General features: G+C 34.4%; 4 protein-coding genes across 4 annotated transcripts; all 4 read left to right on the top strand.

The window, feature by feature from the left end:
• Positions 1-11,949: 11,949 nt before the first annotated feature.
• LOC108346033 (plastidial pyruvate kinase 2) lies at positions 11,950-18,133 on the top strand. Its single transcript, XM_017584959.2, has 12 exons — positions 11,950-12,393; positions 12,480-12,767; positions 13,942-14,107; positions 14,819-14,953; positions 15,098-15,208; positions 15,299-15,387; positions 15,509-15,571; positions 15,701-15,876; positions 16,346-16,448; positions 16,539-16,687; positions 17,046-17,154; positions 17,748-18,133. The coding sequence occupies exons 1-12, from the start codon at positions 12,157-12,159 to the stop codon at positions 17,853-17,855; spliced, it is 1,734 nt and encodes a 577-aa protein (XP_017440448.1). The 5' UTR covers positions 11,950-12,156; the 3' UTR covers positions 17,856-18,133.
• Positions 18,134-45,358: 27,225 nt separating this feature from the next.
• LOC128193770 (uncharacterized) lies at positions 45,359-47,537 on the top strand. The gene is made up of 2 exons (XM_052867872.1): positions 45,359-45,462; positions 46,530-47,537. The coding sequence occupies exon 2, from the start codon at positions 46,680-46,682 to the stop codon at positions 47,535-47,537; it is 858 nt and encodes a 285-aa protein (XP_052723832.1). The 5' UTR covers positions 45,359-45,462; positions 46,530-46,679.
• A 9,417-nt stretch (positions 47,538-56,954) lies between these two features.
• On the top strand, positions 56,955-58,648 carry LOC128193390 (uncharacterized). Its single transcript, XM_052867311.1, has 3 exons — positions 56,955-57,129; positions 57,729-57,800; positions 58,403-58,648. The coding sequence occupies exons 1-3, from the start codon at positions 56,963-56,965 to the stop codon at positions 58,536-58,538; spliced, it is 375 nt and encodes a 124-aa protein (XP_052723271.1). The 5' UTR covers positions 56,955-56,962; the 3' UTR covers positions 58,539-58,648.
• Positions 58,649-60,727: 2,079 nt separating this feature from the next.
• LOC108344204 (acidic endochitinase) lies at positions 60,728-61,908 on the top strand. The gene has a single exon (XM_017582669.2). It carries the CDS (start codon positions 60,754-60,756, stop codon positions 61,780-61,782), a length of 1,029 nt encoding a protein of 342 aa, XP_017438158.1. The 5' UTR covers positions 60,728-60,753; the 3' UTR covers positions 61,783-61,908.
• The last annotated feature ends 10,181 nt before the right edge of the window (positions 61,909-72,089 follow it).

Here is a 72,089-nt window from a genome sequence, read left to right as displayed (position 1 = left end):
TAAAACAAACCTACTTAAATAATATTCATAAAACAACATGCAAAAATATGAAAAATTTGTAACAATTATTTTTTAACAATTACATATTATCTAATTATATTATAAATTCATAAAAATTATACATAAACTTAAATATAATTATAAAATAATAAGTAATATAACTAAAATTTTATATAAATAAATGAATGGCTGTCAAATTTCTCAGATATGGACATCCAATATATACATGAGACATTTATTCACTAGTAAAAAAACAACTTTTTAACGCGCTTAATACACTTCGGTTTTGAAAAAACTGAAGCATATCAAAACGCGATGGTGTTTTGCTAATTAACTGGAACTTATATGCTTCGGTTACTAGGGAACCGAAGCCTATGAAGTATATTGCCTCGGTTATCTCAGCCACCCGAAACATAAAACTCTCTACCCTCTGTAAATCAGACTGGATCATATTGAATGCTTTTCTATGAAGGGGATACCACTTTGGTTCTTTGCATAATCGGTGCCTAAATGTATAAAAGTCTGAGCATTAGGCTTTTGATCTGACAAATGTCTGCGTCAACTTTTTTTTAGTTGTTTAGGCCTCGGGTTTAACGTGAAACGGAGGTAATATCTGTATGGTTTATTGTAAAAAAGGGTTTACACTTCTTCTTTCAGCAGAGCGACCTCCCACTTTTTTCTCTTCCTCGAGCGCGACCTCCTCCTTCTTTCTCTTCCCCGAGCGTGACCTCCCCCTTCTTTCTCACTACTTTCTTTCTTCTTCCTTTCTTGTAGACAAACCGGGAGGATCATCAATGGCACTACAATGGCGGCAAAGGAACGACGACGACACGGCTAGGGTATGGCGAGGGTGCAACAAAAGGGCACGGCGAAGAACGACGACGAAGCGACATCGTGAGGACTGTAGCGGCGCTGCCTCCACAAGGGTTCCATCTCCGTCGTTTCCACAAATTCCTCCTGGTTCCAAAATTAGGGTTCTTCAGATGGGGAAAGGGGAAAAACATTATGCCTTCTTACTCCTGCGCCGCTGGGGAGAGGATGGAGGCGCGACGATGGATGGCAGCTTAAGGAGTTCGCGATTCAAGCCCATGGTTATGTACCTCTGTTAATCACGTTGTGCAGATGGCTATGTACCTCTGTATTGGGGAATTACTGCTGATGGCTATGTAGCATTTGCTGATGATGCAGATTTGCTTGAAGGTGCTTGTGGCAAGTGACTTTCTTCTTTCCCACAAGGTGCTTAACTCACCATTCCCTTTAATTTCTTCTCAATGTGTTAAGAATAAAACACTTCCTCTAATTGCTCAAACTCTTGCTCTCTAATTGGACAGGATGTTTCTACTCCATAGCTGTTGGAGGATTGATGTGTTATGAAATTCCTTTGTTGCTTTGGAGAAATAACCACTGTAATGAGACATAGGAATGGAGTACCTTAGTTCTATCAGTATTTTTCTTATCAGCACTTGGTTATATCAGTGTACACTAGCGCTTGTCAACCTAATAAGAACTCCTCTACTTTTAAATTTCCTTCTACCATTCTATATTCAAAATTTATAAACAACAAAAAATCCAAAATTACAGCATGGTTCAGTACAGGCCTAAAATATGAAAAAAAAAACACGTTACTACCTCGGTTACGTAAAAACCCGAGGCATAATCCTATCCTATTTTGACTCGGTTCATACCCGAGGCATAAAACCTACCTCTTTTTACCTCGCCTGTATATGTCTCGATTGTAGAACCGGTGCCTATAAGCAAAAGTAACCGGTGCCATTTCCTATTATTCTACTAATGATTGTTTCATCTTCAATTATTAAAATAAATGTTAATCCTTATTGCTTCTAATAATTAAGTATTCAAATAGGGTAACTAAGTTTTTCCAGAGAAAAAACTTTTATGTATGATAAGCCAAGCACTTTCTGAAAATAAATGTTGCTAAATAATATACACATTGTCACAAAGAATGGTAGTAGAGTAGACAATCTCGGATATGGAAATCCAATTATATATATATATATATATATATATATATATATATATATATATATATATATATATATATATATATATATGGGGTTTGCTAACGCGCGTACGCTTGTTTTTCAGTGGGTACATTTTAGCAATGTGTATCGGGTTTTAGTAGACAAAAATACCCTTATATATCATGGATTCTATGTTTTAAGGTTAAGGATATTTTAATAATTTTAATTCTCAAAACTAAAAAAAAAAACCAAACCCTTACTCACTTCTCTCATTCCTCTCAATCTTTTCTCTTTCATCTCTCTCACTCCAACATTTTCTCTATCATCCCTACTCTAGCCCCAATTGAAAAAATCAGAAACACTTGTCGTTAAACAATTTTCCTTTGTAAAGAGTTGAGTCAATGACATATTCATCACCTTCAGGCAAAGGTTCATTCAAGATCTCTTTAATTTCACCATCTTCACTAACCTCTCTAATTTCATCATCTGCATAGGTTGAATCATCATCTCTAAAAAAACCCTCTAGGCCAATTACCAATTCCTTCGGATATCATTATGCTTGTGAAAATTAGATAAAATTATATACGACAAAAATTATAAAATGAAAACTCATTATAAAATCATTTTTTGTAAGAAATTGTTTAACAACGAGTGTTTCTGATTTTTTCCAGGCCAATTACCAATTCCTTTGATGTTATTATGCTTTTGAAAATTAGATAAAATTAGATAAGACAAAAATTATAAAATGAAAACTCATTAAAAATCATTTTCTGTAAGAAATTGTTTAACAGTGAGTATTTCTGTTTTTTTCTAGGTCAATTACCAATTTTTTTATGCTTGTGAAAATTGGATAAAATTAGATAAGACAAAAATTATAAAATAAAAACTCATTATAAAATCATTTTTTTTAAGATTGTTTAACGACCAGTGTTTCTGATTTTTTTCAGTTGGGGCTACCATATGAGGACAGAGAAAATGTTGGAGTGAGAGAAATGAAAGAGAAAGGGTTGAGAGGAATGAGAGAGGTGAGCAAGGGTTTGAAGTTTCTTTTTTTTAGTTTTGAGAATGAAAATTATTAAAATATCCTTTACCTTAAAACTTAAAATTCATGATATATAGGAGTATTTTTGTCTACTAAAACTTGGTACACACTACTACAATTTACTAAAAAACAGACGTATGCGCGTTAACAAACATATATATATATATATATATATATATATATAATCGGGTTTCTATATGCGATAGTAACATAATTTTTTTTAATCTAAATTAGTTTTATTAATTTTAATAAATTAAAAAAAAATAACTATATCAATTAAAAAATATCTAATTTCATTATAAATTAATACAAAATCATACATAATTTTAAAATTAATTATAAATTAATAAAATAATTAAAACAATAATATGTTTAAAGTTTTATATATAACATACATTAAATATGTATATGATATTGATATCCAAATTCTCATGAGATCTTAAATCCGATTCCTGTGCCTTCGGCTATTCATATCCGATAGGGTATTAAATTTATTTTGTTTCAAAATCAGTTTTATTAATTTTAATAAATTCATACAAATTATTTTATATTAAATAGAAATTATATAATACATTATAAACTCATATGTAATATAAAAAAAATAATTTAAACTAATAAAGGAAGTATTAAAAATAAATAAACTAATATAAGAAGTACATAAGTTAAACATATAGAATATTCAATATAATGTAAGTTGTGTATCGGATATTCAAATCCGAATTTTCATAGATTGGATGTCCACATCCGATCCCATGCATTGGTTGTCCACGTCCGATCCCCATGCATCGACTCTCCAGAATTGATAGGTTCATCTCGGTTTTTCATTTTTCACATTCAATAACTTCAGTTTCGGTCATTTGATGCATGCAAACATATTAACGAAAATAAAATACCTCTCCATCAATATCACTACAACCATAAAGTATATCTATGCACACAGATTAAAAACAAATACTAACCTCTCTCTTCAACAAAAACACAAAGAAGAACGAGCTAACGAAGCACCTGAAACTGCACCAACACAAAGAGTCAAGCTGCATGGATGCACCACTCTAAACCGCACTCAAACAATCCTTCTCAAATATCTTTAGAAAATACTCACTCACAAATATAACAATTGATATCAACTGCAAAGTAAAAAACGCAAGAGAAAAAATATTATCAAAGAGTTGTAATTCAAAGGTGCATAGGTGTAGGGTTTCTTTATAAAAATGAAATGGGATGCAAGAGATGCAGGGGTGAAGGGGCTTTGTTTCAGCACCCTACGTTTTTCTTTCTATTCCCTAAATATCACTGATGCCAATTATAATCCGATATATATATCTATATAGATATATATAGATCTATATAGATCTATAGATCTATATAGATCTATATAGATCTATATAGATCTATAGATCTATATAGATCTATATAGATCTATATAGATCTATATAGATCTATATAGATATATAGATGTGTATATATATATATATATATATATATATATATATCTATATATATATATATCTATATATATATATATATATATATATATTAAGAAATAGACTTTAAGTCTAACTCAATCCCACAAAACCGGTTTATAAGATGATGTTTGCACTCAAGTGACACCAAATTGTTAATGATTTGCAAGACAACCTAGAAGACGAATATCAACCCAAAAGACTTGCCCTAAGTAACAAATTTGGGAGGTTGGTTCATGTAAATTTCATCTTACAAATCATCGTTGAGGAATGCATTGTTAACATCCAGTGGATAAAGAGGTTACTGTTAGAGAGCCACCACAACTATAAATAAACTAACAAAAGCCATCTTTTGCAAAACATGTATGGACAGGTCAAATGCAATGGTGACAAAAAGAGAGGTCAAAAGAGATGACAATGGAAGAAGCCATGGATGAAATGGAGAGAGAAACCACAAAAATCCAATATTCTCACATCAAGACACTTGAAAAAGGAAAAGGGGAAACCTCGATGCTCTGATTAGCTGCTTGAGAGGTTTGCACCCACTTATATATTCTAAATTGGTCTTATCTCTAGTCGATGTGAGACTTCCAACACACCCCTTATGCCGATGTAATACATATCGAGTGTGAAACTAGACATTAATGAGTGGTCCGATAGCAAGTGGAACAATATGTCCAACAAATAACAAATATCGCTAGGTTAGGCTCTAACCATACCGCTAATACCATGTTAAAAGGTGAACTTTAAGCGCAACTTAACCCACAAAATCGGCTTATGAGGTGAGGTTTGCACTCACTTATATACTTTAAGTTGGCCTTATCTCTAGTCGATCGAGATAAGGCCAATTTAAAGTATATAAGTGAGTGCAAACCTCACCTTACAAGCCGGTTTTGTGGGGTTAAGGTTAGGCTTAAAGTCCACTTCTTAACATGGTATCAAAGTCAGATTAGAGCCTATCCTAGCGATGTTTGTTGTTTGTTGGGCATATTGTTCCACTCTCTATCAGGTCGTTATCGAACCATCCATTAATGTCTAGTCTCACGCTCGAGACGTATATACCTCGGCGTAAGGGAAGTGTATTGGAAGTCCCACATTGACTAGAGATAAGACCAATTTAGATTATAGAAGTAGGTGCAAATCTCACCTTACAAGCTGGTTTTGTGGGGTTGAGTTAGACTTAAAGTTCACTTCTTAACAATAAATATATATATATATATATATATATATATATATATATATATATATATTACTAAATTAATTATGTAAGCATGTAGATGCCTTCCATTCCAGACATGATATATAATTCTTTTTGCAAAGAAATACATCCAATCTAAAGAAAAGAGGCATGCTAGATTTGGATCTATGCAACAAAGGAAAATACCTATGTTAGATCAATTTCATCCAACTTGTCACCCTTACACTATTGATGTCGTTGTTGATGACCATTGTGGGTATAAATACATTATTGCTTTGTGGGAGATGTGTGAATAGTCATGACCCCTTATCTGTCATGATTTCTTTAAAAAACTTAGTCATTAACATGATGAATATGCAAGTTTAGTGGGAAATTATGATCGAATAAAAGAACTACGAAAGTCATTGTTAGTCAATTCACAATCAGGGGTACTTTATGTTATACTTTACATTTTACTTATTATGCTTTGCTTTTGTCTTTTATATTGATTTGTTTCATTAATTATAAGGTAATATAAAGAAATGGATGACTATACTAGACATGGACTGTTAACTCTATATTTTTCCCATTTTTCTGTGTTAATACTCTTCTTTTAGGATATTTTAGTTTTTAATTCATTAAAAATAATATAATTTAGAGTAATTAGGATAAAAATAGATTTTGTAAAATTAGTGTTAATTTTCCCTTTTTAGTTAAATAAATAGTTTTTTTTAATAAATAAGTTTTTTTAGGCGTTTATCTTTTCTGCTCTTTAAAATTCCTAATATTTTTTGCAGATCAAGTGCTGAAATGGTTGTGCTGAAAGTGCTGTGTTGTGCCATGCAATCTAGGCCAACGTTGATTTGAAAGACTGCCACTACAATGTTGATTTAGGCCACGGGAAATGAATCTATTGGACTGCTGCATTTGAGATTAAGCTGCTGGTAGATTCTTTAATTGCACAACCGCGTTATGGGTTGAATCTCCTTTAGGGAAACACTGCTTGAGTTGTTGTTAGGCAAATGGATTGGGCTGCTGGCATGGGCTGGTTTTAGTGGAACGACACCGTTTGGAGAAGCTTGGTAGCTGCTACCTTTGCAAATGGGCAGAGAGCTCGTTCATTATGGGATTTTTCCCCAATTCCCTCAACCCTCAACCTATAAGGTTCTTGCGAAAAGAAAAGAAGCAGAGTAGAACCAGGCACGGGCTCAATGGTTGATTTGAGAGCTGATAGAGGAAGAAGCCCAAAAGGATGTTTGGCCCAAAAGCTAATCGGACCAGAAGGATGATCGGAAGCGGTCGACGGTTGAAGAGCAAAGTGATTCAGAGTTAGTTGGAGTTGACTCTCGAAGCTTCTAAGTTTGTTTTCAGTTCTTCCCCCTTTTCCCCTTTCCCCCTTTTTTTCTTTTCTGTTTTGGATTTTCCCCTATAAAAAGGGAAGTTTTGTAATGAATAGTACGTGCACTGGGTGACAGACGGTGTACTTAGGGTAGAAATGGGTAGTGGGTGACAAACGCCACTTTTTCCAAATTCTTGCCTTTAGTCTTAGACTTTATCAGCTTTTCATAGAGGTAGAACTCTGTTCTTTTCAATGGAACTCGAAGATGATCACATTGGGAGACAGGCTTTGCAGTTTTCTTTGATTTCTGGTATTAATTGTATTCTCATTTCCAGTTTTCAATAAGAGTTTTTACGTTTCATTCTTGATTCACTTTACATTTGATTGTCATTTGTCCTTATTGATTCCATTTATGTTTCTGTAATTGCACTATTATTGATCCTATTCTTTTGATATTCATTTCTATGTTTGATGAGTTTTTCATATTATAGAATAGATGCTTCGGTTCTGATTCAATTCTAAAATGTTTTCATTTGAATTTTTGGTACCACTGTTGGGTAGTTTTTAGGTATGTTTAGTTTGAATATGAATTTCCTTATTTCCTTTTAATTTATTCTGTTATATGAAGTTCCAGATTCAATACATTTAGATTTTATTTTCTAGACCGTGTATATAGGCAGTCTGCATGATTACATGTTTCATGCATTGCATTCATTTTCACGAGTTATCTGTAATTCGTTGGTCCGGTACCATGGTGAAATGTCCTCACTCACATCACAAAAATCAATCATCCTTTTAAGATGATCATAATACGTCTAATAGTGCCTTAAAATGACGACAAAGGAAAATTAATTAACATTGTTTCATTACATAAATTCATAAACATTGTTTAGTTATATATTGATAACCTAAATCTTGACTTTAATCTCTTGACCATTGGAATATCATCTAAGGGATGTCGGTGAAGTCAAGGCATTAGACTCGGTCGATCATCTTCAATATCATGAATAACATAAGGATGAGCTACCTTATTGTTTTGTCTCTACAAAGTTAGCATCTCCAAGCTGATTGTACAGGTGTGCAAGTGCAACAACTCCCCATTCATATCTGTCACATGATGCAGATCTCTAAAGACAATTAAGTAGGACACACGAACGTAAGTGGCACTCATATTCACGAAAATTGTGCATCCAACAAGATGCAACAAATAGGCTTGTATTACATACTCATACTATTGGTTCACACGACAGTCATTATATACGTCTCTCAACAAACTCGATCTTATGTGAGGACCACGAGATTACCTAATCTCAAGCGTAGCCCTCGTTCAGTCCACTCCTAAACTAAATTTCGAAATCTGGTAGACTCTTAAATCGATTTTCAAAATCTGGTGCTTTTCAAAATCAGATTTCGAAACTTAGTGCTTTCCTAAACCTGGTTTCGAAATATGATATTTATCCTCAAAATTCAGTGATTTCCTTTATAGATGTCACCTTTTACAAAATTATAAATTTGTTTCACTTATAAACTAAAATATCGTCCCTCAAATTAATAAGCAATACAAAGTAACGTCGTTATGGACTTAACGTCGTTATAAACAAGAGAGAGAAAAAGTTGGACAACAGAAGAGAGAAGAGAAAAAGTACGACCACATCAGCATGGACTTAATGTCGTTGTTGTCAACTTAACAGACATAACCTTATGCATACATTTTTCATAACATAGGGACCCAATGTCTTCATTTTTAAAACCGGGTACTAAACACAAATTCACCTCTTGAGGACGAAGTAAGCATTTAAGCCAATAATAAAAGAGTGGGTGATTATGTTTTTACTACTCAAAGTTAAAGTAGGTCATTTATGATATTTAGAAAATTTTGGGATGTAGGAAGAAAGAGCGAGGTGCATGAAGAAGCCCTAAACTGAAAAGAGTCTAAATTGGCCTTCTCCAAAACTGAGGCAAGATTTTTAATGACTATTACTTCTACACCCTTTTAAATTATAAAATCCCAACTTTACCCATAAGTAAAATTTTACTCATTCGTGGTGTCTGCAACTCCAATTTGTTTCCATTCCATCAGATTTTGCACCTCCCTCCCTTATCTTATTTCCTTCTTTGTTAGATTTGTCATTCTTGAAGACTAATTAGCTAATTATTGCTCAATAACCAAAAGGGGAAGAAAACTCAAGTTCTTATTATTATTATTATTATTATTATTATTATTATTTCTAATAAAATGTGTTCATGGGACATGTCCACAAGAAACAATTCTCAACTATCTTCTTTTTTTTAATCCTAGATGTATTTAGTTATCCTACTACAAAGCTGAAAGGTTCTCTCTCTTCGATGTTCTTCAATGTTCCAATGATCAAAATATTTGTAAAGACACTCCAATGCAAGTCAGTTATATGTGTATAAAAGCAATAAATGTTATATTAAATGAGTAATTCTTACATCATGAACAATCCTATTTGTAGTACCTTTGTGAGCTTTTACCTAGATAAGCCTAAATTATGTAGGTCAAGACTTTTCCTATGTTGTTAGGATTTTTCTAACTTTGTTTGTTTATATAATCCTTGACTAACCATATTAATCTTGTTTTGGGATGCCAACAGGACCAAGGTGCATATTATTGTTATGATAGAGATATTTGTGCTGAGGTGGTATTGTCTCAGGTTGACAACATTGTTTCAACCTTACACAACACACTAGCCTCTAAGGCTTGAGATATCTTGGATTTGAAAGTATGTTACTTTGGAAAGAAAATGTCCTTCCTTAGTTATCTAACCATTATAGACATACATGATTTAAAAGGGTAAATGGAAAGCCATTGTTCAACTTTGTTTGAAACTTGGGCTTTCAACCCACTTAAAATTCTTAAATGGCTTGCTTTCATCTTCCATACTCGTATAAGTTATTAATCTATCAAAATTTAATATTCTTTGCTATGGTTAAAATATTGAAATGTCTTAGCATCTAAAAAAATGGATATGTTATGACTTTTAAAACTATAGTGTAAGACTAGACCATCAAAATCAGGTTTTTTTACCATTCTAGAGTAATTTCATTATAAAATTACAATAAGGGTGCAAGTTTTAAAAACTTCCGAGCTTGGGCAAATCTGCCAACTTGGCATGACTTCAAAATGAAAAAGTTGTCATGCTAAAGTGACTTCATGATAATACTGTTAAAACTATACTACAAATGGATTGAAGTCATATCAAGTCATGACAAGTTCAATGGAAAAGTTCAAGTCATCACAACTTAAGATAACTTCAGTTATATAGTGAAATGAACTAAAATTGTACCATATCATGATGAATTTAGTTATGTAATGACTTCCTTTCATTTCATTAAGTCGTCACATCATGACACAACTTCAGTTCATTTCAAATTAAAGTCGTCATAACATGAGTCACTCTATTTCGTTATAAATAAAAGTCGTGTCAACATGACATAACTTCAGTTCATTCGTAGTGAAGTCACTTTAGCATGACACAAGTTCTTCGTTTTGAAGTCATGATAACTTGACACAACTTGTCCAATCTCGAAATTTTTTTAAAGCTTGCACCATTCTTGAAATTGCATATAAAATTACACCAAAATGATAAAAAAACATAAAAAATCTAGCAACACACCATGAGGTCATGCTCAAGGACATTACTAAGTCCTTTCCTACTATTAAATCTGTGATCTCCTCAAGTTCGTTCTTGACTATGATGTCTAGACTACCATGGTCATCAGTCTCTCCACCACATCAACAATATTTGTCATGACTTTTCTTGCAACAACACATTACATATTGTTTCGGCACACATATATAAAGAAAAATAAAAAAGCCAAGATTATAGTTGACAAAAGAATAATTTATTTATAACATAACATAAGACTTAGGTTAAAAAGGATATAAAAAATGAAATAAGTTAAAAATTTATTCATATTGAATTAAATTAGATGAAATTAAATATTAACAATGAATTTAGCTAAAATTTTAATAAAAATGGTTGATAAAACCAAAATTAATAAAATACATTAGTAACATATATTATTAGGATTATGATAATCCTAGTTAAATAACCAATTAAAATTGAAAATTGTTGTAATATGTCTCGGAAGAATTTGTATTATTATTGTTTTAATTTATTAAAAGAAGACTTTAACCTTATACATATTTGACTATTGTTTTCTAGATAAGTTGACAGATGTAGACAAATTCAGATGCTCAAGTAAGTTTGATCCTAAAATCCCCCTTCCAAAAAATACTTTGTCGTTGCATTTGTTCAAAGTTGTTCATGACTTTTCTTGCAATAACATATTAAATATATAAAGAAAAATAAAAATGCAAAGATTATTGTTGACAAAGAATAATTTAATTACAACATAAGACTTAGGTTAAAAACATAGATGTAGGATATACAAAAATGAAATAAGTTAGAAATTTATTTGTATTGAATTAAAGTAGATGAAATTAAATATTAACAATGAATTTAGCTAAAATTTTAATAAAAATGGTTGATAAAACTAGAATTAATAAAATACATTAGTAACATACATTATTGGAATTATGATAGTCTTAGTTAAATAACCAATTCAAATTAAAAATGGTCGTAATGTGTCTTGAAAGAATTTGTATTATTATTGTTTTAATTTATTGAAAGAAGACTTTAATTTTATATATATTTGATCATTGTTTTCTAAATAAGTTGACAAATTCAGACAAATTCACAAGTTAAAAAAGGTTGGATCCTAAAATTCCTCTTCCAAAAATACTCTTTGTTGTTGCATTTGTTCAAAGTTGTTCAGTTTTACTTGTTAATTAACACAAATTATTTACTATTTTACAAGTTGAAATAAATTGAGTAAAGAGTGAGTAGGAAAGTAGGTTATCCGCATGTTTAAAGAAACATAAACCATTTTCCTTTTAATTAAATTTCCACATCAAAAGCTTTGAACAAGGTACAAACACAGTACAGTCTTCATTGTTTTTCGATACGAACTAGGCCTCCTTAACAAGTTGCCCCTGTCCCGCCTCCTCAGAATATCCGTCAAACATAGCGGCGATTTTTCCAAACTTCCATTTTCCCTTCACCTTCTTCTTATACGCCTCTCATTCCTTCCTTCCTCTCCCAAACAATATTTCGTTTCTTCTAACTATGGCTCAGGTTGCGGTCTCACGTTCCATTCAAGGCTTCCTTTTATGTCCCTCTTCTGGATCTGCACGTGACAGGTCTCAAAACCTGTTAAAGCTTCCATCTTTTGCTTCCACGGTGTTACCTTCCCATGGGAACAATAGTAAACGCTCCCAACTCGCCCCCAGAAGCTTTCAGATCAGTGCAAGGAAATCTGCCCCTTCTGAAGTCATCCCTGTGTCACCCGAAGATGACCCAAAGGTTCCTGCTTTTGTTTTTCTATTTTTTTCATTGGATGGGTTTTCCGGGGGTAATTGTTGTGACCCATTTTGTGTCGTGGTGATTAGATTGAGCAGCATTTGCAACATTTACGTGGGATGCAGCCATTAGGGGAGAATTCGGCTGGGATGTGGTCGAAGCCCACGTTTAGACGCAAGACAAAGATAGTGTGTACCATTGGACCTTCTACCAATACGAAGGAAATGATTTGGAAGCTGGCTGAGGCTGGGATGAACGTGGCTCGATTGAATATGTCTCATGGAGACCATGCGTCTCATCAGAAAGTCATTGACTTGGTTAAGGAATATAATGCTCAAAGCAAGGACAATGTGATTGCAATCATGCTTGACACTAAGGTTGGTTAGTTCTACACTCAAACATCTTGTTTTCACTTTTGTTTTTCTGGACAGGGATTTGTTGTTCTTGTATATTTGCTTCGTGACAATTTTGTATTGGACATGGTAATCAGAAGGCGTACCTGCTAAATTAAAAGTTTACTTTTGTGTACTTTGATTCAAGGTTTTGTATTGTGGTTGTGGTTGCGATTTCCTGTGATCCTTGATATTGTGGGAAATTTTGGACAAATACAGCCACTAACTGTTTTTAATATAGTTTGGTCAATAACTTTGGGATTGTTATTCTGCTTTCAAGATGACGCAGATCGTGGAGGGTGCTGCAATGATTTAGCCTTTTGTTGTGACACTTTCCATTATGATAATGACTGCTGATAATTATTTTACTTTAGTTTCTGCTCTGGGAATCATAATTAAATGGCTAAGAGATAGGACTTTGACTTATTATGCTACATATATAGCTATAGTTTAATATGGAAGCATGTGCCATTAATCTCTGTCATGTAAATCTTATTTAACGTTGTTATACAGCCATTTATTCATAATTTGGTGGGTGTAATTATACTCTTTCTTTAACAATGGAGAATGCGATGTATTTGTAGTTAGGTCTTATAGCATAGGTATGAATCCTGGATAGTGGTGTGCATAGTTAATCTCTGATAAAAAAATTAACTCTGATTAAAATATTGATAAAAATATGAGTGATATACTGCTATTCTTCTATTTTGTGCTCCGAGTAATAGCATAGAGTGCACATTGCCTCTGAAAGTTAACCTCTTTACCTATACCATAGCCCCTAAAGCTAATCAGTAGAAAGTATTCTACTGTTGAAGGATCAAGAGCAATCCTTAGCTCGTGTTTAGAATTTTAGCACTTGGCAATGCAATTATGACTAGCTAGCAATTAGGTTAAGTTGACTACTGCTTATTAGACTGTCAGCTTTTTCTCTTGATTGATTTATTGTATTCAAGCTATAAATAAGAGCTCAAGCCTGATTTCATAAAATTTGAGAGTAGTTGATTTTCCCTTTCAAAATCTCTAACTAAGTTTTTGATATATGCTGTTTCACACAACGTCAAGTATGCATCATATGCGAACAATTCCTCCCAAGCATCCTACTTTTCAAATCAAGAGTATTTGATTGTGTTACTTAATATTTATCATTCTTCATTTTCAGGGTCCTGAAGTTAGGAGTGGGGATTTGCCACAACCTATTATATTGGATCCTGGGCAGGAATTCACTTTTACTATTCAGAGAGGTGTTGGAACTGCAGATTGTGTTAGTGTGAACTACGATGATTTTGTCAATGACGTGGAAGTGGGGGATATGCTTCTTGTTGATGGTATGATGTTTATCTACCGATCAATTAGAGTGTCCAAATTCCTCAAACTTTTTGTTTTACTCATGGATTGATAAATTAGCACTCCAACATTATGGTGATATATGCATATAATTTTAAATTTCATTAAAAAGTTTTCTCTGCGATAAGGGATTAATCTCGGTCGTTACAGAGTTAATGCCTTCTCAGAGATTTGCCACTTGAGGCCACCTGGTAGTGAAATTATGCTATAATCTGTTTTTGAGATACATTGATAATCTTTTTTATCCAAGAAACTTGTTCTGGTTAAGGCCTTAATCATGAAAGCATTTGCTTGTACTCAAGTATTGCATATTGTCATCAGGTTTGCAAACAAACAAGTGATAACACTGTTTATGCTGCCTTCCATCTTTCTTGATGGTTTGCGCAGGATAATGGGATGCTGTTTAGCTCCGTTACATAAATTTGAATTGACTTATTAAATGAATTAAACTGTTGAAAGATGCAAGGCTGATGTTATTCCAAAGAAGAATATTATAGGCTAGATAGAATGTATAACATATAAGCAACTTACTTGACACTCACAAGGGTAAAGTTCCCACTATTTGGGATCCGAAAAAGGTTTGGACCCATTATTTAACACTCTTATAGTAGTATACACTTGTCCTTTGCACTTAAAATTGTTGAACTTTTGGTTTAAACATAATGTTCCTTACTTTTTAATGTGTTATGTAGGTGGTATGATGTCTATGGTGGTTAAGTCTAAGACAGAGGATTCTGTGAAATGTGAAGTTGTTGATGGAGGAGAGCTCAAGTCTAGGCGACATTTGAATGTTAGAGGAAAAAGTGCTACACTGCCTTCAATCACTGGTCAGAATTCAGATTATTAATTTCAATCTTGACAATATTCTAGTGTATATCTCTGTGTGCTTCAGTTGGGTGGGAGGGTAGTTACTGGGGATTGATGTTATGGTGGTTTCCTATGGACTTAATATTCACATTCATTTGTTGCAGAGAAGGATTGGGATGATATCAAGTTTGGAGTTGATAACAAAGTTGACTTCTACGCTGTTTCCTTTGTTAAGGATGCTGAAGTGGTTCATGAACTGAAGAATTATTTGAAGAGTATATATCTAAAAGAATTTAAAATATATCTGATTAGTTTGCTGTGTATTTAGATTATGTATATGATGAATTTCTCATTCAATGCTGCAGGAAGTGGTGTTGATATACATGTCATTGTAAAAATTGAAAGTGCAGACTCTATACCAAATTTGCACTCGATTATCACTGCATCTGATGGGGTGCTAACCTATTCCTGACATTAATTTTTTTAGGCTTGCGTTTTTTATATTTCATTTATTTTGCTTAGTGGTTCTAACTAATATAATTTCTGTACTGATTGTTGATGCCTTGCTTTTTTAGGCCATGGTTGCCAGAGGAGATCTTGGTGCTGAGCTCCCTATCGAAGAGGTTCCACTTTTGCAGGTAAACTGCTTTTACCTAATAACCAAGGATCTATAGTAATGCTAGTTTTTTATCAGTATCATGTATTCCGCTGGACAAATGTCAACTGAGTTGAGTTCATATTAACAATTGTAATGCCTGTTAATGTAGGAAGAGATAATCAACTTGTGTCGTAGCATGGGAAAGGCTGTTATTGTGGCAACAAATATGCTAGAAAGCATGATTGTTCACCCAACTCCAACAAGAGCAGAGGTGTCAGATATAGCAATTGCTGTTAGAGAAGGCTCAGATGGAATAATGTTGTCTGGAGAAACAGCTCATGGAAAGTAAGTAAATAGTTTTCCTGCCCCCCAAGTGTCCAACTGGTCTAGGAAGTTAGGGACTGGTAACATGTGGAACCATTTATCCTTTCGGTTCAAACCACTTTTTTTTTGTATATCGCCTGTTAGTCCCCCAAAGACACCATAATACAAGTATTTTTACATACACACGTATAGGAAGCATATCAGGTCAGATATGAAGAGGAGTCAATATCAACCATATGTCTCCCTTTACTGCTCCTGCTCCCACTAGATTCTAGAAGTATTAAAAGAAAGCAGGGTTGGTCATAAGTGAATAAAATGCTGTGTTTGGTTTGTAGTAGCATGTATATGATTTTGTGACAAATATGAGCTTTTTTGTGGTAATGTTACAAAGGTTTATAACAAACAGGGGCATGGTTGATGCTGTGAAAGTAATGCAATTATTTTGATTTTATTAGAGCCAAAAAGAATGATTTAATGTATGATACTGCAGGTTCCCACTAAAAGCCGTGAAAGTAATGCATACAGTAGCATTGCGGACAGAAGCCACTATACCGGGTGGTCAAATGCCACCTAACATTGGTCCAGTGTTCAAGGTTTAAGTCAATCTATGTTGTTACCATGTTGAATTTCTATTTAATCCATTGCACTTCATTTGATTGTCTTTTATTTTTGGTTCAATGTAGAACCACATGAGTGAGATGTTTGCTTACCATGCAACAATGATGTCTAACACCCTTGGAACATCAACTGTTGTCTTCACTAGAACGGGTTTCATGGCTATCTTATTGAGCCACTATCGTCCTTCTGGCACCATATTTGCTTTTACAGATGAGTGAGTTCTTTTTGTCCCCTTTCTCTTACTGATTAAAAGACCTTTTTCTTAAAGAAAATTAAACCTACATGGTTGAATGTCTGCAACATACAGAATTTCTTCATTGGTCACCTCATGAAATGTTCTGGTTTTCAGAGTCCTAAGATTTTCAGAAAATAAATTTGATGAATCACTAGTATTCCACTTTTTGAGAAGCTATTAAAAGTAACAGTTACACGAGTTTGTTTCTTTTGTTTCACTGGCGTACTTATCTCCAAAAATGAGAGTACTTTTGCTTTTTGTTTTTTTTGTTTTTATCTATTTTTATGCTATGACTGATGACTAATTTATTATCAACCTAATCTTGTTGTTCATGCAGGAAGAGGGTGCAGCAGAGGCTTGCTTTGTATCAAGGAGTCTGTCCCATATACATGGAATTCTGTGACGATTCTGAAGCAACCTTCAAAAGAGCCTTGGACCTTCTGCTGGTAAATATTTGGAGGACGTGCACAATAATTTAATTGTCTTGGATTCATATTACTTGTACCAAGTAACATGGTTAATGTTTGTTTGAACTGATTTGAAAATCCCCGTATGATTTTCCAGCCTCAATACCTTCAGGGTAGTAGCTTTTACATTCAAGATTTATGCTTTTAGACTATTCATGCATGGAGTACTTAATCACTAACTGTTTGAATCTCATGTCCCTTGATGAATGCCAATGCTTCACATGGAACAAGCCATTGGAAATGTCTGCTATTTGTTTTAACTAATCTTGATTATGACAAACATGTTTTTGTGCTGTGCCACTAAATGGACAATTGGCTTTCCAATTCCTATGCACTTTCCTATCAAAGTAAAAAGGACCCTTATGAATGTTGTGTCTAACTTTGATGTATGATTCAGTAGCTTCCACGTGGCTGTAATATGATATTCATTAACTTATAGAACATACTATGGAGATGATTACTGAATCTTTTTTAGGAGATGCTATCTACTGAACAGATTCTTCTGTTACTTGATCATGTTACATGTTTTTGCTTTTTGTTAATGATCACATTTGCATGGTTTGGATGTGCAGAAGCAAGGAATGGTGAAGGAAGGAGAAGAAGTAGCACTTGTACAAAGTGGTAGGCAACCCATATGGAGGTTCCAATCCACGCACAATATCCAGGTTAGGAAAGTGTAAGCCAGAGGAATGGAAAGTGACCACAAATAATGTTTCAAGACACGGCAAAGTTTAGCATCATCTTTAGAGCATCATAGTTTGTTTGGCTTCTTTAGGTTTCATATTATTCTCATTAAAATATTATTGCTATCATTTTTTTTCCTCTGTAATTTGGTTGTGTCTAAATTTTATTGAAATTTTGGTTAAGAATTTGAAATCAGAAACATGCTTCCAGCATCAAGGACTGACTTGTTTGTCACGCCATGTTTGGATGAATGACAGTGATTTCAGAAGTTAAATTCTGGAACAGTAGTAACATTTGAATTTTTAAATTTGAACGAATATGAAAATTAATTTTCGCAAAATCAGAGAGTTTTGCTTGAGAGGTGATTTTATTTACGACTTAGTTTAATTTCTTAGTGTTCAAGAAAGAAACAAGTTGTCTCCCAAAGTAGAATTGAAGCAGTTTCATGATATTAGAACTGTTTTTGTGGAATTCTATTCACTTATCTATGACTTTTTTTTAAAAAAATTTATTTATAAAAACGAATAGCACTATAGAAATTTGATATCCCAATAAATATACAAACCTTTATTTGGGTAACTTAAATATATTTCTGAAACGAATCTTCCTATTGAAGGTAGGACTCATTGGTCATATAAGCACATCCAATTTGTTATAGCAAGGACTAAGATAAATTAAATATTTATTCAGTAATAGATTACTATATGAAATCTCATTTATATTTGAAATGTTAAAATAAAGATTTTAAGAGTTCTATAAAGGGTAGTAAATTATGATCTCACATATTGCAAGATCATATTGTTATCAACAATCTTAAGTATAAATTATATTTATGGAAATATTTTTATAAGTATTGATATTTTTCTATCTAAAATGAGTAGTATTTTTTCTCCTTAATTCAAAAAACTTATCCTAAGATCATAAAGCAACTTTGATAAACTTTGGAAACAAGATTATCACGCTTGAAGAATTCAAATTTGGAAAAAAAAGATGTAAGATCGGAGCATCCATCAAGATTTTTATCATACAGTTCAATATGTAAATTATACTAACATACTAATTGTACATGGTTTACAATTGAAAATAAAAATGCAATTTGATTTTAATACAATCGAAGAAAAATCCAATTCTTCTAATTAACATATTGAACTGTATGATAAAAATCTTGATTTTATAAAAATGTCAAATAATTCAGAACACGATCTATCTTATATTTTGGGTAATTAACATATAGAATTTTATTGAATCATATTACCCGGATGAGCGATCTTACAAATTTGGCATCAACAACCTCAAAAGTTCGTTCCTTATTATAATTTCAAAAGTGTCCCTAATTGAATAAAAATTCCCATCTATCTTCGTATTTATCATTACTTTTCCTCCTTGATAAATAGTTAGTACAACACTAATAAAGTTATATATATATATATATATATATATATATATATATATATATATATATTATTTTTTATTTTTCTAATTGTTTGGATTATTGGGAAATTCATTCAAATGTCCAAATATTTTTTTCTCTTATTAAAATTTCTATAATTATGTTCATTATATATTTTTTATGTTTCATATTTGAATATTTATTCTCTTTTTTAATATGTTTATTTATTATGTATTTTCTTCACATGAGAATGTTTAACTTTCAAATAAGTGTTCAATAGAATAAGTTTTTCATTTACTAGATAATATAAAAAAAAATTATCTTCTTTATTATCTTATTATTGAATTTTGTTTCATTTGAAGAATTTTTGTTTTGTTAAAATATTTTTTTTGTTATCTCTCAATAGTTTAACTAGGTTGATATTTGAAAAGTTTTCTTAGATCTCTAAATAGGTATTTTTCATCTTATCACCTTCTTTTGTGCAATTTTATTCAATGATTTATTAAATTGTTTAAGGAAATTAAAATAAATGAAGAAGATTAATATGAATAAAAAAGACGAGTATGAATGAAATTTTGGAGAAAAATATGGATAAAAAGGATGAGGAAAAAATATAAATGAAGGATATGTGTTGGAATGAATAAGATGAGTGTGGAAGAACAAAATGAATGTGAGTGAAGAAGAGATGGAAAATATGAGTATGAGAAAATTTATTAACTTCAATGAAAAAGATTATGACTGAGGTAATATAACATCTTTATTGTTATATTTAGATTTGAAGATGAATTTGAAAGTGTTGAAACTGTTGGAAGCATCAACGAAGAAAGAGGATAACCGACCCTAAACTTATTTATTTTTTATTTTTATAGCTGCCTCTATTTATATAATCTCATTACTATGCAACCGTGAATTTCATAAACTGATCTCACTAGTTAGTAAAGAAAATTAGTAGTAGGATATCTAAACCAATTCTTTAAATAATAATAATAATAATAATAATAATAATAATAATAAAATAATAATAATAAGAAATATTAAGAGAAGAGATCAAGTAAAATATATTAATAGACACTATATAATTTATTATAATATAAGATACGGTGAGATTCAATTATCATTGTATTTTATGAGTTTGTTTATTTTCTAGATTTTGAGAATTTTGTTGTCGGTCTTGTTAATTTAATTGCTTTTGTTTTGTGAGATAAGTCAATGTTTTTCAACAATAATAATAATAATAATAAAATTTCTTTAACATCAGTCTTTCATAATAAACTTAGAACTATGTTTTCAACATTTTAAAATACTTTTACAAGATTATTATTGATTAAAATAAATATATAAATAATTAAAAAATTCGGTCCCACTTAGATACATTTGTGGATCCTCGAATCTAAATTTGTAATATAATACAGATGAGTAGCGACAAAAGTTTTTCAACACAAAAAAATTGTGCTAGAAAACATCATTTTCACTTGACATAGATAAAATGTTATTTTCTATACAATGAAATTTTCATTTTAATTATAAAAAAAGAAGTAATTTCTTCATTTACGAAAGTTGGTCTTGTGACAAATTTCTTTTGTAATCACACACACAATCATAAACAAATTATATAAAGGATCAATGCAAAATCTTCAACATAAAATATTACAATAATATACTTCTGTGTTTTTTTTATATAGTGCTCATTTAGGTGAGAAATTTTATTTAACATAGTTTATTGTATGTGTTAGCAAAATTAATTTTGAATAGATTTAATTTTGATAAAACTAAAACTAAAGTTTAGTATACATTTGTTATTTAACACAAAATACTTACCCTACTTATTTAGGTATATGCATAAATAATATTTACCCCTCAATTGGATATTAAGTATATTAAGTGGTGCAGGTCTAAGATTATTTATTGTTACGCAAACAATATGTTATGTTTGTATAAATGATAACTTTCATATTATTGTAAAAAAAGTAATAATTATTTAAGTTTTGTATACTCTAACAAACTTTTATATGTTATCGTTTTCCATTATTATAATTATTCTTTATATGACTTTCTATTACATTCAATATAAAATAATGTTATTTTCATTAAGATATTGAATGATTGTTTTTATATTCTTTTCTATATGAGCTACAGCCCTGCTTTATTTTTATGTTATTTTATTTTTTACTAATAAAAAATAGAAAAAGATACAATGAACTGTGAGCAGAATCTGTCAGTAGTACAACAAAATGCCAAACGATGGAAAAAGTGGAAGAATAATAACACTGTAATAGTTTCTGAAAAATGTTCAACAGGAAAAGCAAAACATCATTTTCACTTTGAATGTGACAATGACAACATAAAATAGCCTTTAGCACTATTTTGTAACAAAATCTTCAAAATTTTAGAAGACTCGAGGATATCAGGATTAAGTAGTTCTGAAGGTAGAATGTAGAATGGGTTTATATAAGCTAATCGTAAGTTTTATATAACACTAACTATATATGTGAATAATTGTAAGGGTTGTATTTATTAAAAGTTATTAAGAAATTATAATTCTATTGAATATCATCGACTTGAGAGCAGTGACAAACTTTTAAAAGATATTTTGAAGTGTGAAAAATAAATATATAAAAGTTTTAAACATACAAAATATACTAGAAAAAACTTATTTATATATATTAATAGAAAAAATATTGGGGAAGTGAAGATCCCTATAAGCCTTATAAGCTCCACCAATGCTTGAGAGAATATAAGGTGTTAAATATGCTGTCAATGAAGGATTATTTTATTGTTGTAATGAGTAAAGGATACAAATAATAAAGGAACCTTTTTTTGTCTACGAATATATGCTGGAGATAGTAGTGAAGATTTCTCTCAAGAAAATTTGTTATTCTAAAAGGTCAAATTGCTTTTTTTATCTTATAAATAATCATGGATTTATATATGATTTAATTTTACTTCTGATAATTTTAGCATGATAGATTGCAGACAGATGATTGTTTTCATCAAAGACTTAAACTTGGATTGTATGTAATAATTGAATTTGGATCTTATATCTATACGTGTTAAAAGAGCATGGTTTAAAAAGCTATATTTTATCTCTTTATTTTATAACAATCCAAAATATATTTATTTGGAAAAATATTAACATATTTACGTGTTAACCGTAATTGTAACAAACAGGTATTACATTGTTATTATTATCTTTGTTATCAACGAGAATCATTGGTATCTTCAAGATAATGATTTTGATGATGTTACAAAGTGAAGAATAAGAAAATTTCCGTTGCATGAGAGTTTAAAAACATTTCTGTACAAGAGAAGACATTAAGCACTGAACGGTAGACTTCATGACCAAGACCAAGCAGTGGAAGGAATGACCGTGACCAAACGATCGTATCAAATTATGGCTGAACGGTCACTCAGCAGTTGAAGGCCGAACACTGTTCATGGCCGAATACAGCTAGAAGACCGAACACAGTTAAAAGACCGAACACAGTTAGAAGACCAACTGTACCTATATGTCAACAGTCGAACAGTCACTATCAGTCAAAGATCGAACCATATGTAGTAGTTGAAGGCTTGGCAGTGTATAGCAGTTCAAGACCGAACGAAGTTGAACATTGGCCAAACTCAGTTGAATACTGAACGATCACTAACAGATACAGGCCGAACAGTTGATGACCGAACGACTTCCAACAACAGACTGAACATGTGATGACAGTGATCAAACAAGGCATGACCGAACGGTTTAAGACTTGACTGAGACCAAGTAGTTCAGACCGAGCAGTAGCGAGGCTTGACCAAGACCAAGTAGTTCGGACCGAGCAGTTAGAACCGAACGTTGGAAAGATATAAGTAACCAAGCCGAACGAAAAAAGGTGATAAGGGCTCAGGCCAAACATAGTTGAAGACCGAACGACAGGAGGTTGTGACAAATCAAACCGAGCGGTAGAACATGAAGAATTCGAGCCGATCAGTTGAAGAGTTAAAAATCCAAACTGTTCCAAGTCTCGCATATAATCGATTATCACTTACAATAATCGATTATCACTGACAGTTGTAATGCGTCTTTTCATTTTCAGAACAATAGGCTTTATATACCTTTGCCAAACACTTTAGCAAATAACTATAAGCTTTTTAAGAATACAATGTAACTGAGGAAGTTCTAAAAAGCTGGTTCATTGCATTGCCTGGTCTCGTGAATAGGAGAAGCTCACGCTTTTTGTGTCAAAGGTCAGAGCGGTTCTCTTCGAGTTAGCAACGCTGCTATCTTCCAGTTCGTTGGTCGAAGGAAGATTCTGATTGCACTGTTCGGGTTCGTTGGTCGAAGGAAAGTGTGGTTGCTCGCTTCCGGTTCGTTGGTCAAAGGGAGCACCCTTTCGATTCATTCGTCGAAGGAAGGTTTTATCATTATATTCTCTTTCTCTCTATTTTAATATGTTGAACTATTTTTAGTGAAAACGTTAATCACTTTTTATAGTGATTAACAACTGAATGTAGAATCTTTTGATTTGAACCAGGATAAAAATTCTGTGTGTGAATTTTTCTACTCCCTACCCTCTTTATAATTTTCGCACATCAAATGTTCGATAAATTTTCTCTAAGAAAATAAATTTTCTAAAATGGACTGTCGTAACTTGAGTTGTGACCGTAACACACTTTCCGCTTATTTTATTCCGTTGCGCGACTCTACGATACCGATTGTTCCAACATGTTTAAACCCTCATTTGGTCCTCGTATTTGTTGGTCAATCTCAAGTGGGTCATCGTTTTTCTTTCGATCTCAATTGTGTTCATAAACTTGTAAAATTGAGCCAATTAAGCCCTCTCCATTAAGTTTTCCTTGACGGCGTTAAAATTTGATTACGTCTTATATTACATGGAATTTATTATTTAATTTATTATTAAGTTTTGTATAAGTGTTATATGACGTGACTTTATGTTATATTATTTAACTTGAATATCTGCCCCAAAATTGTCCGAGGACCAGCATCTAGAACAAGGCGAACTCGAATAAATTTTGCATCATTCACAATATCATCAACTCGAAAATGTTTAAGTAGTCAGCCAACTCCTCAGCAGACTTGAATTGCAACATTGATGACACAGTCAAGGAAGTTGATAAGCCTGTTCCTCGCTGTAGAAATGCACATAAGCAACAGAAAAGATTATACATGAAAGTTCTTACAGTACCACAAAGATGATTACACAAATGCCGAGTAAATCATGTCTGATCCATTAAGATGAGATGAAATTCTTCACAAACTTTTTGAACCCATCCACTAGATTCGGTTGGTTGCCGACACTCAAACCCAGGTCCACCTTGCAAATATAACAAGTATGGCAACTTTTGCTCTTCTTTCCCAACTGCAACAAAAATACTGAGTTTTGAATAAAAATACGCAAAGATAATGAAAGGGGTGATGTAGAAGAGTGGGCATGAGTTATTCGTTCTAGGCAAAACACAACAATAATCTATCACAAAATTAAACAGAATCCGAGCATTTGATCATAAAACACTTAATGCAACCACTACCCAAGTTCTTGTCTATAATTTCAGAAAGCTCAAGTAGTTTCCACACCACCAGGTTTTAAAAATGTAGTAATACAATGATACTAACAAAACATCACCATCTCGCACCTCCAACAACTGCGTGCTCATCTTCATCACCATGAACCATGCTGCGTTGTCACCACCATGCTGGAATTCACACAACCAGTCCTGAACCATCATTGCGGCGCGACACCAACCGAACCCTAAACGCCCAAATCGAACTCGCCGCCGTCATGCAACCAACAGAAACGCAGAAGGCGAGACTATAATTGCGTCGTCGCCCACGTTGCAACCCTCACTGCCTCTGTAACATCCCAAATTCTCACATTAATGTAACAACCCAACTTTTTACATTAATGTAACATCCCAAATTTTCACACTTGATAATTAACATTACATTTACGGTAACATTCCGTAATCTCACCCTTTAAAATTTCCTAGTTAATATAAGTCTATACATGTAAAAAGATTCTAATTATAGTTCTTCTACTCCTCCCTTTCCTTGGCACTATGTGAGGCGACATTCCTTCATCTGCTCCCGTATAACGGATTATACGATCATCGCACATACCCAAACACAAAACACAAACAAGTAGGGTGAGCTAACATGCAACAAATCATTTATAAGACATGCATAATTACTTCGATACAAACATCATATAATAATTATGTCAAACACCCTCATACCATCGTACCACAATTCCTATTAGACACTCGTCCCACAATACCCAATAAATACCATAATACTCAATAGACATTCATTCCATAATACCCAATAAACACTCATCCCACAATACCCAATAAACACTCATTCCACAATACCCAATAAACACTCATCCCACAATACTTAACACTCATTCCACAATATCCAATAGGCACTTATCCCCACGATATTCAATAGGCACTTATCCCCACGATATTCAATAGGCACTTATCCCAACGATATGTTGATGAGCGATACAACGGAAGGTTTTTCACTTGTGATGTCATTCTTAGTCCCCTCACTATGTCCAAAACCGGCACATAGACCAGGACATTCTGCCCTCCATACCATTCATAAGGTTAGTCCCCTCACTATGTCCTAAACCGGCACATAGACCAGGACATTCTGCCCTCCATACCATTCACAAGGTTAGTCCCCTCACTATGTCCTAAACCGGCACATAGACCAGGACCTCCTGCCCCTCTCACCACATAATTCATCATTCTCTACTTGAGACTGATTGATTATTAGAGTATCAGGATAACCTCCAACTTCATGACCCTCAACATCAACATATACGCACATACCATGTCATTACAGAATCTCTCCACGAAACTCATACAATGCTCACATTCCTTAACTCATATTATACCATTACGAAATCTACCCATAATCCTCATACACATACCATGACATTACAGAATCTCTCCGCGAGACTCATACCATACTCACATTCCTCGACTCATATTATACCCTTACGACATTTCCCCATAATACTCATACATGTTCAGATGCATAAATTCAAATCAAATAAACTTCAATCATTTCAGAAATCATACAAACTGAATATATTCCAACAAGATATATTACATGATAATTTAACAGTACATAATCTGTACACAAGATTTAAGTTAAAAACTTGTCGAGGAGACTTCCAGGAAAGAGAGGTGCGTCACAATGGACAACTTAAGTACCAAGTCTTTCCTTAGCCAAAGTGTTCCTCAACTAGTTTTTAACAAATTTCTTATTAACAGATTCAAAACAACAGCATATAATATTTACACCGAATATCAATATAGATAAACATACAGTAAGCATTAACAATATTCATACATAATTTCAAGACATGAATAGTAATAAAACAGTACTAAATCATAATATAAAAGCTTAGAAAGATTAGCTCCCCTACCTCTATTCCAGACTTAATCTTCTGCTCCGAATTTGTTTCCCCGAAAACTCTTCAGAACCTCTACTCTTCTTGCAACTAAAAATTTCTCCCTAACTATTTCTTCTCTATTTCTCAAGCTCTCACTTGATTCCTCTTCTCTTGGTGCAAAATACCCTTCCCTCCCATGGCTATTTATAGTAAAAAAAAATTTACTATTCCTTAATATTTTAATATTATTTATTATTTTAATATTATTTAAAAATAATATTTCAATCATTTTCTAACCAAATCTGATCCTAATTTCTACCTACTACTTTCTTCCATGCTAAGGAATCCAAATGCTGAAAATTTATTTTTACTATTTACTATTCACTTTTTACTATTCAATTTAAAAAATTTTACTAAATAAGTTACCAAAAATTTGAACCTCTCCTTCTAAAATTACTATAATTTTATATCCAAAATTTACAATTTTCTATCCATTAAAATTATTATTACTAATAAAATACTAAAATTTACTACTATAAATATATATATATATATATATATATATATATATAGATTTTTTTTTTCTATGGGTCTTACAGCCTCGACACCAACCGAACCCAAAACGCCCAAATCGAACTCGTCGTCGTCGCACAATTAGTAGAAACGCAGAAGGTGAGACCCTAATCACATCGTTGCCCACGTTGCAACCCTCACCGCCTCGACCTCACCCTGCCTTATCTTGGTTGCAGTGGTGGTAAATGTGAGTATAGTTTGATTTCCTGTGTAATTGGGCAGAACAACATGATCTTCTCGCTGCCGGATGTGTCGCGGGAAAGGTGAGTGTGAGAGAGGTAAGAACTTCAACCCATCAAAATCTAATAAGAAACTAATTGGTGGAAGGTTTTTTTGTCAAGGGCTATGAGGCGGCGTTTATACAGTTGTACAAGACTTAATAACAAATTAAATAAAAAATTTCACGTAATATTAAATGTATGCATATGTGTGCACCACGTCATCACAGTTAGATGTTAACCCTCGACAAGTGTACCGAATCGTATCAAGTAATAATAAAATGGTAAGACCAAGTATCGTTTCCCAAAGGACTTACGACCTAAACAATTATGTGATTTATTGATTATCTTAGACTTGTAAACAAAAATATTGTTGTTGAATTATGAAAAATAAACATGAATGCAAGGTTTTGATCAATGGACTTGAAAGATGCAAAAACGGTTGATGTATAATGTGAATGATTATGTTGTTGGGGTTTCCGATTCATCCTATCCACTCTCATGTATTCAAGAAGTCACCTTTCTTCATTAATGTTAATGCCACTTTCTAATTTACCTTAAACTCGATATGTCGGTGAAGAAAACCTACTCCTAATCACTAGTTTACAATGTCTTGTCTCCCTAGCAATTATTCATGCATTACATTCGCACAGAAGCTTAAAGGAAACCAATCTCCTATCCCTATGTCTAGGCAATATTACTCTTGGGAGAATTTCTTCAGTTCTAGATTTACTTATATGTGTCCATACAAATAACATCAATGATCATGCATTTGAATGACTTAAACAAAGCATGCATAGAGTATAGAAGAAAAACCCTAACAATTAGTGAAAGAAAGCATATAGAATATAGAACCAATTCAATACATGAGAGTTTCAAAGGATTACATCGATTCCCCAACAACAATGAAGGTTTAGTTCACAATACACATGGTGAAACTAGATGAAAAACAATGAAAGAATGAAAGATAGAACCCTAGAAGTTGAAGAATAGAGCTTGAGCATCCAAAATCCTCCTCCAAGGGGTGAAGAAAGTGTGATTTCTCCTTTTTTTGTCCAAAGATACTAACCCTAATTCGGCTAAAACCTTATATAGCTTCCTAAAAATTACAGAAAATAGGCCCAAGCCCAAACTAAATGGCGCTCAGCGTTAAGTGCGACTCTTCAGTTTTGACGCTCAGTTGCAGTTTTGCCCCTCAGCGGTGACTGTGGGACTTCAAAGTGTCGCTCAACGGCAATATTTGCGCTGAGCGGTTCCTACGACTCCTCTTTTGTGCATGTTTACTTCCTTTCTTGAGTCCAGCTCCTCACTACTTCAACTTCTTTCATCTAATTCATCTTAATTCTTGCAAAAACAAGGAAAACCAAGCATAAAACCTATCCAACTCTCCTATTTCCAAAACTTAAGCAAAAACATGATTTCAAGTTAATTTCTAAGTTATAAAGGTTGTCTTTAAGGTCAAAATTAAGTATAAAAATAACAGTTTTTTAACTGTTATCACAACTCCAAACTTAGAACTTTGCTTGTCCTTAAGCAAACAAGATATAACTCACTCTTCCACCAATCCATACAATGATTCACCACATTCAAAACTCTTTTTTCCAAGACAAGTAATGACTCAAATCATCTCATCACAAAGAATTCAGTCAAGATGCACACATGCTTTGGTGTTCACATAATCACATATTATCCAACAAATGGTATTCTTATGAATGATCAATTAACTAAACATAGATATAATCATGTGCTCATGGAATCTTTCCTCACCAGATAAAGTGTTTCACTCAAACACACAAGTGTATAAGAGGTCACTCATTCACTCTACTATCAAATGTCACATGAATCAACTTTTCCTTTCAGTTAACCACAATCAAACACATTCACAAGCAAGTATCATCACATAGACTTTTCTATGGCTTATAATGTAGCTGGGCTAACAAGAAAATTGGTTTTTCTAGATCACAAAATCCTTGAGTTAAGTGAATCATCTAAACACAACCATTCTTCCTTCTTCCCAACTTTCTTTTGCATTGAGCCTTTCTTTTTCTTTCTTTTCTTTCCTTTTTATTTTGCTTTTCATATGCTTAGCTTAATGCTTTTCATATTTCCTTTCTATACAATGATTCCCAACAACCCCAAACTTGAACATTTATCAATACCACAAGATATCTTCAACTCAACTCAAGGTAAAGCTTTTCAAAAAGGGTTTTCTATCATGTTCAAAGCTAAGGGTTCAAAGGATAGAACACATTGTGCTCTCTTTTATTGGGCTAAAATCATGCATTTGGCTAATAAAGGGTTACCAACAAAGGGCCTTGATCATATGATACATACAAGCAAGTGATTCAATCATAGAAACCTGGACAAAGTCATTCATGCTTTCAATGTAATACCATTCAATCACAAACTCTGGATTTCAAAACATCACATATAGGCTCATTCAATCATTCTACATACACATCCTGCATAGCATCTTAATCACAATCACAATATCATGCATCTGTTCACATAGCTTGTGAACAACCACCTGTATATCAGCATATAGTGCACAATCTCAACATCAATCAATATCCAAGCATCATCAAGCAATACTCATCATGCATAAATCACAAGCAAACCATCATAGCAGATAAAGTTTCAAACTAAGTACATCACAACCTATTCTAATAACAGAAGCAAATAAGTTCAACAGTACAAAACAAAAGATAAAAAAATCCTGCTCTAGAGGTGATAGCCTCCATCAGTAGATGCTATTTCAGCTCTTCATCAACCCATGTTGTCATCTGAATCTTCCTCCTCTCCATCATCTTCAGCATCTTCAAACTCATCATCATCATCCTCATCATCATCCACAGTTGGAGCTTCAGTTGCTCCAGCTTCCTAAACTTGCTCCTCTGGCCATGCCACCACATTGTTGAACTCCTCCATGGTCCATCGATGTCTTGGAGGTGTATCATACATCCCAATGATCATCTCTGTTGTGGCCACCTGCCCTTTGTGGATGGACTGCATCCTAGCATCTATAAGAGACATATACATATCTCTCATATGAAACGACTCTGCATCATGAGGCTATGCAACTCCCTATGGTGGTCCTCTTCCTTTGCGAGGATGACGTGGTGGTACTGGCTGACCTGCCTCATCTCCGCCACAATACTGTCTGTAGTAGGCCTCATTAATTGCATTCCTAGGCCTCTCAAATGGCAGTGTAGAGATATTCGCTCTAGCTAGCTCACATAGGTATGTAATCAAAGAGGGATGCCCCAAAGGTTCCTTATTGTTCATGGTATTTGCACACACCTGTATCTCATTGGCTATTACCTGGCCAATGTTAATGCTCATCCCTCTGAGCACACAGTATAACAGAAGCACCCTGCTGACAGTAATATTTGAGACATGTGAGCATGATTGGATATTAGCATTAGAAAATGCCATCCAATACTTTGCTAGAGGAGTCAGATCAGCTCTCCTTATGTTCACAATTGCAACCTTCCTGTTTCTCTGAAAGTGCCCTCTAGACACACATAACACACTCTACACATCACCAAAGTCTGCTCCTTCTTCCATATTTAGAGCAAACTGACATTGCTCACTAGCCCAATCAGTATCTAAAAATCTATTAATGGAATCAGGGTCATACCGAATGGCATGTCCTCTAACATAGCTCAAATAATCTCAACAAGATGATCACCCAACCTCCTTGCGTTGATGTAGAATTCTTTCACCACTACTATGTTAGCTGGTGTAGGGTAAGTGGCTAGCCTCCCCTAGTTCTTGTTCTCCAATTGCTCTCCAAACCGTGGAGCAAAATCAGGTATCAGTCCAGCCTTCCTTTCCATTAATAGCCTCCTATCTTGTACAACATTGAAGTGGCGTTCATGCTTGCGGGAAAGGAACTTGTTGGAGTAAGAGCGGTCTGGTTCCTTATCCTTTCTCTTTGATCCCAAAGTCTTGATCCTCTTTCCCGATGAGGAGGCCATCCCTACATCAAACACAATTCACAAACCACAAGAAACATCATTAAGAATTAGTAAACCACAAACAACACCCTAAAACCATTCCTATCAGTGTTGAGGGCAAACAGAACCCCTCAGCGCAACCTGTGAATCAAACCAGTAAGCCAAAAAGCACAAGACACCAGTCTTCCAGAATAGCGCTCAGGGAAAATTTCTGCTGAGCGACGATTCTGCAGATTTTGCAAAATGCCTTAAAAATGTTCTAATCTCCACCCACATGGAATCTTCCTAGTTCCAAACCCAAATTAAGCGGTTTAATCAATCCAAACAGCAGTTAATTCATCTAATCATGCACAAAAATCACAATCCCGTAAAAATCATGCTTAGACAACCATGTTCATACCAATTCATGCTTTCAAAAACCTAGAATGTAAAATGATTATACTTACTTGGATGGAGATGCTAGATGAGTGAAAATTGCTCTAGTAATGTGAAGAAATCAGCCCCCAACAACAATGCTCTGACCAAACCTCAAACTTGGATAAAAACTTGATGCAAAAGTGAGTGGAAGAGAGGTTTTGTGAAGGGGAAGAAGGGAAAAGTGAAGAGAACTCTTTGGAGAGTGCTTGAGAGTGTGTGGGAAGAGTGAGATCTTAAAGTGCCTACCAAAACGCGCCCTAGGGTATAAAAGAGACCTAATGGGCCAAATCTCGCTAAGCCCAATTAAAACAAAACAGTTCACCCAATCTACAGTACTCGCGCTCAACGGTAGCGACATTTGCGCCCTCAACTCTTCTTCTTTCGAGCTCGCCCTAGGTGTCCTTTACCAATGCCTCTCACTACCCCAATGCATTTAGTTTCTCACATCACTCAAACATTCAATCCCTATAATGCATCTAAAGCAGAATCAAAACAGACAAACAAAGATAAAGTCAATCAACTGGGTTGCCTCCTAGGTAGCGCTTGTTTAACATCACAAGCCTAACCCAAAATCCTCCAGCACCCTTCAGTAAGTGCAAATCTTTCTTACAAACACCCATCAGTAGGTGTATACAAACATAGTATCCTTCAGTAGATACTCTTCCACCTAACATCCATCAGTAGATGTAAACCCTGTAACAAACTTATAACCAAAACAAAAATACTAAAAGTTCAAAATTACATCACCAAACCAAAAATTAAAAGTTCTTAAATCACTGGGTTGCCTCCCAGCAAACGCTCTTTTAACGTCACTAGCTTGACCCAATAAAGCTCAAGTTCCATCTTCTTTTTTTCTTCTTTTTGCTGAACTTCTTCAGCAATTTGATAAAACCAGGAACCTGTTTCAATGTCTCAATCATAGGAACTTTAATCTCCAATTTCTTGAAAATTTCCATAAAAGGCTCAAATTCCTTCTCCTTCCTATGATACTTCTTTGGATGAGGAAGGGGTTTTTCATATAATTCTTTCTTTTTTCCCCTCGTTCTCTTTTTCTTTTCTCTCACTTTCTTTATCTTCACACAAATTTCCTTTTCTCTCACTTTCTTTTTTCCTTCTCTTTTTCCACTCACTTTCTTAATCTTCACACAAATTTTCTTTCTCTCTTCTCTCTCAACCACTTCTCTTTCTTTTTCTACATCTTTATCTTTCTTACTCAACTCTTCTTTTTCTTTTCTCTCTATCTCTTTCTCATCTAAAGTCTTGTCACTTCCAGTGATAATGGCTTGACATTCCTCCCTAGGGTTAACTTCAGTTTCAACCCCAAAATCTTCCAATCTCTCAATTAAGTGACCAATCTGCATCTCCATCCTTTTACATGATGCTTCAATGTTTTTCTGAGTGGAGATGGATTCTTGCATAAATTGTTGAAAGACGTCATCCATCTTTGATAGAGAGCTTTCTTGCTGCCATTGTTGTTGTGGTTGGTTCTCAAATTGTCCGGCAGCTTGCCAAAATTGACTTTGATCCATGCTTGAGTGAGGTTCCCACCAGTGGTTGAGATTACCTTGGTAGAATTGAGTGCCCATATAGTTAAATTCTTGTCCGAATTGCATCCTGGAAGCATTAGGCACAAAACCCTAGAAAACATTTGTTAGCACAAAAAGATAAAAAGATAAAACAAAAAGGTAAAAAGATAAAAAGATAAAAAAAGCAAGTCAAAGCTAATCAATAGTCAAACAAATAGAATAGTTAAACCACGAGTCCCCGACAACGACGCCAAAAACTTGTTAACCCTCGACAAGTGTACCAAATCGTATCAAGTAATAATAAAATGGTAAGACCAAGTATCGTTTCCCAAAGGACTCACGACCTAAACAATTATGTGATTTGTTGATTATCTTAGACTTATAAACAAAAATATTGTTGTTGAATTATGAAAAATAAACATGAATGCAAGGTTTTGATCAATGGACTTGAAAGATGCAAAAACGATTGATGTATAATGTGAATGATTATGTTGTTGGGGTTTCCGATTCATCCTATCCACTCTCATGTATTCAAGAAGTCACCTTTCTTCATTAATGTTAATGCCACTTTCTAATTTACCTTAAACTCGATATGTCGGTGAAGAAAGCCTACTCCTAATCAATAGTTTACAATGTCTTGTCTCCCTAGCAATTATTCATGCATTACATTCGCACATAAGCTTAAAGGCAACCAATCCTCCTATCCCTATGTCTAGGCAATATTACTCTTGGGAGAATTTCTTCAAATCTAGATTTACTTATATGTGTCCATAGAAATAACATCAATGATCATGCAATTGAATGAGTTAAACAAAACATGCATAGAGTATAGAAGAAAAACCCTAACAATTAGTGAAAGAAAGCATATAGAATATAGAACCAATTCAATACATGAGAGTTTCAACGGATTACATCGATTCCCCAACAACAATGAAGGTTTAGTTCACCATACACATGGTGAAACTAGATGAAAAACAATGAAAGAATGAAAGATATAACCCTAGAAGTTGAAGAATAGAGCTTGAGCATCCAAAATCCTCCTCCAAGGGGTGAAGAAAGTGTGATTTCGCCTCTTTCTGTCCAAAGATACTAACCCTAATTCGGCTAAAACCTTATATAGCTTCCTAAAAATTACCGAAAATAGGCCCAAGCCCAAACTAAATGGCGCTCAACGGTAATTAGCGCTCAACGGTAAGTGCGGCTCTTCAGTTTTGACGCTTAGCTGCAGTTTTTTCCCTCAGCTATGACTTTGTGCATTTTTACTTCCTTTCCTGAGTCCATCTCCTCACTACTTCAACTTCTTTCATCTAATTCATCTTAATTCCTGCAAAAATAAGGAAAACCAAGCATAAAACCTATCAAACTCTCTTATTTCCTAAACTTAAGCAAAAACATGATTTCAAGCTAATTTCTAAGTCATAAAGGTTGTCTTTAAGGTCAAAATTAAGTATAAAAATAATAGTTTTTCAACTGTTATCAACGACGTTACTGAAAACTTAATGGAGAGGGCTTAATTGGCTCAATTTTACAAGTTTATGGACCAAATTGAGACCGAAAAAAAAATGATGACCCACTTGAGATTGACCAACAAATACGAGGACCAAATGAGGGTTTAAACCTATTACCAATTTGAGGTAAGTATTACTTTAATAATATTATTTGATAGTACAACATAGGTGTATGATCCATGTTAATCTTATAAAATAATTGATATTTTTTAGAATACTCACTTAACCTCATATTCTTTTTCTTTTTTATTCAAAGGTTTAAACTCTCTTATTGGCTTGAATGTCAAACAGTCTTTTGCAAGTGAATTTTCTCTTGTGTTCCAACCCTTAGGAGTACACATGAGAGACTTCAAAGTTGCTCAAATCATGTCACTTGTCCAAAAGATCATGCTAAGGACCCTTATAAAAACAAATTTAATAATTAATAGATCAAAGTATTTAAATCATATTTGATCAATAGAGATTTTAAATTGGACATGCATCTTCATTATAGTATTTCGTATAATGTATTATCACTTATAACAAAGTCATATATGTGTATATTTTTTGTTATTGTAGCCGAGAGAAGAAGATTCTGATAGTGGGATAATTTTTATCATGTTATTACACAATTATTGATATTTAAATTTTTTTTGGGTTAGTGCATTGTGTAATAAATTTGAATATGAAAATATAAATATAAGTCTTATGATATAATAAAATCATTTACTTAATGATGAATATTTGTTAATGATTAATTTGATATGTTTGTTGGGACAATAGATTATAGAAGAAGGTTGAAGAGAGTCTTCAATTTTTTTCAAACAACACAAAATTGAAATAATACTGGTCCACCTTAAACTTGGACTACATACAATTATTCCTTAATTATATAACTTATGAGGTTTCACTAATAAAATAAAATTGATTACAACAAGTTCTTCCTGTCCAACATGTCTGATTCAAGGAACTTTCCAATTCTTTCTGTTCAAATCATACGACTTTGGTTCACTCAGAGCCGGTGTGAAAATGTCTTTATGCCTCGGTTGGGAGGCAAACTGAGGCGTATAACTTGAAGATAATTGCAAAAATGCCATTTCATATTTTTTTTATTTTTTCAGATGAGTATAGGCATCAGTTAGTAGATGAACCAAGACATATATATGTCTATTGCCTCGGTTATTAGGAAAACCGAGGTAGTATAGCTTACTTACCTGCAAGACGCGTAAAATTTTTTTACCCTACTGTTCCTCTTTCTACTTCCCCGCAACTACTGCGTCTTCTTTCTTCTTCCCCGCCCCGCCTCCATTGCTCTCTGCTCTCAGGCGCCTCCATTTTTCGTCGCCTCCATTGCTCTCAGGCGAAACATCTCTCTTGCGCGGTGCCTCCGTTTCGCCATCTTCACTCGCCTCCATTTCACTCACCGTCGCCCCTGCACCAACCTCGCTGCTCTGTCCCCGTTGCTTCGCGCCCCGTTGCTCCGCGCTCCGTTGGCCTTGGCGGCTTCCTCCACAACGTTCATCTTTCTCGTGGCTTCGGGGTAAGTTTTCTTAAAATTTTGTTTATATGTAATGATGATAGGATGGTGATGGTTTTTACATAATAGTCATGATAAGTTTTTATTGAATTTGTATGTTTTTTTCATAATGAGATTAAAGTTGTGGGTTGTGGTTTTTAGTGAAGAATGATAGTCGTGTGCATGCACCTTTATAATTTTAGTTTTAATGACAATTTCTATCATTTTTATTTTGTGATGTTTATAATGTTGTGGTGCAAGTTTTCAAACAAGATTGGATTCTTTCATATATGAATGTTAATATCACTTTTGTTATTCTTCAAAAGTGATGATTGGATGACAAATAATTTCATTATTTAAATTATTAACACACTAACTAATGTATTATTTGTTTTCGTCTAGATATTGTATTTTTGTGGTGAGGTTTTATACGCGGACATTCTCGATAGTTGATCGACTTTCACACACCTAGGTTCTTATTCTTAATATTTTCCTTTTAATATGAACATGTAATTATTTGTTCTCTTCAATACATTGTTTGGTTGAATATATTGTATGTTGCATATGTAATTATTTGTTTGGTTGAATATATTGCTGTTGTGAATTAATCTTAGTTTCCCGTTTGAGATTCAATACAAAAATTATTTACTATCTCCACACAAATACTTTTAAAAGTCAATAGAAAGGAAATGATAATATTAATTTACAAGTATTGAATCTTGAATTGTCCGGTTGGACAATTTAAGAAGAGTAATAAAATTTTCATAGTTTATTAATACATATGAATTTTAATATACATGTCTTAAATTTCATGAAATTTTGCAGTTGTGTTTTGTATTGATCTTCGAGTGCATATTTGATTATGATTTATAATCACTTTCATTTCGTGTAACCTGAAGACAAATGCGAAATGCTGGAAAAATTTCGTGAAATTTTATATATGTTGTTTAAAATTTATATGTTTAATAAACTAAAATAAGTGAATCTTCTTGAATGGGATATGGTCACACCTTGAATACAAAAACGATCAAAGTGATCATTCAAGATTATTGAAATTGTGTAAACAATTTCAGTAAATATGCGTACGGATCAAGGGTGGATTAATCTACCACGAACCAACATTGAGTACGAGAGAGGGGTAGAAGAATTTATACAATTTGCATAATGTAATGCGAGTACAAGTGGTAATGATGAAGTCAAGTTTAGATGTCCCTGTGTCAACTATTTGAATGTGAGGAAGTTGAACGCAACCAATATTAGGGAATATCTTATCTGTGATGGTTTCATACGAAGTTATACAACATGGATATGGCACGACGAGACGACAAAATTTTCAACTATCTCTCCAACTGAAAATGTATATGATTCCACCATGGATATGGAAGATCGACTAGAAGAAGACAACTTAGAGGACATGATCTACGATGTTGGCACAGAAGCTTTTGCCCAAGCGCATGTGTATGAAACGATGTCCACTAATGCGGAGACTCCTTTGTATGTCAGTTCAACTAAGTTCACACGGTTGTCAGCGGTGTTAAGGCTCATGAATTTAAAGGCGAGCAATGGATGGACTGATAAGAGTTTTACAAAATTGTTGTCGTTGTTGAATGAAATGCTGCCAGATGGAAATACATTACCCACTCATAATTATGATGCAAAAAAATTCTTTGTCCGATGACTATGGAGTATAAACAGATACATGCATGTCCGAATGATTGCATATTGTATAGGAATGAGTATGATGTTTTGACAAAGTGTCCAAAATGTGGGTTATCACGATACAAAGCAAAAAACAACAATGAAGATAGTGGCACACAAAAAAGAATTGTTCTGCTTTGAAATTAGTTTGGTACCTTCCACTCGTTGCAAAACTTAAGCGTTTGTTCGCGAATCTGAAAGACGCTAAAATCCTAAGATGGCATGCAGATAGAACAACTGATGGGCTGCTTAGTCATCCAGCTGATTCAAAGCAATGGAAAAATATTGATCAAGAATTACTCCAATTTGGTCAAGGGTGTAGAAATCTTAGGTTTGGCTTAGCTATTGATCGAATGAATCCATTTGGTAATTTAAGTACCAATCACAGCTGTTAGCCCGTTATACTGATAATTTACAACTTATCTTCTGGATTGTGCATGAAAAGAAAGTACATGATGTTGTCAATGTTGACATCTGGTCCAAAGCAGTCTCGAAATGATATAAATGTTTATCTCAGGCCACTAGTTGAAGACTTGAAATTGTTATGGGTTGATGGGGTTGAAATATTTGATGCCTTTGCTTCATAAACTTTCATGATTCATGCCATGTTATTTTGCACCACTGATGACTTTCCAGCTTACAATAATTTGTCAGGGTATAGCGTGAAGGGTCATAAAGCATGTCCTATATGTGAAGAAAACAATGCAGCTCATCAATTAAAACACGGAAGGAAGACAATGTATATGTATCATCGGATATTTTTATAATCTAATCATCCATATCGAAGGTTAAAGAAAGCATTCAATGGACAGTAAGAGAAAGACAATGCACTCATTCCATTTATTGGACTTGAAGTTCTTGAAAAAGTTAATAGAGTACATCATGTATTTGGAAAAACGTCCAAGAAGTCTTCTATAACGACCTCTTGGAAGAAGAAATCAATATTCTTTGATCTTCCATATTGGTTAAAGTTAGATGTTAGACATTGCATAGATGTCATGCATGTAGAGAAGAATGTTTGTGATAGATTGATTGGTACACTACTAAACATCCACAGGGAAAAACAAAAGATGGAGTGAATTCTCGTTTGGATTTGGTTGACATGAAGATCCGAGAAGAGTTAGCACCAAGAGAGTTTGTAAACGTACTTATTTTCCTCCTGCATGTTACACAATGTCCAGACAAGAGAAGACAAGTTTTTGCCTTTGTTTAAAGAGTATCAAGGTACCACAAGGATATTCTTCAAATATCTAGAGCTTAGTGTCAATGCAGGACTTAAAGCTTGTTGGACTCAAGTCTCATGACTACCACGTCTTAATGCAACAATTGTTACCAGTGACAATTCGTGGAATTCTGCCCAATAAAGTTAGGCAGACCATAACTCGATTGTGCTCATTTTTCTTGACAATTTGTAGTAAAGACATCAATCCTACAAAGTTAGATGAACTTCAAAGCGACATTATCATCATCTTGTGTCACCTAGAAATGTGTTTCCCTCCATCCTTTTTTGACATCATGGTGCATTTACTTGTTCATTTGGTTAGAGAAATCAAGTTGTGTGGACCAGTATACTTAAGATGGATGTATCCTATTGAGCGTTATATGAATATTTTAAAAATGGTGAAGAAAGTATTGTTGAAGGTTCAATATCGTCCAGAAGGTTCAATGATTGAAAGATATATTACTGAAGAAAGTATTGATTTTTGCTCTGATTATATGACTAAAGCAAATCCGATAGGAGTCCCTCGGACATCATGGTTGAATAGATGTTCTACATTTAAAAGCATCAGAGGTGTGAATGTGGTGACGAAAAGTCGTGAAGAATTGATGCAAGCATATCTGTACATATTAAACAACACATATGAGGTTTGGCAGTTGATGGAGAATAACAGAACATTCTTGTCTTGGTTCAAATATGAAGTTTTGAAAGAATCACGATCATCTGAGACTTTGTTGTGGCTAGCAAATGGTTTGAAGTTTGATGTTGTATGTTGTACAGGCTATGAAATTAATAATTGCACATTCTATACAATGATAAAAGCACAGTACAAAATAGTGGCGTTAGTCTAGAAGCTGAGTCGCTACAATTTTCCACATCCAAAGATCAAAATCCTGTAAGTGGATCAATGAGATATTATGGTAGAATATAAGAGATATGAGAGGTTGATTACACTAAGTTTTCTGTTGCACTCTTCAAATGTAAGTGGGTTGAAAATAAGAGTGGTGTCAAAATAGATGAATATGGTATCACACTGTTGATTTTCGAAAGGTTGTTTATGGCGACGAACCATTTATAATGGCATATCAAGCAAGTAAGGTTTTTTATGTCAAAGATCCTGCGTCTGACCATTGGTATGTTACTCTTTAAGGAAAAAAGACAAATTGAAGATAAAGAAGAGAATCTAAGTAATCTTCATATTGTTGACAACCATCCATTTAAAACAACAATAAATTTGGATTACGACCCTCTAGTTGATGATGTACATGCAATTCGGGAAGATCACAATGAGGGAATATACATATGACCAATCCATATGATTATGTATGAATTTCATATTTGTGTAAATATTTATGGCTTTTGTTAAATGTAATATGTTATTTTATAAGTGTTTTATTAATCTTTCATCTTATTTTTTGTGACAAATATATGGTTGAGGCACCACATTCATTTGGGGATGAAGTCCCCATTTCTAAACCCACTAGAGGAGCGACAAGGTGTAGACAACTTTAACTTAGAAGAAATGAAAGTGAGAGGACACCTGTCATTATTGACATGGTCACTAGAGTAGCATCTGGACCAAATGCAGATGAATTTAGGTCTTACCTTGGAGTACTAGAACGTGATTGTATCTTTATACTTACTTCATCCTTTGACCATGTATCTGAGGCTGCGAAATCTTATCTGGCAAGATCTATTGGTAAGTTAATCAATATTGCTCCAAATTCTAGTTTAATTATATCGATAAATTTGTATTGATATAAGGTTATTACTTTCTTTATTGCATATGACATTTGATATCCCAAATGTCGCCAGCCTAATGAGTAGGTGTTTATCTACAATTGGAGAAAGATTTCGGGGGTTTAAGACAAAATTGACATCCAGATATATATTTGGACCAAAAAGTAATGAAACTCTATGTTCTAAATATTTTGCAATTGACGAAGAAACATGGCGTCAGTTTGTACAACTTCGTTCATCCGAGGCGTGGTAGGTAAGTGTAGGTAAAAATCTTTCAATTCATCATTCATAATTTTATATCATAACAATTGTTTCATTTTGTCACAACAAACAAAGTCAAAAAGCGCAGGGTATAAGTGCTCAGAATAAAAATCCATACATATTGTCTTTGGTGGATACAAGAAGTTTGAGGAAAAAATAATGAAACAGAAGTTAGATAGTAGACTTTCATTGTCTGAGGGTGGTGACCCTCCTCCTCCTCCTTCACCACCATCTCGGCACAAGAAGTGGAAGTTAGCTTGTATAAGATCATCAGGCTCCTACACTTCCAACACTACCAGAGAGATATCTGAAAGAATTCTAAGATGTCATTTCTCATATTTTTACAACATTTTTGTTATATATATTACATAGTTATTTCAAATAATTATGAAGTTTTGTTATGTTACAGGACTCCTTGGTTGAGCAGAGCTCCCAAGATAAATTCACACAAGAAGGTCGTCAGGATATTCTTGCCACATCAATTGAATGTTCTGAGCAACCAAGACAGGTGCATGCTGATGGGACTGGCATAGGCATACGACTGTTCTTTGGGTCTTCCTCGCATCCAACTTCATACGAAAAGCTAAAGGAGGACATCAGAAAAGAGATGACGGAGGAGATCACAAATAAGGTCCTTGCAGAGTTGTATGATGAAGTTGCTAAAATGGTTGCGCGCCAGTTCCACCAGCAGAATGAGCATTATGGTAATCGTCCTCCCATCTCCTATAGGTAAACTTAATAATCATTTTTGTTTATTTATTTACTTTTTGTATAACTTAACATTTAATTTGACAAGTAGAAGCGGCAAAGGAAGTTGCTCAGTTGCCCATGCCCTAGGGGACGACATGGACGACACTCATCCATGTCAACTATATATTATCTCTCCTACCAGGACCATGCTAGTGGCTTGTGGCACAGTCTATGAGACAACCACTGTAGTGCATGGTGTAGAGCTAGCAGAAGATAAGTCAAGGTCACAGTGGATGAAGTTGTCGTACCAAATGCCCTTGTTCCTGTGCCTACAGAGGAGTTTTTCACTATGGAAGAGGCATTTAAGTCCTTCGTCGCTTGGCCTAGACATTTGGTTGGTGATGTATCTGACCCCCGGTAAATACTCCTACTATATACTTCTCAATTGTAATATTTACTTCTTATTGACATCAGAACATAACTATTTTTTCATGTAACAGCAGACAGGTCAAGAGGGAAGTTCTACACCGAAGAAGACTCATTTATCTTAGGACGACCCTCTTGGTGCGTTAGACGAGCTTGTTAACATAATTTCATATACGCCGATGATTGTACCATGAGATTCTACTACATTTGAAAGAGATGTTGAGATCCCATTGTACTTGCATCAGCAAGATGTTAGGGAGCTTGCGTTGGGGAGAGAAGAAATTAATATTACACTCATTCAGCTGTGGATGATGTACGTTTATGAGAACTTTTTTATATAAATTTTATTTATCAAGTTACTTATATCAAATCATTTCTTCATTTCAGGTATCTGTTTGCTGTCAATAACAAGATGGGGTTCAATGATGTATATGAGTTCATTGACTCCTATATGACTTTGATAACACCCTAAATTTGCATTCTTTTAGGTGTTTAGGAGTCTAGGTTAGCTTGTTTTTCTTTCTAATTGTTTAGAATTAGGCTACTTTTAGGATTTTTCTTTAAAGTTGTAGATTAGTAAAGTTGTAGTTAAAAATAGGTTTTTAGTAGTATTTTTTATATTTGTAAATAATTAGGAATTTAATTCTTTTAGAAAATATTTTAATAAAAATATTTTTCTTTATTTTTTTTGAATTGCTAAAACATATTTTAATTGTTGATGGGCCTAATTCAATTTCTTTTTAATGTAGAAAAACCTTTAGAAAGATTGGGCTGATCTGTGGAACGCAGCGTTTTGGGAGCTGTTGCTGCTGCTGCTGCATTACTGGAAGCTACTACAACTATTTGGGCCGCTTGGGGCTTTGCTGCCACTGCTGCACTGGGCCAGTGAAATTGAAATTAAATGCTGAAACGCTGGTCTGATGCAAAATACTGGAAATTGGGCTGAAATGTCATTGTTGATTGGGCTCGTTGGATTAGAAAGGAATTTGGCCTGCGTTTTAGTTGAATGGCAGCGTTTTGGAGAATCCAATTAAACAAAATGTTGCAGCTGAATTAATGATACGCAGCGTTTAGGTGTTGCAGCTTTCTATGGGGTCCTTACTCGTGCAACTCAATTGGGATGAAAGCGAATTCTCGAGCAATTGGAGAAGGACAGAAAGCACCCAAAAAGCTAGGGCTTCGAGCAAAGTGAGAAGAAGAGCTCCATAGCTGACGCAGTCCTCTGCCCGGAGAAGAAGAGCTGACCGACGGGAAAATGAAGATGATCAGAGGGCTTAAAACGCAGAAGAAAGGAGGGTCGTCCGATTGGGAAGCACAAGCGTTAAAAGCGAGTTCTTCTTTCCTTTTCCTTCTTTTCATTTTCTTTGTTTTTCTAACCCTATATAAAGGGGCTCTTATCTTGTAAATAGACACTTCACGCGCACTTTTATTTTTGCTACAGTTCTTCATTCTTTAGTTTAGGGTTTTATTCGCTTTTCTTAGAGTAGAAATATTGTTCTTGATTCTGGATTTCGCTGATGGGATTCATTGAACCGTGACATTCTGTAAGCTCCTCATTCGGTGATCTCTGGTATAGTATTTGTAATTTTCCTTTTTCATATTAATAAAATTCGATTTCTTGTTTTCCTTTTATTCTTGTTTGTTGTGTAGAGATTGCTCTGTGATTTTGATGTCTGCAATGGTTTTGCTTAGAAAATGATTTGGATTTTGTATCTCTGCAATTTTATGATTCCTTTTGGAATTAAATGTCTCCGTAGTGAGCATTCTTTATCGAGATGTCTTTTCGAGTCCGAGATGAGTCCAATGCATAAAGATTCATTAGATTTATGTTTTTATTTTTTTTTCTAGTATATGTGGACTATGTTGTAATTGGACTGTGTTTGAGAATTTTGAAGGAAAACATCCATAATTCTACATCTGTTTGGATGTAATAGGACCCCGAGGTGTGCCTAGATTTTCAAGAGATCTTCTTGAGAGATGTTAAGCTTCATGATTTTCAGACTAAGTCCAATTTCAGTGTTATATTTTAGTTTCTTGTGAAAATGAACATTGGTTAGATAAATGAATGAAAAGAGTCAATTCAAGGTTCTGAAATATGAACTAGAATACCCTGGACTGGGATTCACATTATCAGGATGTCTTTCTGAGAACTCTAAGCATTCTTTTATTCACTCAATGTGCATTTACAAGTGAATTCAATTATGTCTATGCATTTAGTTTAGTCTTGTGATTTTTTTACATTTGCTGAATGTATTGTAATGAGTTTAGATTAGGTATTTTCTTGTTGAGTTGATTCAATTTCTTTTGTTTTCTATTTTCAATATTTTAGTTTTGTTTCTTAGTTCCAATTCTGAAATGATGATTATCTTTGCTTTGCTTTAGTTTAGGATCTGGCGTTATTGAAATTCCTTTTTCATTGCTTTTAGAATACAAAAACTTTTGTTTTCAGATTCAAGTCATTCTTTCTTTCTTTGTACATAGTTAATCATAATACAATTAGTTTTAGTTTCTGTTTTAGGCATAAATAGATTCTATATTTTTCTTCTATTATTTTAGCTTAGGTTTTGTTTACTTACTTTCTTCTTTTCTTTTAATAGATTTTACTTTTATTTTTTATTCTTTTCCTTTTAAAGTTCAATTTAATTTCTTTTTCCCACCTTTTCTGTTAGTAAGTAAATATAATAAAAGCAAGAATTAACCAAACACTTTAAACTTAATTTCAATGAGTCATTGGATTGATACCTAGGTTGTCTCTTTACTTCATTAATGGGGAAACTTAGTTTGTTCTAATTTTAGGCTACAAAAATCAGTTTAACAGACTCATGAAAGAAATAAATTTGATGTGATCCAAGCATACATAACCGTCTGCTTTGCAATGCGGAAGGAGATATATTTTCTCCTTTATATACTTGGGTAAGTGAACTTTGTTAACTTTAAAGTTTCATTTATTAATTTTGGTATATGACAATTATTTTCAGGCGTCATTGGCAGCTACTTGTGATCTCCATACCGGAGAACATTGCTGTCTGGTTTTGTTCATTGCACAAGTCTCCTCCCAGCCCTCTTAGACATGTAATAGATTGGTAAGAACCTCAATGTTTCAACTTTCTTTGTTATATAAATGTATGCTAAAGCAATTTTTTTAGGCTTAATACCTCTTTTGGTCCCCCGAAAGAGGGAGAATGTTCAGAATCGTCCTACCTTTTTTAAAAAGTTCAAAAAGGTCCCAACTTTTGAAAAAACTGGTCAAGTTAACACTTTTTGGTTACGGCGTCAAATTTCTAACAGTGCAACTGCCACCCTGGAGAAAACTTTATGACGTGTCCAGTTTATTTGACTGCGTGGCTGTGTGAGGTTAAAATTGGAAAAAAAATTGGAAAAAAAAATGGATAAAAAAAATGATTGTGTGGCACTGTATTGTACTCTACGAGGTCAAAAAAAAGAGGGGTTATGGTTAGTTCATAATCGCGAATTGGGAATACACATATTGGTGAAAGTGGTGTTGAAATTAGGGTGTCGTTGAAGTTGAAATTTGAAGAGGGAATTGAAAAAGCGTAAAACAACTTTTTTTGGTGCCAGCTATCCAGGGCCTTCTTCCTGGGGCAGAACAAAGATTCTGCTTGAGGCACCTCTATGCAAACTTTAGGAAGAGGTTTGGTGGTCAATTATTAAAGAATCTGATGTGGAGGGCTGGCACATGCACATATCCCCAGGCTTGGGAGAGAGAAATACTGAAAATTAAGGAAGTCAATGTTGAAGCATATAAATACCTCATAGGTATTCCCCCGAGGTATGAGTTGTTGTATGTTTATTGCTGTATAACGAATGTAATGAACTTCTATACACCAAGGAAGGCTTCGTTCCTCCATTGGAACAATGATCCAGTCTAGACCGATCAGTATTAACAATATACCGTACCCGCCTATATTTATACATAACGGTATTAACAATAAACCGAACGGTGTTCTCCATCAAGGAGTAGTCAACCGAACAATATTAAGAAGTCTTCCTCCACAGCCCACTGTTCTAACTGTTAATAGCCTTTCCCACTTTCTTTCTTCTTTCATACACTTTTAGAGCTCTATCAATTACATGGACAGTTTCAGTCAGTCATGCATTGTAACCCATTTTGGAAAATTTTGTGCAACAGGTTTTGGTCAAGATCTCGCTTCACAAGTCAAGCAATGTGTGATACCCTAGATAACAACATCAATGAAGCTTTCAACAGTGTTCTTGTTCATGCTAGAGGAAAACCAATTATAACCATGCTGGAGGATATTATAGTTTATCTCATGAAACGATGGGCCACCAACAGAAGCAAAGTGGCATCTATGGATTTCACAATATGCCCAAAGATAAAAAAGAGACTTCAGAATTTGTCAAGATTTTGGGTTCCAAGGTAATATTGTCATTTATGTTGATATACAATTGTCATTTATGTCCTTTGTTGACGTGCTTTATTTATTTCAGCTGGTCTACACGAAAGATTTTTGCGGTTAACCACACTTCAACCATTGGGAACAATTTCACACTGGACCTGGACACTAAACAATGTAGCTGCAGAAAGTGGATTATCAGTGTCATCCCATGCTGTCATGCAATTGCAACAATGAACTACTCAAATTTAGACCTAGAGAATTTTATACCCACTTGCTTTAGAAGATCCACATATGAAGAGGCGTATGCCTCCATCATTTTTCCACTGAATGGTCACCTGCTATGGGAAAGAACAACCTTCCCTGATCTACTGCCGCCAGTGAAGAGGAAGTTGCTTGGGAGGCCAAAGAAAAAAAGGAGGTTGGAGGCATGGGAGCTAACTAACGATGACACCCAAATGCGTGTTGGTGGGCATAGAAAGAAATGTAGCATTTGCCGTCAGAGGGGGCACAACAAGAATAACTGCCCTTTATGTCCCCAGCCAGCAGAAACAATAGAGGCAATGGACGAAACACAACCATCACAAGCACCTCCAACTACCCAATCCCCTCTACCATCACAGCTACCAAGTCCCCAATCAACGCATCCACCAATGTCGAGGACAAAATTACATGATAGAAGAAAAGCTACTTATATGATTTGGATCTATTATGTACTGTGCTTAAGAACTTTATTTCTTTACTTTGATGATGATGTAATGTGGTTCATGAACTTTAATTAAGTATTTTGGTCATAACCTGTACTCATATTTTGGTCATTTAATGGTAATATTTATGTATGGTAATGAAGGAAAGTGTTTTGATTAATTAACCTGTACTCATACTTGCTTATTTCTTCATAATGTTATGTTAACAGTTTTGTCATCATCATATACATTATTGGCTTGACCTATGTGAATATTTTTAAAGCAAATAGGGGACTGATTCAAACATTTTCCACTGAATTTAAGTTATTAAAATAACCAATGGTACATAATACATTGCATTACTAATCATACATCAACCAAAACACCTTAAGGCATCCATTGACCTTCACATTGCCAATACATTACATCCACTTTTCCCACCTAACAACATCAGCCTAAATAGAACTTGAAAATCACAAGGTTCAGTGCAATAGAAACAAACAAAGCTACAACTAAAAACTTCATCCTTTTCTGCAAATCCTTCAGTAAATTTTCCAGATCACTTATCCTCCTCCTTTGTCTCATTATTATACAATCTTTTTCATCAACGTTTTCTTCAGAACACCACTTGAAAAAGTTACACGAGCTCCCAATTAAAGATCGACCCTGTTATTCACCAAGTTAGGGAATCTATCAACAAATGTATAAAGTGAAGAAAACATAAACTGAGAAGGGTATACTTAAAACCTTGTAATGAGAACATCCCCAAAAATTTCTCCTTGCATTCTTTGTAGTTCTCGCCACTTTGGTTACAGCAATATCACCACAGTAACAAATAGGGATTATCCCACCTCCCATTTAACCACCACCATTGGACGAAAGCAAGATCCTTTGGCCTAACTTTTGGAACATGAAGAACACCCTTGGGAAGAAGCCATTCCTATCTTGCCACAAACAATTTCCTCACCTCACGGATCAAGTTCGACAAACTCAAACCCTAACCCCTCTTTTTTAACCTCTGTTAAAGAATTTCCACGTAATCTATATTTTTTTTCCAATTTTAACCTCACACAGCCACACAGTTAGATAAACTGGACACATCATTAGGTTTTCTTCAGGGTGGCAGCTGCACCATTAGAAATTTGACGCCGCAAAAAAAAGGATTAACTTGACCAGTTTTTTCAAAAGTTGGGACCGTTTTGAACTTTTTAAAAAAGGTAGGATGATTATGAACACACTAGTACAATAAAGAGAAAAGGCACCGGTTGTTTATGTTTATAGACATCGGTTCTACAACCGACGCATATGTGGGCGAGGTAAAAAAAGTTAAGCTTTATGCCTCGATCATTGACCGAGATAAAACGAGACAAGAATATGTCTCGGTTATTAGATAACCGAGGCAGTAGCGTGTATTTTTTTTTTCAGACTTTAGACTCGGTTCATTCATTCTCATTCATTCTGTCACGCCAAACAAACCCAAGATTTCTCCCAATTTCACCTCAAAAATCTAAAACAAACAAGAAATTCATAACAGGAATCAAACAAGACACAATATTACAACATCCAATGTCAAAATTCTCTCTAGAGAAGCAGCAAAATTACATACTCAAAAGCAATATTACAACAACAGAAGAAACTCAGAGATGAAACAGAAAGCCAGAGAAGCAAAATGCGTGTCACACAGCAAAGGGCATACCCAAATTTCTTCCTCTTCGCACATGGTGAAACAGAAAGCCAAGTTTCTCTGTTCTTCCCCCAACGGCGTGGTCAGAGGTCCAAAGGTTTGTAAAATACAAAAGCCTGAGATTTACCATGTGAGCTTTTGCTCCTCCAAACCCCAACCGCCGCAGGCCCACCGTCCCTCCACCTCCTGCCCCGCCACCTTGACGAAGCCTTCACCGGCTTTTGTCCCGCATGCCTCTGCAAACGCCTCGTCCTCCTCGACCCCAACAACAACAACAGCCTCGCCACTGCTCGCAAACCTCCATCCACTGCCGCCGTCGTCGCCCTTAAAGCCCTCTTCCGCCCTAGAAACCCTAGAAGAAAAAGGAAACTTATTCTGGACCGATTGATCGGTGTAAATCAAAGTTTAATCGGTGGAAAAAGTTTGTAATGGTGAAAACAAGGTTTTAATCGGTGGAATCGAAGGGAAATGGTGAAAAGGAGAAGAAACCCTAACGGAGGGTTTAGATATATGAATGTTTCGGTGGAAAATGAAGGATAGAAGAAATGAAGATGATTCTGTGAGTGCAGAAGGCTTACCGTGACGATGAAAGGCTTGCGATGAGGAGATCCCTCTCTCGAGCACCGTGGAACGGCGGCGGTCGACGGCGTGGTTGAACGGCGGCTTGCGGTAAGGGATGAACGACGACTTGCGGTAAAGGTTGAACGACGGCTTGCGGCGTGCCCTGATGTTGGGGTTTGGTGGAGAAGAGAAATTGGAGGCGAGGGAGGCAAATGAGAATCGCGAGAGTGCGAGAGTGCGAGAGAGAAATTCGGTCTTTTGATTTTAACCTAAGGTATTACCTCAGTCAAATTTAAACCGGTGTCTAAACCCTTTCAATCACAAAACCGGTGCCTAAACCCTTTCAGTCAAAAACCGATGCCTAAATCATTTAAACTTTATATTATATGCTTCGGTTCGCCTTCTACTCGAGACAGTAACATTTATAGGCATCGGTTAATATATAACCGAGGCATATAACCACTCAATATTTACAAAATACCACCGCGTTTTTATATGCTTCGGTTTCAGTAAAACCGAGGTGTATGTAGCGCGTTAAAAAAGACTTTTTTTAGTAGTGACACTCCCTATCTTTCGAGGGACCAAAAGAGATATTAATTAAGCCTTTTTTTAATAGTTCCTTTACAAAACATATGATGTTGTCCGGGAAAAGTAGATAAAGATTAATTTGAGAAAAATAAATAAAAATAAAAACTATATTAATATTTTAATCATAGGAAAGTGTGAAGAATATTCGTCCATTACATTTACCAAAATGCAATGGAGTGAAAAAAGGTTTTATGCAAAAGAGTGTTGTATTATCTAAAAACGTTTCTATTTATTTATTAAAATTTAGGTTTAATTCCTATTTTGGTCCCACTTTTCGTAGAGTCTGTTCAAATTGGTCCTACTTTTTTTCAAAAGTTCACTAAGATCCCACTTTTCGCAAAAACGGTGCAAGTTAGTCCTTTTTGGTTACGGCGTTAAAAAACTAACGGCACAGCTGCCCAGCTGGAAGAAAACTGATGAGCTGTACATTTTTTTGTTGACGTGGCACTCTACATGGCAATCACCTTGCAATTGAAACCTTCAACCTCTGCCCCAACTCTCTTCCTCCCATATGCCCATGGCGTTCCTTCTCATCACCACCTTCTCCTTCTCCTCCTTCTCTTCCTCCTTCTTCCACCCTTTCAATTCCACCTTCCGTTTTTTCCCAATCTCTCTCTGCCTTCTCAATTCTAACCCTAACCTCACCTCTTTCGAAATCTCCAAACTTCAAAAACCGCAAAATATAGTCTGAGAGAACCATCACCCCTGTTCAAACCCATCAATTATTTTCCACTGGGTCACGCTTTCACTCCCAAATTTCCGATTTTTCTATCTGTTTATCGCCTTATTCGCCGTCTCTTCCTGCCATTGCCATCGCCTTATTCTGATATGCTATTTTCCCTGCATAATCACACACATTTTGTGGGACCTATATTTCTTAGTTAGATATAAATTATCTCTCTAACAATTCCTCCAATTTCTCACCTAAAACTACTCTACACTCCGAACCACATTCGCACATTCAAGTTATAGGAATACTTTATTCAGAACCAAAATTTTTAAAAGTGTTTTTAAATAGTTGTAAAAAATATGCTTTATTACAATTTAATTACTATAAAACAATATACTCATTGTTAATTATTATACTCAAAGTTGTGTCTTGCCAAAATTGCCTAGTGAAAATCTTAACTCTATTAGAGACGACTGATATCCTAATCTATATTATCAACAAAAGTATTCATCTTCTGATTCAACCAGTGTCAAGCTTAGCAATAAACGCATAATTGCATACATTAACTGTTATTGTACCATAACTTTGTGAATTTATAGCAAACGTATTATTATCATTATCAGGTAGAGTAAATATCCACACAACACAAGTAGAAATCTACTCTCAATTCATGCTGCATCATCTTAAAGAAGCCTTTCATGTTGAGGCCCTACGTAAGAAAAAATTAGAGACATGGACACCATGATTCTAGGTTTTGAACAGACAGTTGCAATAGCACAGAATGCAATCATTGCACCACATCAGTGAACTTCCAGCTGAGATGTATAAAACAATAAGATGTATAAAACAGACTGAGACATTCCAAATCACCTTCATGATAGTAACATTTTTCTGCAACACCATAAATTCTCAAGAGTTGCCATCTTGTTTTTTCCTGCGGTTGCCTGTTAGATGCACCAGAACAAACGATCAAGGGAAATGACTTGAAATGGAAAGCAATAAGTTACACATAAATCATAGTCAGCACCTCAAACAAAAAGAAAATAGCAATCATTTAATCACTTGCTTAAAGTTGTTTATTTGAGAGGAAAATAGCAACCATTTAATCTTTCCATAAACGCAAGAAGTGTGGAGTGACCCGTGATGAGTAGAGGGACGAAGTAGTGCAAGGGATGAGTCAGAGTGTTGAAAAAATGGTCTGGTAATCGTTTACAGAATCCTGGTAAACGATTACCCGAGAGAAAATTGGATTTTGTACATAAAGTCCAACATAGGTAGTCAGCCAGGTGAACAGGGGTCACCATTGGAAAAAAAGCTTAGTTTTAGGCAGTTGTGCACCTGTCTGAGGCTGGTCCAGGTGTTTCAGTGGTGGGAGAGGGTGGTTGGTGATGTGATGTGAGTCCAATGAGTGTGGGGTGACCCCTCATTAGTTGGAGGAGTAAGCTCTGCAAGGGATGACTAAGAGTGTTCAAAAAAGGGCTTGGTAATCGTTTACAGCATCCGTGTAAACGATTACCCAAGAGAAAACTGGATTTTGTACAGAAAGTCCAACACAGGTACTCAGTCAGGTGAACTGGGGTCACCATTGGCCAAAAAGGTGAGTTTTAAGCACTTTTGCACTTTTCTTAGGGTGGTCCTGGTGTTTCAATGGTGGGAAGTGATGTTTTGGCACCCCATGATGGAGGAAAAAAACAATGTTTATGAGATGAGCAACTTGGGTGAGATAACATGCTGTCAACTTTGACCTTTGCTGGCTATTTTACTGATAACTTTTCCCACCGACCTCCAAATGATGTGATTCTTTTTTTATTAGAAACTAGACTCAAAAATCTTTCCAATGACTACTAATTTGTATTTTTTGGACATCTGAGTTGGTACAGTTTATTCTTTCAAGTTAGCGTTTCATATATTTTTGCCAACTCTGACCTTTGCTTGTTCTTTTGCTCATAACTTTTTCCACCGAACTCCAAATGAGTTGATTCTTGTTTTGTTGGAATCTATACTCAAAGACCTTTCGAATTATGCCTTAGAAATCAAGTTTACACCTTTTTTGACACTGTAATCGATTACAAGGACACTGTAAACGATTACCCGAGAGAAAACTGGATTTTGTACAGAAAGTCCAACATAGGTACTCAGTCAGGTGAACTGGGGTCACCATTGGCCAAAAAGGTGAGTTTTAAGCACTTTTGCACTTTTCTTAGGGTGGTCCTGGTGTTTCAATGGTGGGAAGTGATGTTTTGGCACCCCATGATGGAGGAAAAAAACAATGTTTATGAGATGAGCAACTTGGGTGAGATAACATGCTGTCAACTTTGACCTTTGCTGGCTATTTTACTGATAACTTTTCCCACCGACCTCCAAATGATGTGATTCTTTTTTTATTAGAAACTAGACTCAAAAATCTTTCCAATGACTACTAATTTGTATTTTTTGGACATCTGAGTTGGTACAGTTTATTCTTTCAAGTTAGCGTTTCATATATTTTTGCCAACTCTGACCTTTGCTTGTTCTTTTGCACATAACTTTTTCCACCGAACTCCAAATGAGTTGATTCTTGTTTTGTTGGAATCTATACTCAAAGACCTTTCGAATTATGCCTTAGAAATCAAGTTTACACCTTTTTTGACACTGTAATCGATTACAAGGACACTGTAAACGATTACCCGAGAGAAACCTGGATTTTGTACAGAAAGTCCAACATAGGTACTCAGTCAGGTGAACTGGGGCCACCATTGGCCAAAAAGGTGAGTTTTAAGCACTTTTGCACTTTTCTTAGGGTGGTCCTGGTGTTTCAATGGTGGGAAGTGATGTTTTGGCACCCCATGATGGAGGAAAAAAACAATGTTTATGAGATGAGCAACTTGGGTGAGATAACATGCTGTCAACTTTGACCTTTGCTGGCTATTTTACTGATAACTTTTCCCACCGACCTCCAAATGATGTGATTCTTTTTTTATTAGAAACTAGACTCAAAAATCTTTCCAATGACTACTAATTTGTATTTTTTGGACATCTGAGTTGGTACAGTTTATTCTTTCAAGTTAGCGTTTCATATATTTTTGCCAACTCTGACCTTTGCTTGTTCTTTTGCACATAACTTTTTCCACCGAACTCCAAATGAGTTGATTCTCTTTTTGTTGGAATCTATACTCAAAGACCTTTCGAATTATGCCTTAGAAATCAAGTTTACACCTTTTTTGACACTGTAATCGATTACAAGGACACTGTAAACGATTACCCGAGAGAAAACTGGATTTTGTACAGAAAGTCCAACATAGGTACTCAGTCAGGTGAACTGGGGTCACCATTGGCCAAAAAGGTGAGTTTTAAGCACTTTTGCACTTTTCTTAGGGTGGTCCTGGTGTTTCAATGGTGGGAAGTGATGTTTTGGCACCCCATGATGGAGGAAAAAAACAATGTTTATGAGATGAGCAACTTGGGTGAGATAACATGCTGTCAACTTTGACCTTTGCTGACTATTTTACTGATAACTTTTCCCACCGACCTCCAAATGATGTGATTCTTTTTTTATTAGAAACTAGACTCAAAAATCTTTCCAATGACTACTAATTTGTATTTTTTGGACATCTGAGTTGGTACAGTTTATTCTTTCAAGTTAGCGTTTCATATATTTTTGCCAACTCTGACCTTTGCTTGTTCTTTTGCTCATAACTTTCTCCACCGAACTCCAAATGAGTTGATTCTTGTTTTGTTGGAATCTATACTCAAAGACCTTTCGAATTATGCCTTAGAAATCAAGTTTACACCTTTTTTGACACTGTAATCGATTACAAGGACACTGTAAACGATTACCCGAGAGAAAACTGGATTTTGTACAGAAAGTCCAACACAGGTACTCAGTCAGGTGAACTGGGGTCACCATTGGCCAAAAAGGTGAGTTTTAAGCACTTTTTGCACTTTTCTTAGGCTGGTCCTGGTGTTTCAATGGTGGGAAGTGATGTTTTGGCACCCCATGATGAAGGAAAAAATAAGGGTTATGGATGTAATATGAGTGAACAATCTGAGTTCGTGTAATGAAGTTCGTTTTAGTCCCCCCTTTGATTTAAAAATGTTAATTGTGGTCCCCCTTTGCTTTTGAATTTGTTCACGATGGTCCCTTTTTCCTTTAAAAATTGTTCAAATTGGTCCCTTACTATATTACTATAATACATATTAAGGATACCTGGCAAAAAACATATATAATGACATAATATCACTACTTCCAAATATCACAACATAATATCAGTGCAACATATTTAATTAAAGTGCTTAATAAGAATTCAACATACAGAATGAAAGTGTTTGATAAGAATTCAACATAGACAATGAAAGTGCTTAATACATCCACAATTAAAGTAGTTAAGAAGAGTACATATTAATACATCCAAATTTTCAACTAAATCTATGGATCTTTTCTTCTAATGTTTAACTTCTGCCTTTGTATTGGCTCACTTAAATCTCGGATGGAATCTTGACTTGGTTGTGGTGGTTGAGGAGATTGGGAACTTGATGGCTGTGAAGGTGCAATGGGTTGTGAACTTTGTGCCTGTGTTGATTGTGTTGGTTGGATGATGGCTGGATTTAAAGGGCACATTTTTTTGTTGTGCCCCAGTTCACGGCAGATACTACATCTCTTTCGCTGCCCACCAACACTCATCTTGTAATGGCGACATCCCCAAAATTTCCTCCCAGCATTCCTTGAAGTTCTAGCAACTTTCATTACAGCAATATCACCACAGTGGCAAATAGGGGTTATCCCAACTCTCCTGGAAACAACACCGTGTGAGGATTGCGAAAATCCTTTGGAGGTTGCCTTCGAACAGGAAGAACAACTCTGTGATGAATTCATCCCTAACCCTAAACCTCTGCTTTTAAATTTCAGAACCCTAACTTTGCTGAAACCTCCTGCTTTTAGATTTCAGAACCCTAACTTTGCTTTTCAATTTGGGTAAAACAGCCATGAATCCTCTGCTCTCAGGATGAATCACCAATTCACAGTGCCACGTCAACAAAAAAATGTACACCTCATCAGTTTTCTTCCAGCTGGGCAGCTGTGCCGTTAGTTTTTTAACGCCGTAACCAAAAATGACTAACTTGCACCGTTTTTGCGAAAAGTGGGATCTTAGTGAACTTTTGAAAAAAAGTAGGACCAATTTGAACAGACCCTACGAAAAGTGGGACCAAAATAGGAATTAAACCTAAAATTTATAATAAAAACCCAATCAAAAATTACATAAACTAAAAAAGTTAATGATTTTATTTAAAAAAGACTAGTGGAAAAAAGTCATTCTATAACAGACCTATTATAACTGATAAAAATAATCCATCATAATAGGTTGACCGGTGGCAAAACTGTAATAAACGTAAGACATATTATAACGGAGTTTTAAAAATCAGTCATAATACATAACACGGTGGAAAACTTGTAAATAATTTCAAAACGTATTATAACGGAGTTATAAAAATCAGTCATAATATGAAATGCGGTGGCAAACTTGTAAATAAGTTTTAAACCGTATTACAACGTAATCTTGGATAACTGTTATAATATATGAGAAGGGTGAAAAATTTTAGTAAGATATTATAACTGGTTTTAAATATCAGTCTTAATATCTCTCTAAATTGATTTTCCCCTTTCTCTCTACAATTTTAGTCCCATAGTGTCGCAATCTTTCTCAGTGTCGTCGAACCCTAATTCTCTCTCAGAGTCCAGTCCACTGATGGCTTCGCAAATGGCGATCTTCTTCCGCACGCGTTCTATTCTCTTCTCAAAACTCTCTTCCCTCGTCAAAACCATATCCACTTTCCCGTCCTCTCGCAGGAGCCTCAGCTGGCGGATCCCGCTCCTCTCCCTCCTAACCTCGCCTCCGACAGCCCTTTCTACCACCAAAACTGGCGCATCTCTTCCTCTCTTTATTTCTTTCTCCTTTGAAACGCTCTCTTCCTGAGAGATTGGTTTTTCACAATGACGAGGTACTTTGATTTCGTGTTTCTGTTGGTCTGCATTTTCGTTTCATGCAATGCATTTCATTCTCTTTGATGTTCTCGGTGCATCGATTGTGTTATTTGCTTTTGTTCTTTAGTTTAAGGGTTTTAGGGCTGGCTAGGTTCAGAATTGACGACTCGTTTTTGGGTGAAAATGGGTGCTTGATGGTTCAAGCGTTGGTGGATTCCGAAGGGAGGTTCGTGGATATCTCAACTGTGTGGCCAATTACCATGAATCTTGAAACCATTTAGTGTGAGAGTAATATAAAAATTTTGTTTTTCTCTGTTATAAATTTGGTATGCTGTATCTGTTTTTTTGTAACATAAAAATTTGTGTGTTTAATAGTTTCTTGGTTTGTGAGGTATAATTGGTTCTTGAAGAGTAGAGTTCTCAGTATTATAATGCTTATATTTTCTAGTCTTGTTGTTAAAGGGTATGAATTTTATAGTTCAGTTGCTACATTATATAATTTTCGGAGGGATAGTTGACATAGGGATGATATTAAGGTGTCTTAGTTAGTCTAGAAAGGCCTCTTTATACCCTTATGAGCTGAAAACACTTGTGTGAAGGCAAGTTAGTGCTTATATCCATTTCAGAATTTAAACTTATGTATAATTCTGATATGAACTGCCATGGACTTGTATTATTGATGTGACTTTCAATTCACCATACAACCTTGTGTTTGGTTGGATAGGTGGTGATGTAAAGTATATTAAGAGTAGTGGATTAAAGCTGGTACGTGCGTGAGTGATGAATGGGTGTTTAAAAGGAACTGAATAATTTTATTTATTTCAGAACACTGGCAAGTACTGGTTTGGGTGGTCAGCTTTCTGGAGATATTGGATCACTGTCTGAATTGGAGATTTTGTAAGTATTTTATTCAGTATATTCTTTTGCTATATCTACCAAAGGCAATGATCAAGTCATAAATTAAGAACATGTTAAAATTGAAAATAATGAGGAATAGAGGAAGTTGCGATGAATAATTTGCTTTAAAATGAATAATTTAGCTTAATGGTTATGCATTGCATAGAATACGATTCTGCAATAATTATCCCACTGATGTAGATAAGTACAAGTTTCATTAAAAGATTCATATCCATTAATGGTCATGCAGATAATTTTTGTAGAATGCTAGTCCTTTTAAAGAATAAAGTTTAGTTTTGAAATAGAAAGTAGACATTTCTGCTTTGATTTTAAATGAATTGTGTATTTCAACTTAGTTTAGTTTTGAAACATTGTTTTAAGCTGTCAATTAATAAAAAAAATCATCCTTGGTTTGACTTCTGAGATGGTCATTATTATAATCACAGTTTGTAATTGAATATTATTATAACAAGACCAAAATTCACATTGTCACTACATGTATATATTATTGTTCATTGGGAAAGATATCATATAAGTTTATGATTACACAAGCTTGTAAATCATGTTTGAGATCTTATTCTGCATTTTCTTACAAATAACAGAATCGGGCACATTCCTGTGATTGATGAGAAGGGGATGATTGGAATGGTGTCCATTGGAGATGTGGTTCATGTTGTGGTGCGCGAGCACCGTCAAGAGTTTGAGCATTTGAATGCTTTCATACAAGGGGGTTATTAGATGTTGATGATGGTGAAAATCTCTGAAGAGACTGAAGCTAATTTGGATTAAGTAATAAGCCTGAGTGTTTGTAAATATGTTTGTGATTTCAGTTCTATCAACATTAACCCCAGCATGTTAATAATAACAACTGGATGCATTTTGAATCTGTTTTCAACTCTCGAAAACATATTTCACATGGTAACTTTTCTTTTTGCCTTATCATGGATGCCATAGCTTAATACGTTACTTTTATACGTAATATTTTCAAAAAAGTGCTTGAAAATAATTAAGAAAATAAAAAAGGAACTCCATTTAAATCTGCATCCACATTATCAGGATGTCAATTATAATAATTTTTTTTAAAAAAAAAACATATATTATGACGTACTAAACAATGTACGTTATAATATGTTGATTCTGAAAATTGCGATATTATAACGTACTTCAGAAACTACGTTATAATATGTGGAACATATTATAACGTAAATTTCTGCTACGTTATAAAATGCACAGAGTTATTATATCGCCCAGAACTATGTCTCTAGTAACTACGTTATAAAAGATCATTTTTGTACGTTATAAAAAGTCATTTTTCCACTAGTTGAAACAAAAGTTTTATAGAGTAGTTTTGGTATCACTTTTAGGGCAAATAAGTAAAACAACCTCGTATTTGTTGTCATTGTCATGTGCAGGCTGAAAATGATGATTTCTAGAGCGTGCTTTTCGTGTTAAAACTCTTGTGAATAAACACTATTCATATTATATTACATTTTTTTTTATAATTGAGTATCATAAAAAGGTTTCACAAAGTGTGAAGTACAATAAAGTTGAAACAAAAGTTTTATACAGTAGTTTTGGTATCACTTTTAGGGCAAATAAGTAAAACAACCTCGTATTTGTTGTCATTGTCATATGCAAGCTGAAAATGATGATTTCTAGAGCGTGCTTTTCGTGTTAAAACTCTTGTGAATAAACACTATTCATATTATATTACATTTTTTTATAATTGAGTATCATAAAATTTTATATGGATTAAAAATATAAAATAAATAAAGAATATTTTATGTGAAATATATTTAAAATTATGGTGAGAATATATGATGTTAATACTTTTTTTTGCTAATAAAAAGTATACGTAACTTGTCATATATGTCACTTGTTATCTCTATGTCGTTAATTTAAGGAAATTTTACCCAACCACCATCATAAACATTTTATTTATTTACATTTTTATTTAAATTAAAATATTTGTATTTATCTTATTTTCTTAATCTTTCATTAGCAAAAAGAAAGTATTAAAATAAAAAATAATGGTAATTAAAAGAATATTAAAAAATTAAAGTGAAAAAACAATAAAAAACCAAGAAAAATTGACTGAATTGTAAAGGAAGAAGAACTCTTTTATTATCACACATGCAACCAGTTACTGTATGCACCTGCGTAGCTTTTTCATTTATAATGAGTATAACTGAAGTATTATTGTAAATGAGTGTCTTTCATATATAATGTAAATGTGTCAATATGGATGAAAAGACGGATCAATTTGTCTGTTCACCGTTGGCCCGTAAAAATAAGACAGGATGAACAGACCTATCATAATAAAGGGCGCTGAGAATTCTAACCTTTCGTTGGGTTGACGGATTAGTTCACAAAGATTTTTTTTTTTTATATTTTAAAAACTTTTCATGTAATATATATATATATAGATGATTAATTAATATATATTGTTATATATTTAAATTCTTAAAATAATATTAGAAAATTTTCAAATTGTTTTTCATTTTTAAAAAGAGGGCACAAGTGGTCGGTCTTTACCATTTTACTCTAACATGTTCACAACGAATAAACAAGTTAAAAACTTAAAAGTTTCAATCGATTCATCAAATTTTCATGGAACAATAATAGGTTGATAGGTTGATACATTTAGAGTGAAAAAATAATGTATAAAATGAGTATGGTAATATATCAAGGTAATTTTTTCCATTTTCACGAACTTAAAAATAATGTATGAAATGAATATATGATAATTTGTGAACCATTATCTCCTTTGTTCTTTCCCTGCCACCTAAGCTCCAACATGAAAAACACGTGCAAGGAAACTCTATTCGACGTGGCATCGTGAGACAGTGGATTAGTTAATGTCCAGACAAAAAAGCTCCACAATAAATTGGTTCCTTCTCTTGCCTTCAAACTCATCCACCTACAGAGCACTACCACACAACCCTAAATAACTATGGCTTTCCCAAAACCAGAGTTAAGTGCATTCCTCCTCTTTGCCCTTGTAGTCCTCTCCTTCACAGCCCCTTCCGCCGCAGCCGACTGTGGCACCGGCGCCGGTGAAATTTCCGTCTACTGGGGCCAAAAGTCCGAAGCGATTGAGGGCACCTTAGAGAGCCTATGTTCCAGTGGGAACTACAACATCGTCATCATCCAAAGCCTTCTTGTGTACGATGATGGCAGAGAACCAACTATAAACCTGGCAGATCATTCCGCCAAGCTACAGCCAGAAATAGAATACTGCCAACAAAACAACATCAAAGTATTCCTTTCCATTGGCCAAGACGCATTAGCCCGAAAAGCCAAAAGCCACGGCCACTACTCCTCCAGCTCCTCCAGCTCCGACTCCACAGCAGCAGCAGAAAAGCTTGCAAGCTACCTCTTGGAGAAGTACCTCAGTGGCAACGCTGGTCCACTGGGAAGCGTAGCCCTAGATGGCATCAACATTGCTGACGTGGCGGACGGTGAAAACCTTAAATGGGATGAAGTTGTGAAGGCCATTAACGCATCCACAACCGACAGAAAAATCTACTTGGGTGCAGGACCGGAGTGTGTGTACCCGGATTATTACCTTGGGAAGGTAATCGGCACTGGGCTTATTGACTACATCTGGGTTGAGTTCTTCTACCAGAACCCTTGCATTTACGCAAACGGAGACGCTTCAAATCTTTTGAAAGAATGGAACAAATGGAGCGCCGGTGTTCCCGGTAGCAAAATATTCTTGGGCCTCGTTGCTGCCGACGATGCAAGCATAGCAGGGTACATACCACCCGAAGATCTTATTTCTAAGGTTCTGCCAACCGTAAGCCAATCTTCCAACTATGGTGGGGTAGCCATTTGGGACAGAGCCCTTGATATCGCTAATAACTACACTGCTCAGATAAAAAGCAGCGTCCCAAAAGGTTGCATATGTGTGTGTAATGGTGATGATGCATGGAACCGTTTCTATGGTCTTGGTTCTGCGTCGCTGAGCAGGTCCGTTTGATCCATGCAGAATCGTGTTTATGCCAAATAAAGTTGTAGACACTCGTTAGGGTGATCTATGCACGTTTGATTACGTTCATGTAATGGATCTCCTATTAAATAAAGAAAATTATATGCTGCCTGGTTAATATAACTTCTTTCCAATAACATAATAATAAATATTAATATTTTAAGTGATAAAATTAAATTTAAGAATCATATTATATATATATATATATTAAAAAGTTAACATTCGGATGTGTTAGAATGAACTTAAGATCAATTTTTCCGGCACGTTCATACTTTCTTTCTACACCTTCAAAATATCTCTTTCAAGATCAATTATTCGGATGTGTAGAGTCATGAAGTAATTGAAACAAAGTTGCTTAACATTTTTATAGAATATTCTTAAAATATTAAAAATAATATTTATAATACTATTTAATTTGTATTTTAATTCTATCAAGTTAGATATAAACATTCTTAGAGTTTTTCCTTTTAGATCACAATTTTTATTACAATAAAAATTGATATTACCGACGGTTAAAATATGTAGATAATATGCAGAATCCGTCGGTAAACTAAAATTATTGACGGATTATCAATGATAAAAAATTCGTCGATTAAACTGTTGGTAAATTTTATCGATAAAATTTTTTTTTATTGATAACTACCGACAGAAAAGTCATCGGTAATTATCGACAAAAATCTATCGATAAATATTGCAATCTGGTTAATCTTTTCGTTCTCCTTCTTTTGCTCTATTTCTTTATTTTTTTTACCAATACAGAAGATTGAATACATTATTGATAAACTTTGGTGTTGGCCGAACTTAGAGCAAAGTGTGCAGTTGTGACAATGTGCGATGGTGATAGTGTGTGGTGGTGGCAATGCGTGGTTGTATCGTTTATGTGAAAGAGAAAGGATAGAGACAATTTGACTGAACCAAGATAAAGGCGATATGACTGAACGGAGTGACAACCTTGCTGAATGGAGATGGAGGCGGTCTTGATTTGTAGCTGCAATGGAGTGGAAGAGAAGAAAAAAATAGAGTGAAAGATGGAGAAGTATGAAAAGAAGAAGCTCTCTCGCGCAAATGAGAAAAAAATGTGAGAGAGAATAATATATAATGACACTGTCTCGCTGACAAAGAGGAAAATAAGTAAAAAAAATTTCATTCGTTTTACCAACGAATTTTTCGTTAGTAATGTATATTTCATTTACTAACATATTTATCAATAGAAAAATCCATTAATAAATGTAAAAATGGATGAAAAAATTTCCACTCCTTTTACTGATGGATTTTCATCAATAAATAAATATGTATTACTGACAAATTTCACCGACGAAAAAATTTATTTTTATCAATAGATTTTCTATCATAAAGCAGTGAGATCCCTTTGAATTGTTCCTATACTTTGTTTCAAAATATTTGGGTTGCTTCTCAATTATACCAAAAGGTTTTAGAAATGTCTTATGCTAATATCACTTCAAGAAAAATTTATCTCAGAGTCTAAAGTATGTAGAAAACACTCAAAATAATGTCATACACGCTTCTTTTTTAAAACAATATTTTAGAAAGCAAAAAAAATTTAACGTCCGCTCACAAAGTTAATTTTTATGTTAAAATAAAAAGATCCTTAATGTCAGTAATGTTAACATTACAGTTTAATAAATATAAAAAAAAAAACTAAAATGCCACGTGGGCGGCTAGAACACTAAAGTGAACAGTAGAAAACACTCAAAATAATGTGAGACACACTATGTTTAAAACAATATTTAAAAAAAAATAACAATTAACTTCCGCTCACAAAGTTAATTTTTATTTTAAAATAAAAAATCCTTAATGTCAAGAAAGTTAACATTAGACTTTAATAAATTTGAAAAAAAAAACTAAAATGCCACATGGACGGCTAGAACACTCACTAGTGCAATCAAGATAAACGGCCTCGATTATTTTTACTTATAGACACCGGTTCTACGACTGAGGCATATACAAACAAGGTAAAAAGGATAGGTTTTTTGCCTCGGTTCTGAACCGAATCAAAAGGGTTCAGATTCTGCCTCCGTTCACAGACAACCGAGACAGTAGAGTTTTTGAATTTTTTTATTTTCAACCGATATTAGTGTTGGTTTCTCGTTCTGTTATGTTTTTCTATTCTCTTTGTGCCTTAAACTTCTTTGTCTTTTTTAATCTCAAGCTTATTTGCAATTTTTTTCATCCATGTTTTTACACAAGTGGGGGCAACATTACTTTGATAAACTCAGATGATTGCTCCAATATAAGAAGGGGAAAATAGGAAGCGGAGAGAGCAGACAGAGGAGACGACAATGGAGGTGGAAGAGAGGAGGATGAGGCTTTATTCCTGACGGAGCAAGCAATCAGAAGCTTTAGAAACACTATCCAAACCAAAAACCAAACATCAGAGAAACAATATCCAAACCAAAAACCAAAATCAGAGATCCAAACCAAAAACCAAAATCAGAGATCCATTTCGCCATCCACCTGCAGAGAAACAGAACCAAAAACCAAAAACGCAGATCCAGCGCCTAACCGCCACCATGCCGCCATCGCATCCTCTCCGCCGTTGTCGCCTCCTCGTTGTTCCATGAGAAAAGGGTTTCCGCTATCGCAGCCGCAATCGCGGGCTCTCGTCGCACCATCGCGGGCTGTCTCGCTGCATCGTCGCGAGCTCTCGTCGCACCGTCACGGGCTCTCGTCGCACTGTCACGGACTCTCTCGCCGCACCGTCGCGAGCTGTCTCGCCTCGTTGCACCGTCGCGAGCTCTCTCTTCGTCCTGGCGGAGGGAAAAGAGGTTGGTGAGGGAATGATGGAGTTGAGGGAGAGGGGAGTGAAGAATGGGAGGGGTTGCAGGAGAGGAGGGAGGGGATAAGGGAAGAGTGAAACGTACTTCTGGAATAAGGCAAATGAAACATGTAGGTTATTTTTTTTGACGAGTTAAGCAATACTACCTCGGTTCTACTCTCCACCGAGGCATAAGTCCTCAGAAAAAAATTAAAAAAAAAGTATGAAATGGCTATACGCCTCAGTTTCCGCCTAAACCGAGGCATAAACATGGTTTCGCACCAGTTCTGAATGAACCGAAGCCATAGGCTCTGTGCAGACTTCAAATTTCAGACCTGTCAGGCGGAAAGGTAGACTTTTAGGCATCGATTTTTCTATCAACCGAGGTAATATTACTTATATGTTTCGGGTCCTCTTGAACCGAGGCGTATAAGTTCGCCTAAACTATAAAAATGTCACTGTGTTTTGATAGATTTCGATTTTTCCTAAACCGAAGCCTATAGGACGAGTTAAAAAACAATTTTTGTACTAGTGACTAAAGTGAATAGTAGGTTAAAATTTTATATCAAGTTATATTTTGGCATTGGCTTGGCAGTTGCAAGACTATATTAAATCAAAATGTTTAAACCAAATGCCTTCTGAATGCATCAATGAAGTGCACAACAAATTTTCTATTAAAAAAGTTGCTCTTTAACAAAGTATCAATATCATGATACACTTTTATATTCATTTAATACCTAATACAAGAATAAAATAGTGATTCATTTAATACATAATACAAAATTAAAATACTCATAAAAATATAAATTTTATATTTAAAAAAAAGAATAGAATTTAGATGTATCGAATAATATTTTTTAGTTTAATAAACTTTTTAATTAATATTAAAGTGTTGTGTCAGCCTGGTAGATGCAAAGTAAAATAATTTTTTTATTACGAAAGGCTTAACGTCAGTCTAGCCTACGTTATATGTGAGAAATTTGCAAGAAAAAAAAAGTAGGTGACAGAAAAGTTAAATATATGTATTTAAAGTGAAGGTTTGTAAATGAAGAGGTCATTTTGATGGCGAAGGTGAACATTCTTTGTGGAGGTGAAAACATTTTTTAAGACTTCTTAAGGCGAGTTTCATATTTTGTCTTTAAGCTTTCGATTTGCGTTTAAGTTGTTGAGTTTTCAATTGTGTTTTCTTTTTAAAAAAAAAACACAACTTGGTACTATTCAATAAATATTTTAAGATCCATGTTTCCATTGTTTTTCATCTCACCCACTTCCTTAAACTCTACCTTTTTCGTTCTTTTCTAGAAAGAAAAACATTATTAGGTAACGTGATTCTGTAGAAGAACCTTTTGTTTTGTAATGAATAAATGGAAAGTAGATAAAGAGAATAGAAAAAAAATATATAGAAAAAATGTAAGAAAATAAAGTATAAAAAGAACCTGAAAACAAATGAAGTTTGTCTAATCTCTTGGGTGCACTTCAGTTCTTAGTTGTACTACTAAAAAGAAGTCGTCATAAAGATTGAGAACAAATAATTGTGGATGATGAGAATTGATAATGTTGGTTTTTCACCAAGGACCCTCGTACCTGTTTTGGACTAAATAACTACTCTATCTGCATTTCCAACAATTTTAAAAGTTCCCTCAAATTCTTTCCTTCTTTTCCACAAAATTTTTATAATATTTCCATATCCTTCTCCTTTGTGTTTTGGGATCACCAAACCAACTCTCTATTGATATTTTTATACTCAGTAAAATTAATTGGCTTGTGTGATTCTTCCGAAAGGAAAATAATTACCTCCATAATGATTTGAAAAACACATTATGTATGTATAGACAATGGAATCAGATTCCAAGTATTTTCAAAAGACAAAAATTTCAAAATTTAAGATGCAATTTATAATAATTTAAGTTTATACTGATTTGAATCTATTTAAATGGATTTATATATCAAATCAAAACCATATTTTTGGATTTAAAATCCAATTCACTTGATTGAATTTAGATTAGATTTAGATTTTATCAACTTTTGAATTTTGAAAATTCAAAATCAATGTAAGTTTAAGTCAAGTCAAAACAACTCAAGATCAAATTGAATTAAGCCAGTTTAGATCTAAAGTTGAGCAAGGTGCGACTAGAACAAGCATTGAGCCGAGTTTGTCAAAGGTCAACCCAAATCGGTCTTAGATAATTGACTATCTATTTGATACATTGCTTTAAGTATGAATAATATCATCATTGGATAAAAATAATCATTTTTTTGGATCTTTCGTATTAGAAAGACAATTTGTTAAGACACAGACGTGATGCACATAGACAACAACTTTTTCAATAAATGTATTTAATAGTGTGATGGATGTCAAAGGTAAAACCAAAGACAATCAAAAAGTTAGAATGTGACTGAATTGTGTGCATGAGGGGACTTGGAGTTGGTTCAACTATAAAAATGGAAAGTTAGCAAAAATTGAAGGCAAGCTAAACATTGACACCAAAACATTAATACAAAAAAAAAACTTTGATGTTTGTTATTTTCGACCTTAAACGTCTGCAAAAACACCAACATCATATCAGGGGACATCAATTTAACATTGGAAGGAAAAAAAGGACGTTGATTGACATCGAAAAACAAGCAATTCAGACGTCCTTCAACGCTCAACGCCACACCTTGTCCACTAAGCGAAAGTTTTTGGGTGGTATTTGGAATGTAAAATGGAGGGTGTTTAATGTCGTAATTAATCCTTCCAATGTCCTTCTCGCTAGGTCACTTCTATTAAAAGGTTTAATGAAAAATTCGATGTATTATTTCAAAGAGTAGAGTACCATATATATACATACAATGATCCTATAATTCTTCATCTATTAAAAGAATGACAAGTGCACAAATATGCACAAATTATAATAATATCTAAATTATAACTAACACGATATTTGATTGCCTAATATCCGTTAATAGAATATTTGGCATATCTTAACACCCCCACTCAAGTTGGTCAATGGATATCACACATTCCCAACTTGAATAGAGACTCATTAAACAATCTTCTTGACACTCCTTTGGTGAGAACATCAGCCATCTTCAATTATGAACTTACAAAAGGAAATGAAATTATTCCAACTTCAAGCTTCTCTTTGATGAAATGTCAATCAATCTCCACATGCTTTGTTCTATCATGTTGCACAGGATCGTAAGCAATTGCTATAGCCGAAGTATTGTCACAGTACAAACTCATAACTTCATTTGGTTTAAACCCAAATCTGATAACACATTTTTAATCCATAACAGTTCACATACTCCTAGTGTCATGCTTTGGAATTCTGCTTCAGCACTAGATCTTGCTACTATAGGCTGTTTTTTACTCCTCCAAGTTACAAGATTCCCTCCTACAAAAGTAAAGTATCTAGAAGTAGATCTTCTATAATCTTTTGAACCTGTCCAATCTGCATCAGTGCACCCTTCTACCTCTAAGTTTCCATGATTTGAGAACAAAATTCCTTTTCTAGGAGCGAACTTCAAATATCTCAAAATCCTCTCAAGAACATCCATATTAAGCTTTCGTGGGTTATGCATAAATTGACTAACAAGATTCACTACATAGGTGATATATGGACGTATATGGCACAAATAAATTAATTTTCCTACCAGCCTTTGGTATCTTCCTTTGCCTATGCTTGCTGAATTTGAGCATTGAAAGAGTTTATGATTTTACTAAATTGGAGTATCAACTGGTTACTTCCAAGCAGCCCAGTTTCCTATAGTAAGTCAATAGTAATTTTCTTTTGCATAGTAAAATACCATGTTTTGATCTAGCTACTTCAATACCCAAAAAATATTTGAGGTTTCCAAGTTGTTTCACTTCAAATTCAGATGCAAGGTATTGTTGTAAACTAAAAATCTCATCTTGGTCATTTCTTGTAACAATCATGTCATCTACATATATAATCAAAGTTGTAATTTTTCCTTTTCCTCTCTTCAAATTAAGGTGTGATCAGAGTTACTTGCTCTATAGCCAAAAGCCTTCATAGACTCCGTAAACCTTCCAAACCATGCTATTGGGGATTTTTTAATCCATATAAAGTCTTCTTTAATTTGCAAACCTTCATTCCAATTGAATCTGTCATGCCTGGTAGAGAATCCATATAAATTTCTTCTAAAAATTTTTGCATGTAGGAAATCATTTTTCACATCAAATTGTAGAAGAGGCCAATCTTGGATTGTAGCTAGCGACAGAAGTATTCTCATAGTGTTGAGCTTGCATACCTATGCGAACGTCTCTTGGTAATCTACACCATAATGTAAGAGCGGCTACAGCAGAATGGTTTGAGTTTTCATATCAAGTTTTAATCGATTATTGCATAGACAATTTTTGAGTTTTAAACTTTTACTCTGTTTAATCGATTAATACTAGTTTTAATCGATTAAAACAGTGCAATTTTGACTTAGGACATCAATTATATGAAAGTGCATGGAATCAAAACCATTGAAAAACTAAGTCCTAGAGAGTGAACTACAATTCTTATAAAAGCTTTCTATAATAATAATAATACAAGTCTTCAAATGATCTTCTTGAAACTTGATATTTCTTGACTTGATTTGGACATCATCAAAACTTCATCTTCATCATTTTGCTAACATTCTCCCCCTTTTTTATGATGATCAAAAACCATTTTGATTTAAAGCTTTTAGTACTGACTTGGATAAAAACACAACTTATGGAAGAAAATAGCATTAGTGAAAAAAACACAAAAGAATATAAGCTTTAAAATATTTTCTACCCCTTTTTGATCATAATTAAAAAGTTGTGTTAAAATTATACTCCCCCTTAATAAAAAGCATGTATACATAAGATGTAAAAACATTCAATGCATAAGATTTTATTTGATAATAAACATTTAAACACACAAAAATGTTCAATGCATACATTTAAACACACAAGTAATATTTAAAGTTAGAACAACAAGAGAACCTAAAATTCCTCATTATCCTGAAAATGTTTCTCTAAACCAGAGATCCTCTCATCAATGTTCTTGAGATGAGTACAAATTTCCTCATGGCGAGCATTTTGCAGTCTTGCCATCTCAGACATTTGTCTAAATAATCTTGCCATACTAAACTCTTACTGCACATGAGATGATCCTGCAACATGAGCTGGGTCAGGCATTGGAATATGTTCTTCGTCTTCATCCGCTTGAGCACCAACATCATCAGCATGAATGTATAAATTTCCTTGCTTTATGAAGCCCATTTGCCTCAGGGAATTATCTCCAATTTTGTGAGTTGGAAGTACACGCTCAGCTCTTTCACTGGAGACATCGACCCCTTTATATTCGCATATGCGGGAGACCAGGAGCGGATAGGGGAATAGTGCAGAATCCAACCTTTTTGCTTTGTACATGATGCTCTGGATAAGATGAGGCCAATTAATACGAATACTTTGAAGTATTCCATACATGATCATAAGATCAAATTCAGAGCATTGGGCATGATTGGACCCTCTTAGACATAAGAGCCACACAAGAAGATAATGGAGAAGACGTTCTTCCATCTTCAGGCCACCAACAAGAAGGATTCTACTATTCTGGTGTTGTTGGGGATGCTTCAAAAAACAGAAATATACCATGATTTTGTTAAAATCAGTAAAATCACTTGGTATATTTTGAGAGTTTTCCAAAATAGGAATCTTAGCAACATTTGCCCAAACTTCATTGTCAAGGACAATATCACCCCCTTGACCCTTGTGTGGAAAATAACATCATGAACTTTGAATCCATAGTAGAAAACTCGAACAAGATCGGGATACCAGCTCCCTCGAAGTTCCATCAAGTATTAAACCCCTTGTTCAATAATGAGATGAGGAAAGTTGAATCCATAAGATGTGAACCATTGGAGAGAAATAAACTTTTGCTTGAGAACTTTTCTCTCCTTCCAAAACTGCAGGAAAGATTGTTGTTCTTCCACATCTGAAATCCACCCTTGAATATTTGCATCACGTTGCAGAGGGTTGCTTTTGGATGCCATGCTTCTTCTTCTCCTCCTTCTGGATGATTCAGCCATTTGTGAAGGGAAATAAGGTGGCAGCAGATTTTAGATGATGAAAAAGGGAAGAAGATGATCTCAAAAGAGTTTAGAAGGTCTAAGTAAGGTAAGGAAGCACAAATGGGATATAAATAAGGTAAGAAAAGTTTTCAAACGGACAAAAAATCCACAATATAGCCGTTTTTAGACATTAAGATTCGTTGCCAACGGCTAGAAAATCAAAACCAACGCACTGGAGCACTTTTAATCGATTAAAATATCAGTTAATTGATTACATAATCGATTAAAACTTGAATTAATCAATTATGTATGCGAGTCTGCAGCGCATCAGGGGTAACACTTTTAATGGATTAAAACCTCTTTTAATCGATTAAATACGCTAAACTACTACAAAACACGAAAAACTTCAAGAAAAATACTTCTAAGAGATTTCTAGGATTCCTACATCCCTCCTAAGCTCAAAAAATCTATCCTTAGACAATGCTTTGGTAAGATATCAGCTAATTGGTGCTTTGTGTCTATATACTCTATCTCAAACTCCTTTTTTCACATGATCTCTAAGGAAATGGTGCCTAATCTCGATATGCTTGGTTCTAGAGTGCATTATGGGATTCTTTGTAAGATTAATTTTACTTGTATTATCGCACTTAAGTGGTATATGATCTAAGTGAATATCATAATCTTCTAATTGTTGTTTCATCCATAAGATTTGTGCACAACAATTACCAATAGCAATATATTCGGCCTTAGTGGTTAATAAGGCTACGCAGGCTTATTTCTTAGAGTGGTAGGAAACTAAGGAACTGCATAGAAGATGACATGTTCCACTAGTGCTTTTTCTATCTATCTTACAACCTCCATAATTTGCATCTGAAAAACCTACAAGACTAGGTTCCGCTCCTGATGGATACCATAGACCAAAGGATGTGGTCCCCTTAAGATATTTCAATATACGCTTAACTGTAGTAAGGTGAGATTCTCTAGGACTAGATTGATACCTAGCACACACACAAACACTTTGCATAATATCTGGTCTAGTAGTAGTAAGATATAATAAAGATCCAATCATACCTTTGTATTTAGTTTGATTTACCTCTTTACCTGTCTCATCTTTATCTAAATAGCATGAGGTTCTCATGGGAGTAGATGCTTCCTTAGCATTGTCCATTTCAAACTTTTTAAGAATTTCTCTGCAATATTTAGTTTGAGAAATGAACGTACCTTCCTCCATTTGCTTAATTTGAAGACCGAGGAAGAATGTTAATTATTTCATCATTGACATCTTAAATTCTCCCTAGCAACTGGAGCATATGTCTCATCATAATCTATACCTTCTTCTTGATTGTATCCTTGTGCCACAAGCCTAGCTTTATTCTTGGTGATGTTTCCATCTTCATCCAGTTTGTTTCTGAACACCCATTTGGTTCCAATTACTTGATGAGTGTCTTTCCTAGGAATTAATTCCCAAACTTGATTTCTTTCAAACTGGTTT

This window comes from Vigna angularis, chromosome 8 (genome assembly GCF_016808095.1).
Source record: "Vigna angularis cultivar LongXiaoDou No.4 chromosome 8, ASM1680809v1, whole genome shotgun sequence".
NCBI lineage: Eukaryota > Viridiplantae > Streptophyta > Magnoliopsida > Fabales > Fabaceae > Vigna > Vigna angularis.
This window is presented reverse-complemented; position numbering and strand designations above follow the sequence as displayed.

Bases quoted from the DNA above. Each gene is read 5' to 3' on its own strand.
- LOC108346033 (XM_017584959.2), top strand. From the start codon at position 12,157: ATGGCTCAGGTTGCGGTCTCACGTTCCATTCAAGGCTTCCTTTTATGT. The intron at 12,768-13,941 runs GTTGGTTAGTTC...CTTCATTTTCAG, and splicing joins CAATCATGCTTGACACTAAG to GGTCCTGAAGTTAGGAGTGG. The intron at 16,449-16,538 runs GTTTAAGTCAAT...GGTTCAATGTAG, and splicing joins ACATTGGTCCAGTGTTCAAG to AACCACATGAGTGAGATGTT.
- LOC128193770 (XM_052867872.1), top strand. From the start codon at position 46,680: ATGGGCCACCAACAGAAGCAAAGTGGCATCTATGGATTTCACAATATG.
- LOC128193390 (XM_052867311.1), top strand. From the start codon at position 56,963: ATGCAATGCATTTCATTCTCTTTGATGTTCTCGGTGCATCGATTGTGT. The intron at 57,130-57,728 runs GTTCGTGGATAT...TATTTATTTCAG, and splicing joins TTGGTGGATTCCGAAGGGAG to AACACTGGCAAGTACTGGTT. The intron at 57,801-58,402 runs GTAAGTATTTTA...TACAAATAACAG, and splicing joins CTGTCTGAATTGGAGATTTT to AATCGGGCACATTCCTGTGA.
- LOC108344204 (XM_017582669.2), top strand. From the start codon at position 60,754: ATGGCTTTCCCAAAACCAGAGTTAAGTGCATTCCTCCTCTTTGCCCTT.